This window comes from Gossypium hirsutum, chromosome A02 (genome assembly GCF_007990345.1).
Source record: "Gossypium hirsutum isolate 1008001.06 chromosome A02, Gossypium_hirsutum_v2.1, whole genome shotgun sequence".
Taxonomy (NCBI): Eukaryota; Viridiplantae; Streptophyta; class Magnoliopsida; order Malvales; family Malvaceae; genus Gossypium; species Gossypium hirsutum.
The window spans coordinates 63,846,900-63,918,988 of record NC_053425.1 but is presented as its reverse complement, the minus strand read 5'-3'; the positions used below and the strand labels follow the sequence as shown (position 1 = coordinate 63,918,988).

The 72,089-nt window shown below is 34.9% G+C and overlaps 1 protein-coding gene across 1 annotated transcript; it reads right to left on the bottom strand.

The window, feature by feature from the left end:
• Nucleotides 1-61,646: 61,646 nt before the first annotated feature.
• Nucleotides 61,647-62,294, bottom strand: LOC107939003 (uncharacterized). Its single transcript, XM_016872289.2, has one exon. It carries the CDS (start codon nt 62,292-62,294, stop codon nt 61,647-61,649), a length of 648 nt encoding a protein of 215 aa, XP_016727778.1.
• Between the last annotated feature and the right edge of the window lie 9,795 nt (nt 62,295-72,089).

Genomic DNA, 72,089 nt, shown 5'->3' with positions numbered 1-72,089 from the left:
GTTCATCCTTTTTCATCCTCTTTTGACCGAAAATTCTGAGGGAGGAGGAAGGAGTTCTTGCTTCATGTTTGGTTTGGAAGAGAATTAGGAGGAAGTTTGGCCATGCATGTAACTAGATTGAGGTATGTTTGATATTATTCTTTGAGATTCATGTATATTTTAAGTTGTAAGTTTGAAATCTACCTCGCCATGGTTCAAACTTTGTTAAATGATGGAGATGATATTCGGCCATGCATGTTACATTCTTGGTTGGTATTTTGATGTTTGATGTTGTGGTGATGAGGCATGAAGATGAGTTAAGATTCGGCCTAGGTGGAGTTTGTGTTAATGCCATTGCATGCTAAATATGAAGCTTGTTAATGATGCATGTGATGGTGGATTGATGATTCTTGAATCTCTTTTTTTTAGCATTTTTGAGTGAGCACATATGTGCATTGGTTGCTAGATGGGGAAGAATCGGCTAGCAAGTTGTGTGCTAAGGCCGAATATAATTTTTGTAGGTTAATGAGTAATGCATGTGCTAAATTGATGGAAAGGGAGAGAATGCTTTACTAGTGTATAAATGATATAAAGATTTTAGAAATTATTTTTGCTTAGGTGTATGTATGATTAGGTATATTCGGCCATATGAGTAAATATATAGATGATGTTAAATTTGATTATGTATAATGGGCCATATAGGGTACACATTGTGATATTAACTTTGATTCTCCATAATTGATTAAGCTCAAGGAGTTAAAGGAGGAGAATCGAGCAAAGGCAAAGAAAAGATCATCGAGTAGCCGAGTTGGAACCATCTTACCCAACACAAGTAAGTCATTAAGCATATCTTTGGTATTGATTTAAAGGATCGTAATACCTATACCATTGTGTTTAATGAGATGAAATGTATACAAATGTATATGTAAGTAGAGATGAAATTTGTCGAATGTAAAAAGGAAGTGAAGCCTATTGAGTGGCTGGTTTTCGGCACTAAGTGTGCGGGCAATAAGTGTTCACGGTCATGAGATTGGCACTAAGTGTGCGGGTTTAAATTGTACAGCACTAAGTGTGCGAGTTTAAAGTACATGGCACTAAGTGTGCGTGGTTGATTATTAAGCACTATGTGTGCGAACCCAATATATATTTTCTATAAATTATTTACATTAAGGGTGCGACCTTACCGAGTCAATTTTGGACAGCGGAAAAGGTAAGTGTGCGAACTTGAAATGCGTGGCACTAAGTGTGTGAGTTTAAAGTACATGAAACTAAGTGTGCGTGGTTGATTATTAAGCACTATGTGTGCGAACCCAATATATATTTTCTATAAATTATTTACATTAAGGGTGCGACCTTACCGAGTCGATTTTGGACAGCGGAAAAGGTAAGTGTGCGAACTTGAAATGCATGGCACTAAGTGTGTGAGTTTAAAGTGCATGGCACTAAGTGTGCGCGGTTGATTATTAAGCACTATGTGTGCGAACCCAATATATATTTTCTATAAATTATTTACATGAAGGGTGCGACTTTACCGAGTCAATTTTGGACAGCGGAAAAGGTAAGTACCTTGAGTTCATGGCTAATAGGCGCTATGTTTATATTTGGAGTTGAGCTTGGTAAGTTTTGAACCTATGTGACGATTATAGTTGAAGTCACGTACATAAGGTTCATTGTGGAATAGGTGAAAGTTCGTTTAATTGTATGATTATAACGAAAATAAAATGATGTATGAAAGGCCAATGTAGGACTTGGTATGAGATTGAACCATAGGGTTTAAGGAACTATGGTATAGTTTGGTATGGATGGAGTACTTAACCTCATTTCATTGTTTCCTGTTGTGATAATTTTATTAATGGATGGTTGTGGAATGCTTATGGCTTACTGAGTTATATACTCATTCGGTGTTTGCTTGTCACCTATTCTAGGTTTCTTGGACTCGTCTCTTTTTGCGTGATCGTGCCGTCGTCGAAGTCATCACACCGGCTAGCAAGTTTTGGTACTTTCTTCTTAGTCGGCTTAGGAGAACATTCCGGCATGTATAGGCTATTATGTTGTGTTTGAACTTTGGTATGTAAACTTTTAGCCATGCGAAAATGGCATAAATGTTCGGTTGGGTTTGGTTTCATAACGTTAGGTCGTAAATCTTGATAATTCGACCTTTTTATGCCATATGTCATGGTTGATTATTTTGGTGTTAAAATTCATGATATGGCAATAGTGTAGTAGGGGGATGTTTGACAATGATTAGCCTTTGGCATGGCTAGTCATGATCATAATTTGTGATATGTATGACGAATTACTAGTTAGATCAAGGAGAAATCACGAAATGGGCATAGTTGCTTTCGTAATAGATGCTGGGAGCAGCAGTGACGTGAGATTGAAAAATCACTAAAAATAGTAGGAGTGGAATAAATTGATGAATAAATTATGTATTCGAATCTCGATGAGTCTATTTTCATATAGAAGCAACGAAAAGATCATATGGACAGTATGTTAAGAGATATTCAGGTTCTCGTGAGACAGGGCCAGAACGGTTTCTGGATTCCCTGTTCCAACTTTGGAAATTCATTATAAATTAACCAGAGACAATTAGGAGTCATACCATATATGGATAGATTCCTCTCTGAGTCTAGTTTCTACAGAAACAAACGGCATCAGTATTGAAGCTCTGTGCAGGTAGATATCCAGGTCGTAATGCGCAAAGGTCAGTGTAGTCGATCCCTGTAACATGGGAGACTTTGACTAATAAACTGTACTAATTGGCCAGACCAAAAATTCTAGAAAAAGATATGTAGATGGGCATATGAGTATAGTTTCAGGGAAAAATCACGAAACTGATTTTCGAGTTGTGAAACTCAAGATATGATTTTTAAACCGACTAGTACGCAGATTGGCAGTGTCTGAGAAATATTTTTATAAAGGGTTTAAAGTCTGTTAACATCTCGTGTTCGACTCCGGTGTCGGTCTCGGGTTCGGGGTGTTACATTTGATTGGTATCAGAGCTATGGTTTAGTCGGTTCTAGGACTACCATAGCACGTATGAGTCTAGCTATACATGCCGAATGTTAATGTTTAACTGTGTGATGACTTCTGACGGTTAAAATTTATGTTTTGATTAGTAAATGGATCCCGGTGTAGAGAGAACCTTGGCGGATGACATTGAAAGTGTAGCGGCTGCTCCTGCACAAGGGACACCGCCTGTTGAACCTCAGTCATCTGCGAATAATCAAGGTGAGGGGGCTAAACAAGCCTTCTTTACCATGATGAATGAGTGGGTCGCGCAGTATGCCCGAACCAATCCGGCTGTCCAACAATTCCCGAATTTGAATAATCCACCCCCGGAGCCAGTAATGCCATCAGTTACTGATCCTGTGAGGCTGAGTAAGCCACCTGTAGACTTGATTAGGAAGCGCGGGGCTGAGGAGTTCAGGGCCATAGTTACTGATGATGCTGAAAGGGCCGAGTTCTGGCTTGATAACACCATTCGGGTGTTTGATGAACTGTCATGCACACCCGATGAGTGTCTAAAGTGTGCTATATCCTTGTTGCGGGACTCAGCCTACTATTGGTGGAGGACCCTGATTTCCATAGTCCCAAACGAATGAGTAACTTGGGACTTCTTTCAGACGGAATTTCGAAAGAAATATATTAGTCAACGGTTCATTGATCAAAAGCGTAAGGAATTCTTGGAACTCAAGCAAGGCCGTATTACAATATTTGAATACAAACATGAATTCGTAAGACTCAGTAGGTATGCCCGGGAGTGTGTAGCTGATGAGGTTGCTATGTGCAAAAGATTCGAAGAAGGATTGAATGAAGATTTAAAGCTACTAATGGGTATTTTGGAAATAAAAGAATTCGTAACACTAGTCGAACGAGCCTGCAAGGCGGAAGAACTTGGAAAGGAGAAGAAGAAGGCTGAATTTGAAGCTAGAGACTATCGTAAAAGATCGACGGGTAAAGCTCCGTTCTCAGTCGTAAAGAAGTTCAGGGAGGACACTAATAAGTCGAGGACGACTGCGGGAATTTCCATCAGAGCAAGACCATGGACGGACTCCCGAGCTACTTCGGTAGCTAGTGTGGGCAATAATCGTCTAGAGAAACCTGAATGCCCCCAATGTGGAAGACGACACATAGGTGAATGTTGGGGTAAGTCTATTAACAGGGCCTGTTACGGATGCGGTTCGAAGGACCACTTCATTAGAGATTGCACGGAGCTTGATGAGAAGAATAAGATTCAAGGTGCAAGACCTAGTGGAGTGACAACTAGAGGTAGACCACCGAGAATTTTAGGAGGTAGGGGTGGTAGTCAGAGAGGGACCTCTGATACGGCTGTTCGAGCCGAGAACCGTACTCCTGCTAGAGCATATGCCATTCGCGCACGAGAGGAGGCATCCTCCCCTAACGTCATCACTGGTACCTTCACTCTCTTTGATACTAATGTGATTGCATTGATTGACCCTGGCTCTACTCATTCATATGTATGTGAAACCTTAGCATCCAGTAAGACTCTACCTGTTGAGTCTACTGAGTTCGTAATTCGGGTGTCAAATCCCTTGGGTCGTTACGTGCTTGTCGACAAAGTGTGTAAGAGATGTCCCCAAGTAATTCGAGGTTCTTGTTTTCCAGCGGACTTGATGCTTTTTCCGTTTGATGAATTTGATGTTATTCTTGGTTTGGATTGGCTGACCGCGCATGATGCGGTTGTGAATTGCAAAAGCAAGACTATTGATTTGAGGTGCGCAAATAACGAGGTAATCCGAGTTGAGTCTATGGATTTGGAGGGGTTGCCAGCTGTAATATCAGCAATGTTGGCCCAGAAATATGTAAGAAAAGGGTGCGAAGCATACCTTGCGTATGTACTTGATGATAAAGAATTAGAAAAGAAACCCGAATCTGTACGGGTGGTTTGTGAATACCCGGATGTTTTTCCTGAAGAATTACCGGGTTTACCACCTGTTCGGGAGGTAGAGTTTGGTATTGAGCTTGTACCTGGGACTACGCCGATTTTGATAGCTCCGTATCGTATGGCACCAACCGAGTTAAAAGAGTTAAAATCTCAGTTGCAAGAATTGACGGATAGAGGTTTTGCTCGACCAAGTTTCTCACCTTGGGGTGCACCAGTATTGTTCGTGAAAAAGAAGGACGGAACCATGAGGTTGTGCATTGACTATCGTCAACTGAATAAAGTGACGATAAAGAACAAATATCCGTTGCCGCGCATCGATGATTTGTTCGACCAACTGAAGGGAGCTTCAGTTTTCTCAAAAATAGATTTGAGATCGGGCTATTATCAGTTGCGAATTCGAGATTCGGACATACCCAAAACTGCTTCCAGAACGAGGTACGGTCACTACGAGTTCTTAGTGATGCCGTTTGGGCTCACTAATGCCCCTGCGGTATTTATGGATTTGATGAATCGGATCTTCAGACCATATTTGGATCGGTTCGTAGTTGTGTTCATTGATGACATCTTGGTCTATTCAAGAGATGAGATCGAACATGCTGAACACTTGAGATTAGTGTTGCAAGTTTTGCGGGATAAGAAGTTATATGCTAAGTTCAGTAAGTGTGAGTTCTGGTTAAGAGAGGTTAGCTTCTTGGGTCATGTGGTATCCGCATCGGGTATTCGAGTTGACCCGAACAAAATCTCAGCCATACTTAACTGGAAACCTCCGAGAAATATTACTGAGGTTCGGAGCTTTTTGGGACTCGCCGGTTATTACCGACGATTTGTCAAAGGTTTCTCGATGATAGCCACACCAATGACGAAGCTACTTCAAAAGGATGCTAAGTTCGAATGGACGGAGAAATGTCAGAAAGGCTTCGATCAACTGAAAACTCATTTGACTGAAGCTCCAATTTTAGTGCAACCCGAATCAGGCAAAGAGTTTGTCATTTATAGTGACGCATCCCTACTCGGGTTGGGTTGCGTATTGATGCAAGAAGGCCGAGTTGTGGCCTATGCGTCGAGACAATTGAAGCCACACGAGAGAAATTATCCAACCCATGATCTCGAACTAGCCGCCATCGTATTCGCTTTGAAAATATGGCGACATTACTTGTTTGGCGAAAAGTGCCATGTATTTTCGGATCACAAAAGTCTCAAATATTTGATGACTCAAAGAGACTTAAATCTGCGACAAAGACGTTGGCTTGAGTTGTTGAAAGATTACGAGCTTGTCATTGATTACCACCCGGGAAAGGCTAATGTGGTTGCGGACGCCTTAAGCCGGAAATCGCTGTTTGCTTTACGAGCGATGAATGTGCACTTGTCTGTTCTACCCGACAATGTGTTAGTAGCTGAATTAAAGGCCAAACCATCATTGATTCATCAAATTCGTGAAGCTCAGAAAGTCGACGATGAATTGGTTGCAAAACGGGCTGAATGTATTCCGAATATGGAATCCGAATTTCAAATTGATGATGACGATTGTTTGAGGTTCAGAAGTCGGTTGTGTGTTCCAAGAAATTCAGAACTCATTTCGATGATTCTGAACGAAGCTCATTGTAGCCGAATGTCAATTCACCCGGGGAGTACGAAAATGTACAACGATTTGAAACGACGGTTTTGGTGGCATGGTATGAAACGGGACATCTCTGACTTTGTTTCGAGATGTTTAATATGTCAACAAGTGAAAGCGGAACATCAAGTGCCTTCAGGATTACTTCAGCCGATCATGATACCCGAGTGGAAATGGGATCGAGTCACAATGGACTTTGTGTCCGGACTACCATTGTCAACAAGTAAGAAGGATGCGATTTGGGTTGTTGTTGATAGACTGACTAAGTTGGCTCAATTTATCCCAGTGCGTACGGATTTTCATTGGATAAACTAGCCGAATTGTATGTTTCTCAGATTGTGAGATTACATGGAGTACCTATTTCTATCGTGTCGGATAGAGATCCGAGATTCACCTCGCGATTTTGGAAGAAATTGCAAGAAGCTTTGGGTACCAAGCTGCATTTTAGCACCGCTTTTCATCCCCAAACCGATGGTCAATCCGAGCGGATAATTCAGATACTCGAGGATATGCTGAGATGCTGCATCCTTGAGTTTAGTGGTTCATGGGAACGGTATGTACCTTTGATTGAATTCGCTTACAACAATAGTTTGGAATCAAGTATTAAGATGGCACCTTACGAGGCTTTGTACGGTCGTAAATGCCGTACACCATTGTTTTGGACCGAGCTCGGTGAAAGTAAAATTTTCAGAGTTGATTTGATTAAAGATGCCGAACAGAAAGTAAAGGTAATCCGTGAAAGTCTGAAGGCAGCCACAGATCGTCATAAATCGTATGCGGACTTGAAACAAAAGGACATTGAATATCAGGTGGGAGATAAAGTGTTCCTTAAAGTTTCGCCTTGGAAAAAGGTACTCAGGTTTGGCCGTAAGGGCAAGTTGAGCCCGAGATTCATTGGGCCGTACGAAATCTCCGAACGAGTTGGTCCGGTTGCGTATAGATTGATTTTGCCCCCTGAGCTTGAAAAGATTCACGACGTCTTTCATGTTTCGATGCTTCGACGCTATCGATCTGATCCATCGCATATAATTAGCCCATCAGAGGTTGAAATTCAAGCCGATATGAGTTATGAAGAAGAACCGATACGTATCCTAGCTCGTGAAGTGAAGGAGTTGCGAAACAAAAGGGTTCCGTTAGTGAAGGTGTTATGGCTCAAACATAGGATCGAGGAAGCTACTTGGGAAACCGAGAGCTCAATGAAAGAACGATACCCAAACCTATTTACCGGTAAGATTTTCGGGGACAAAAATTTCTTAAGTGGGGGAGAGTTGTAACAGCACAAAATTGACCCTAGTCGGGAAGTGGTTTCGGGACCACAAAACCGGGTCATAAAAATAATTAATTTCCATATTCTATGCTTATTATGTGTGTACATGAGTATGTGGAAGTTTCATTCTCCAATTTTGCCAATTGTATGAGAAATTATTAAATAGGGATCGATATGAGACATGGTGAAAATATGATAGGCTAATTTAAAATGGTCTATTAATGCATGTTGTGAAAATGATGGGTTTGCATGTCAAATTACCCAAAATTTGAGCTAGTGGTTGGCCATGCTATGGGTGGAAACATGTTGGGAACATGTTGGCCTAGTGAGGTATGTAGGAAAAAAATAAAATAAGGAGTATGGGTAATAAAGAAAGGAAAAACAAAAAAATGAGTGGTTGTTCCCCCCCTCCCATTGCCGTGAGCTAAAGAAAGGAAAAGAAAAACTTGTTCATCCTTTTTCATCCTCTTTTGACCGAAAATTCTAAGGGAGGAGGAAGGAGTTCTTGCTTCATGTTTGGTTTGGAAGAGAATTAGGAGGAAGTTTGGCCATGCATGTAACTATATTGAGGTATGTTTGATATTATTCTTTGAGATTCATGTATATTTTAAGTTGTAAGTTTGAAATCTACCTAGCCATGGTTCAAACTTTGTTAAATGATGGAGATGATATTCGGCCATGCATGTTACATTCTTGGTTGGTATTTTGATGTTTGATGTTGTGGTGATGAGGCATGAAGATGAGTTAAGATTCGGCCTAGGTGGAGTTTGTGTTAATGCCATTGCATGCTAAATATGAAGCTTGTTAATGATGCATGTGATGGTGGATTGATGATTCTTGAATCTCTTTTTTTTTAGCATTTTTGAGTGAGCACATATGTGCATTGGTTGCTAGATGGGGAAGAATCGGCTAGCAAGTTGTGTGCTAAGGCCGAATATAATTTTTGTAGGTTAATGAGTAATGCATGTGCTAAATTGATGGAAAGGGAGAGAATGCTTTACTAGTGTATAAATGATATAAAGATTTTAGAAATTATTTTTGCTTAGGTGTATGTATGATTAGGTATATTCGGCCATATGAGTAAATATATAGATGATGTTAAATTTGATTATGTATAATGGGCCATATAGGGTACACATTGTGATATTAACTTTGATTCTCCATAATTGATTAAGCTCAAGGAGTTAAAGGAGGAGAATCGAGCAAAGGCAAAGAAAAGATCATCGAGTAGCCGAGTTGGAACCATCTTACCCAACACAAGTAAGTCATTAAGCATATCTTTGGTATTGATTTAAAGGATCGTAATACCTATACCATTGTGTTTAATGAGATGAAATGTATACAAATGTATATGTAAGTAGAGATGAAATTTGTCGAATGTAAAAAGGAAGTGAAGCCTATTGAGTGGCTGGTTTTCGGCACTAAGTGTGCGGGCAATAAGTGTTCACGGTCATGAGATTGGCACTAAGTGTGCGGGTTTAAATTGTACAGCACTAAGTGTGCGAGTTTAAAGTACATGGCACTAAGTGTGCGTGGTTGATTATTAAGCACTATGTGTGCGAACCCAATATATATTTTCTATAAATTATTTACATTAAGGGTGCGACCTTACCGAGTCGATTTTGGACAGCGGAAAAGGTAAGTGTGCGAACTTGAAATGCATGGCACTAAGTGTGTGAGTTTAAAGTACATGGCACTAAGTGTGCGTGGTTGATTATTAAGCACTATGTGTGCGAACCCAATATATATTTTCTATAAATTATTTACATTAAGGGTGCGACCTTACCGAGTCGATTTGGACAGCGGAAAAGGTAAGTGTGCGAACTTGAAATGCATGGCACTAAGTGTGTGAGTTTAAAGTGCATGGCACTAAGTGTGCGCGGTTGATTATTAAGCACTATGTGTGCGAACCCAATATATATTTTCTATAAATTATTTACATGAAGGGTGCGACTTTACCGAGTCAATTTTGGACAGCGGAAAAGGTAAGTACCTTGAGTTCATGGCTAATAGGCGCTATGTTTATATTTGGAGTTGAGCTTGGTAAGTTTTGAACCTATGTGATGATTATAGTTGAAGTCACGTACATAAGGTTCATTGTGGAATAGGTGAAAGTTCGTTTAATTGTATGATTATAACGAAAATAAAATGATGTATGAAAGGCCAATGTAGGACTTGGTATGAGATTGAACCATAGGGTTTAAGGAACTGTGGTATAGTTTGGTATGGATGGAGTACTTAACCTCATTTCATTGTTTCCTGTTGTGATAATTTTATTAATGGATGGTTGTGGAATGCTTATGGCTTACTGAGTTATATACTCATTCGGTGTTTGCTTGTCACCTATTCTAGGTTTCTTGGACTCGTCTCTTTTTGCGTGATCGTGCTGTCGTCGAAGTCATCACACCGGCTAGCAAGTTTTGGTACTTTCTTCTTAGTCGGCTTAGGAGAACATTCCGGCATGTATAGGCTATTATGTTGTGTTTGAACTTTGGTATGTAAACTTTTAGCCATGCGAAAATGGCATAAATGTTCGGTTGGGTTTGGTTTCATAACGTTAGGTCGTAAATCTTGATAATTCGACCTTTTTATGCCATATGTCATGGTTGATTATTTTGGTGTTAAAATTCATGATATGGCAATAGTGTAGTAGGGGGATGTTTGACAATGATTAGCCTTTGGCATGGCTAGTCATGATCATAATTTGTGATATGTATGACGAATTACTAGTTAGATCAAGGAGAAATCACGAAATGGGCATAGTTGCTTTCGTAACAGATGCTGGCAGCAGCAGTGACGTGAGATTGAAAAATCACTAAAAAAAGTAGGAGTGGAATAAATTGATGAATAAATTATGTATTCGAATATCGATGAGTCTATTTTCATATAGAAGCAACGAAAAGATCATATGGACAGTATGTTAAGAGATATTCAGGTTCTCGTGAGACAGGGCCAGAACGGTTTCTGGATTCCCTGTTCCGACTTTGGAAATTCATTATAAATTAACCAGAGACAATTAGGAGTCATACCATATATGGATAGATTCCACTCTGAGTCAAGTTTCTATAGAAACAAACGGCATCAGTATTGAAGCTCTGTGCAGGGAGATATCCAGGTCGTAATGCGCAAAGGTCAGTGTAGTCGATCCCTGTAACATGGGAGACTTTGACTAATAAACTGTACTAATTGGCCAGACCAAAAATTCTAGAAAAAAATATGTAGATGGGAATATGAGTCTAGTTTCAAGAAAAATCACAAAACTGATTTTCGAGTTGTGAAACTCAAGATATGATTTTTAAAGCGACTAGTACGCAGATTGGCAGTGTCTGAGAAATATTTTTATAAAGGGTTTAAAGTCTGTTAACATCTCGTGTTCGACTCCGGTGTCGGTCTCGGGTTCGGGGTGTTACACTCTAATCACAAACTCAGTAGACTCAGCAGGAAGAGTCTTACTGAATACTAATGTCTCACACACATAAGAATGTGTAGATGAATGTACCAGTAATGACATCTGGGGATGAAGCCTCCTCTCATGCACGAATAGCATAGGCTCTAGCAGGTGCACGAGCCTCAGATCTGACTGTTCTATCTTTAGTCCCTCTTTGACTGCCACTCGCATTACCCGCATTTCTAGTTGGTCTACCTCGAGCTGCAGTATTACCCGATCTCGTACTCTGTACTGGATTTTCTTCAGCTAACATTGGGCAATCACGAATATAACGATCCATCGATCCACATTTAAAACAATCTCGATTAAGCAATCTAAAACTGCCAGGATGTCATTTTACGCAATGTTTACACTCGAGTTGGTTTGATCTGACATTTCCCACACTAGCTACTAAGGTAGCTCTCGAGTTCATAGGTGGTCTACTCTGATTCCATCTCCGAAATGGCTTTTGAACGACTGAGATCATCTCGGAAGTTCTTTCGTGCAGACTGGAATGACTTACCGGATGTTCTTTTATGTGCATCTCTAGCTTCAAAGTCAGCTTTTCTTTTCATTTTCCCGAGTCTTCAGCTTTATAGGCTCGCTCAACCAGTTCTACGAACTATTTTATCTCAAGTATGCCAACTACCAATTTGATGTCTTTGTTCAGCCCACTTCAAATCTTTTACACATTATGGCTTCAGTAGAAACACACTCTTGGGCATATCGATTGAGTCTCACAAATTTTCGGTCATACTCTGTCAAGGTCATCCGACCCTGTTTCAGCTCCAGAAATTCTTTACACTTCTGATCAATAATTCTCTGACTGATATACTTCTTATGGAACTCAATCTAGAAGAACTCCCAGGTAACCCGCTCTTTCGGAACCACCGATACTAGAGTACTCCACCAGTGATATGCTATGTCCCAAAGCAAAGATATGGCACATTTCAGACACTCATCTGGGGTACAGGACAACTCATCAAACACACGGATAGTATTATCAAGCCAGAACTCAGCCCGCTCAGCATCATCATCAGTAGCTGTAAACTCTTTAGCCCCGTGTTTTCTAATTTTATCGGCAGGTGACTTATATAATCTTAGCGGATCACTTACTTGAGGTACAGCGGGCATCAAAGATGGATTAGTCGGGGGTGGAGGATGTTATGTGGACTGGTTAGTCTAGATATACTGAGTAAACCAGACATTCATCATTTGGTAAAAGACTTGTCTAGACTCTCCTTCTTGGTTACTCTAAATCGGTCGAGAATCAACCGGCGCTATCCCTTGAGTGGGAGAAGGCGCTACACTCTCGACATCATCAACTACAGCTCTGTCGAGATCCGTTTACTATATGAAAACACATTTTAAAATGTCAAAAGCCATCACACTATCGCAGTATATAATATGGCATGTATAGCTAGACTCACACAATGTACATCAGTCCTAGAACCGACTAAACCATACCTTTGATACCAATAAAGTGTAACACCCCCAACCCGTGTCTGTCACCGAATTAGGGTTATGAGGCATTTACAAACAAAAACACATTTACGAACAATCACACATATATATAAGTCATATCCATATATATAAATAAAAAAACATAAATTCAATTAAATAATAATAATGATTTCATTAAACATAATATAATGTACAAATCATATTAAAAACAACTCAATAATATTCGAACACTTAGAAGAAATCAAACCATTTATATCTTATTTTACTCTAGCACATCTTAAACATTTTAAAATGTTTACATAATACTTTATTCAATAGCAAAAACATATAGTATTATCAACTTTATTAAATGGTCTTATAAATAAGTCATATAGTTAATTGTAATTTAATAATGAACCTCCATCCAAAATACATCAAACAACTATTTATTCACTTAAACCTAATCCGTATATTTAACATCAATTTTATATAATTACACCATTTTCGTATACGAATATCAATTTTTTCACATACTCTTAATAATATCAATCGAAAACTTATTACATAATTTAACAAGTAATTATTCATGTAACTTAATATATTATAACATGACTAATCATGTTATTATAGTTTTAGTTACATAATACGTATTTGCCCTAGTTCAAAACCACATTTAACAAATGAGTTCATACCAAATAATTGATTAAAACAATCATGGAACATTTTTCTAACTCAATACCTTGCATAACCGAATTACAACTTGTAATATATTCAAAACATAAATCTTGCATACCATGTTATAAACATATCAAAACATATTTATATCAAGTTCGGATATAGCTAAACAACTTTAGATGCCAATTCACTTATAACACATTAACTAAATATAGCAATCTAATGCACATATATACTTTTATCTATTCATATCATAACCGAACCAGCCACACAATCAACCAGATTCATTAACCCTTTCCAAAACATATAACACCTATCTCAACACCATTCATCCATAGCACATCACACTATAACCACAAATGAATTCAAACACAACCAAGCATAACTAAATTCAACATATTAATTAAGCCATTTTCTCATGGCCTATATACATAATCCAAGGTTCCTTATTTCCAAATGTAATCCATCTTATGCATGCCATAATTCAAGTTCAACTTTTTAGGTACCGAAGTAGTAGATAGTGTGATGAACTTTGCTGACGACCCCGAGCTTGTAACGTGAATCCAAAATCTATAAAACAAGGTAAACATGTACACACAGAGTACGCTAACTTAGCTTAGTAAGTCATAAGCAAATAAATAGCACAATGATATAAATATCTCATTTTTAAACCAAATCAAATTATATTAACGATACATGCTTAACATTAAATTACTCATACATAATTAATACATTTTTATACACATTCTATATCTTGGCCGAATACTCACATAAGCAAAATTAACCAAATTTCATTCAACTTCCAAAGCTATGGAGTCATTATTTACTCATTTATAGATACACTCATGAATATAAGCTCAAAAATTATAATAAAACATTATGAATATGTACCTCTTATTTTGTCGAATATGCATGGTCATAATTACATATAAATTGTATCAAAGGTCGAATATAAATACTAAATTTACATGAAATCCACATTTGCATTATACATAATTTGTAACATGTTTCAAGTCACATACTTACCATATTTCAAGTGGACAACAAGCTATCCCATACCTGTTCATTTAGCTCATTTTATACATTCGATCACAACTTAGCTTTTCCCGATGAACCATTCGGAATTGGGTAGGACACTCAGATAATCACACATTTATCGTACAATGCCAACGTCCCAGACGTGCTCTTACATGTAATCATATCGATGCCACTATCCCAGACAGGGTCTTACTCGCACACATATATCGGAGTCACATATCGATGCCATGGCCTTACTCGTACACATATATCGGAATCCTATGTCATGACATATGTATCCTAACTATTCCTAAGGTTCATACGGCGCTTTCAGACGTCGTAACTCAGTCGAATTAAATTCGGAAATGTAATGGCCAAGCTTACTCATATTCGACCATAGCATGTATAAATTCATACATTTTATACCAACATATATATTTAACATTTAACTACAATTTAGCACGTCTATTTGCTTATAAACTTACCTCAGACGATACAAAACGGAACAGGGCAGCTAATCAACAACTTTCGTTTTACCCCAATCCAAATCAGATTTCTTTGGTTCTTGATCTAAACATATTCAAATTAAGCTCATTCAAACATATTTTCAATAAATTTAGTCCAAAAACACATGAATGGGAAAATTACCATTTTACCCCTGACATTTATACTTTTTACAATTTAGTCCTTATTGCACAAAACACAAAATATGCAAAATTTCCCCTTTACCTATGTTTGGCCGAATATTCCTAGTGTTCATACAAGTCCATATGTCTCATTTATTTCACATTTTAGTCCCTCAAATTATTATTTTTGCAGTTTATTCCTAATTACTCAAAATCATCAAAAACTCAAATACAAAACATGTTAATCTAAAACATATTTTTCATTTTTCATCATCAAACAGCAAAAATCACAAGCTCTCACCAATGGCATAACTCAAATTATTCATCAAAATCATAAATTCAAGCATGGGTTTTGTAGTACTCGAAGCAACGATCTCAAAAATGTAGAAATTATCAAAAACTGAACAAAAACGAACCTTGATTGAGCTTGAGTAAGTGCCGAACCTAGATTTCTCTTATTTATTTCCTTTGTTTATGTTTTCGGTGGATGATAATATAAGAACATGGCTTTATTTATTTTTATGTTTTAAGATATATAATAACTTAATATTTATTTTGCCTTTTAACCTTAGTTAAAAACATTATACATTCACTTATAAATGTCCATTTTCGTCCACCTATTTTAATAATGGCCTAATTACCTCATAAAGGCTTCCATTTAAAAAGCCAATAGCATTTTGGCCCTTTATACATTAAACTACCAAATTTTTAATTTACGCGATTAAGTCTTTTTATTTAATCGGATACCTAAACAACAAAATTAAGTCATGAAATTTTCACAGATATAAATTCACACAAAACAAACACAGAAAATAATTTTAGAATATTTTTCTAACTCAGATTCGTGGTCCCGAAATAGCATTCCGTTTAGGGTCTAAATCGGGTTGTTACAGAATAAATATCCATTGCTTCGTTTAGATGATTTATCCAATTAGTTGAAAGGAACTATAGTGTTCTCAAAGATAGATTTCTGATCTTGCTATTACCAGTTGCGAGTTAAAGATGTTGATGTGCCCAAATAGCTGTAACCCCTTAAATTGGGCCTAGACATTACGACCTAATCTAAACGATCACATGGGCCATAGGTATGGTGAAAACTTGAGTTGAAGTAAATTGGTTTAATCTTTGAAAAACACATACTAGTAATTCTCTTAAATTTGATGTTTTTAATTTAAATTTGAAAGAAACCTTGTTTAATATTTGTAAAACAACTTGAGGATCTTCAAATTCAAATTTGATAAGTTTGCGAAAAGTGGGTTTTTCAGGAAAAATACCAAATTATTTGATATAGTCTATCACAAAATAAAATCACAAAAAGAAGTCATAAAGTCCATAAAAGTCCAAAACATAAGAAAAATCCATAATCATAAAAGAAACATTTTCGAGAGCACCACCGATGACCAAATCTGAGTCCTAACCATGAGGATTATCTGAAAACACATAAGTACTATAGGTGAGCTTGGAAAAGCCCAGTGTGAGAACAACACAAGTATATTCACATACTAGAAAAATATATCAATCATGACATATCAAACATCAAAATATTTATAAATTATAACACTAATATTTATGCTTGGACATATCGATGCACATTTTATTTAATTTCCTACCCATCTCTACTACACACCAATATCGAGTTACCCATAACTCGTCCATATAAACCACCATTTTGGGACAAGCCACCACTGATATGCATATATACTACCTCTTATAACACTTTGTGGACTAGCCAACACTAATATGTAGATATACTACCACATACTTCCACCTTTCACAAAATCCCACCCCATGCATGTGACATGGCAATTTCACTTTTAAACACATGTGAATCACTTTTAAAACCTAGGCATGTGGACATGCTCACATAATCACATTTCACTAGTCATCACTTTAACATGTTTAATCATGCTTGTTGGAACGACGGAAATGTGCGAGTGTACACAATCACAACAAGTAATAAAGTGACAAGTAAATGTCGAGTTATCATACCCACAAGGACTGTGAAAAGAATTATTTATGAATGCAATTTAAAACACTTTGGTGAAGGAAAAGATTTTGTTTAAAGAGGGTGATTAAAAACTTAAGAAAATAACTAATTAAAATAAATAAATAAATGAAGTAAAAGAAAGTTCTAATGCACGATTTCAAAATAATATTTAATCAAGATGATATAATTGTGTTGGATTAATTACACTTCTCATCTTAGAATTATTAGACTTATGTTTATATTGTTACGAATAAAATCACAGCAACCCAGTAATTTGCTAACTTATGAACATACTTACAAAATCCATTCATCTCTTGAAATATCACTATGTCAATTCAACCGACTAAACAAATTCTAGTAAGCAAACAAGTTATTACACATACATACTCATTAAACTGAACTAATCTCTTGCATATCCCTATGTCAATTCAAACGATTAATTAAATCTAACAAGCATATAAAAGACTATGTGAGGTAACAAGGTATCCCTACCTTGAAATAGTTTGATCACAATAATCTTGCAAGTTATGCAAGGCAATAATATCACCAGATACATTGCTAATTTAACCTTCAGCTACCTTAGAAGAATAAACATGCACTGATTAAGTACTGTGTCAATTAATTACAATTTCAATCCGTTTAAATAATTAATTCATTAGTTACCTCGTAGTCATAACACAAGAATAACTTAGGCATAATTTTACTTAATCAAGCATTTTACCGAGGCCCGTAACAACATAAACAAAATTTTAACAATTTAAAAAGACGAAATGCAATCAACCCAACACGAATTAAATTCAAGCTAAGCTGATTAAATTAACCATTCCAACAACATGAATACTCATAGATATATTCATCATAACAACAACAAAATTTAAAGAGATATTGAACAAGAATCAAATCCGATGGTTTTCCGAGGCTTGACTTGGTTGCTCTGAAGAACACCCCTTTTCCAAGGGAATAAATTGGCATAAGAGCAAGGGAATTGAAATGGAAAAATGAGAGAAAAAGAATGAGAGAAGAGAGAAGTGTTGTGAAATGAATGAGGAATGAATGAGATCCTTGAATGATCAGCCAAGGGGGGCTTTTATAGCTGAGTGTGACAGCTAAAATTTTCTAAAAATAGTTGCAAAAGAGCCACCCCTTGGCCGGCCACCTATGTGGCAAAGTTGATGCTTTCAACTTTGCTAAAAATGGCTTGGGGCAAATCCAAAAATCCACCAATTGTGAAGGGGTTTGAATGAAACTTTGACAAGACTTAAAGGGCTTCTTTGCAAGCTTAATTAATCAGCTAATAAGCTGATTTGGGTCAGCATATGGCTGGTTTTGGGCTGCCCAATCGTTAGCTGGTTCACTTCAATTGGTTCGGTTCAACTGTACCACTTTTTCCATAATTAATTAATATTAATTTATTTAGCCCAAATTAAATTGGGTATAAATTAAAATAAATTATATTACGCATTAATACACATAATTGGACCGTCTTAGGCTAGAAATTAATCCGCCTTGATACTTCAAATTGCTTCTCGGTTTTGTGCTTCAAGTAGTGTCTGTCGAGCCATATTTCGCCCTTTGCGCAATTCCGTCAAAAAAAACCAAATTTACTCAAAATTAATTATAAAATTAACTAAAATTAATCATGTTCATATTTTAAGTATAATTTAATTATTTTATAAAAATTAATTATTTTCGACAAGAATTTAATCAAAACGGTATGATTTTAGCTAAAAAGGGTATGTAAAAATGTGTAAATTTTCATGTTTCCACTTGTCACATTAGATCATAGGTCTCAATATTCACATACTCATATATATATCACATACTTGAATCACCAAATATATCACATAAGCCATGCAACACATGTCATGAGAACGAGATCTACACATACTATAACAACCTGTTTTTAGTGAAATCAGAACAGTGGTTTCGGGACCACAAATCCAACGAGTAAATTTTTATTTTATTATTTTAATGTCTATTGGATATTAGTATGATCGTATAAAAATTTCATTAAGAAATTTTGACATTTTCATGATTAATTAAGTGAAAAGGACTAAATCGTAAAAAGTACAAAAGTAGAGTTCTATTACTTAAAGGTGTCAAATAATTATGAAATTTTAATCTAAGGGACTTAGATGGTAAATAGACCAATTGAGATGATATTGGATATTTATGAAATTGGTTTTGTTGAAATTATGAATGTTTTTAAAGGATAAAATGGTACATAAGTAATTAAAGTTCAAATAACTTAAAAAAAATGCATCCATCTTCTTCATTTTACACCTCTCACAACTGAATTAACCATTGAAGACATAGTTAGGGTTCTTCCAAGCTTAATTCAGTTGTATGGTATGTAATTTTGTCTCATTTTTAATGATTTTTATGTTTTTGGGATCGTTGTAGCTTAATTAAGCTTGCTCGGGGATCAATTTATAAAACGGTAGGGTTATGCCGTGAATGTTATTGTTTGATTCTTGGTGTTTAATGAAAGATTATGAGTGCTTGTTGATAAATAAATAAGTTTTGTAAAGTGATTTTTGATGAAAATGGCATTTAGGGACTTATTTGCAAATGTAGTAAAATTTCAAGTTAAATTTATGAAATGATGGTTTTTTTGAGTTGATGTAGGTCCCTAATGAAATCATCTAGCTCTAATGGGGATGAAAATGCTTAGATTTCAATTTATGAGCTTAAAGACTAAATTGTGAAAAGTTAAAATGATAGGGAAAAATAATAATTTTGTAAAAATATGAAATGTGGGCTAAATTGAATTCTAGGGATATTAAATGGATTAAAATTTTCTATTTAGATCAAGATAAACCACGTACGGATATATATCAGGGAAAAGCTAAAGCTTCAGATTAGTCAATCTAGTTTCTACGCCCTAGTCGTCGAGGTAAGTTCGTATGTAAGGATTACTATATTTATGTTATGCAATTGTATGTTATTATGTGTTTATAGTGCTATTGAATGATGAATATTCAAATTAATGCCATGACAGTTATTGAGTTCTGATTGAATGGCATGTAGAGGTTATAATGGCCAAGGTAATAAATTTTGGTAGTTTCTGATGTTCTGGCCAAGGTTATAATGGCATGTAGAGGTGGACAAATAATGATGTTTAGTTGAATGCTTAGATGTTGATTTGGTATGTATAAGTTGTTGGTTTGGTAAATTTGGTGCCTTAATAGTTTTTTTTCAATGTGGTTATGTTTTTGCGTGTTTGAATGGCTCAAATGGCATGATTTTGTGATGGAATGGTAATGGTTAAATTGTGGCATTTTTGGTAGGTTTTGAAGCTAATAATTGTTGAAATAAAAGTGGTAAAGATTGCATGTTTAGGTAAGTTTGGATGTTTGCAATTGAGGTGCCTTGTATGGCATATTGGTTTATTGATTTTGGACTATTGAATTGGTCATTACATGTAAGTTTTGATCATGTTTTGATGTCACGATTATGTGTACAAAAGGCCTTTAGGTCTGTTCATGGTTTGGTGTTGAAAATGGGTTGATTTTGGGAAAATTTATGTCCACACGACCTGAGACACAGGCGTATAAGTGAACAGTCGTGTGTGACACATGGCCCAGCGACACGACCACGTGTCCCCTATAGGTTCTATTGCATGCAAGTCAGTTAGTTACACGCCCTAGCACACAACTTGACACACGAGCGTGTGGCGCTATTTCGAGAGTTACATAGTCTGATACACGGGCGTGTGACACGGCTGTGTGTCCCTAGTTCGAAGGTTACACGGCCTAAGACACAGGCGTGAGTCTTAGCCGTATGAAGCACACAGGCGTGTGTCTCAACCGTGTAAGGCACATGGCCGTGTGTCTCAGCCGTGTGAAACACACGGTTGTATGACACTTGTAGTTAAAATTTTCAAAATTTTTCTCAAACTTTCCAAATGTTTCCAATTAGGTCCTGAATTGTTTCTAAGGCCCCGAGGGCTCGATTAAGGGACGATATGTATGGGAATGAATGTATTATAATATATTTTCAATGATGTATGAAATGCATGTTTTCATGTTCCATTTGTACGGTAATACTCTGTAACCCTAATCCAAAAATGGATATGGGTTAGGGGTGTTACACATACATCATTATTTATAACAATAATCACATCATATTACATATCTCATGTGTTTCACAAAATGTATTTCGGATAGAGTCATTTAGTTAGGTTATTTGTAACAAGTTTTTCAACTCCCCTTTGAATACTTAGTGTACTCAAAATTAATTATTTTTAAGTTATTAATACAACCAAAAATAATTATATAACATACAATAAGTAGAATTGATCCCACACCTTTTATCGAAGATCCTGAATGCCATGATCTTTAGTATTGATTTCGCTTTGATCTAACTTGAAAGACGTATCTAACACATGAATAATGCTTACTTGTTAGGATTCATTTGAAAATAATTTATCACTAACAGATCGGTTACTAATAGCCTCACCAACACTTACCCCACGTTTTGGACCCTCAAAAAGATGACTTCAATGCGAAATTAGAGGTCTCCCCTATGATTACCATTTGGTCCTTCAAAGATGGTAAGGAACAATATTAGCACGAAAATAAATAAATAATTGTAATAATAATTATCCCTATAGCCACTATACCATTCGGGCAAGAGATGAAATTACCAAGAGGAGGAGTCTATGATCGAAATAACCTACACTTACAACATTGATTAAATCGAAATGGATGATGAATTAGAATGGAAACGAGATTGGAGAGTTGAGAGATCCAAAAGAATTGTTAGAGAAAATCTAGTATAAGTTTAACCAATATGTGGAATGACAAAATAGAGAAGGAAGAAAAGGGAATAAATTCAATCACTGGCAACAGTGACGACTTGGAAGTGGTCTGGTGACAAGGGAGCAGTGGTCCGACGATGGTTGAAACAGGGAACTATATGGATTTTGGTGCAACAAGGTTGGGGAAGAAAGTAAAAAGGGAGGACAGTAACGAAGGAGAAAAGAGACCCGCAATGGCGTGCGACAACGATCATGACTGCAATGGGAGGAGAAAAAGAGGATCAAAGGCTGTGTGGTAAATAGTGGTGAAGGGTTCAGTCATAGTAGAGGAAAAGAGCAAAAGTTAAAAGCGAAAGGGTGGTGGTTTTTGCAAATAGAGAGAAAATAGAAGGGCAAAAAAATGGAAAAAAAAAAGAGAAATGGGAGAAAAAGGGAGGAGGAGATGGCAAGGAGAGGTGGTGAATGAGAATAGGGTTTGGTCAACATGGACTAGGTTCAATGAACCTCTACTAATGGCAAGGGTGAGAATTTTGGCAAGGGAAGGAGACATGGAGTGAAAAGAGGATCATACACCCTTAACTGAAGGTAAGTTTGACTCTTAATGGAGGAAAGGAATCCTCCTAAATATAGTGACTACTAAATATAGTGACTATAGGGTGGATAGAAACTCTTTAAGCACACGGGAAAAATTGTAAAAAAAATTAATTGAAGAGGTGTAAACAATAGGACTTGAACCTTTGACCATTAGGATAGCTAAGGAGTATTAGACCACTTCATCTCTTGTTTTCAAACTTGCGCTAATAATAAGAATATGAGATGTGACAACTCTACAATCCTTAAAAAAAAATTCATCCTCAAAATTTACCTAATGGAAAAAAGTGAGAATATTCTTTCCGCATCGAATCTTCCGGCTCCCAGGTGGCCTTATTAGAGCCATAATTCCTCCATAAAACTTTCACAAGTGGAAACTACTTCCTTCGCAAAACTTTGACATGACGATCAAGGGTTTGTATCTATTCCTCATCAAAAGACAAATCTAGATAAACCTCAATCTCCTCTATCGAGAATATATGAGAAGGGTCAGATTGGTATCACCTTAATATGGACACATGAAAATCGTGGATACGATCCAATTCTGGAGGTAACTCTAGCTGATATGCCACTAGTCCCCTACACGTTCATAAAGTATATCAGCTCACCCTTAAGCCTCATTCAGCTCCTAAAGTCAATAAAATACTCAAATTACACACTTTATTGAACTTATCTAAACTTATGAATATGTAATTAAAACTTAACTAAAATGATTATGTTCAAGCTTCTAAAGTGCGAAAACTAGTTTAATCTGCTATACCAAATTACGACAAATCAAACTCCACCACACTTAAGTCATTGCTTGTCCTGAAGCAAAACAAACAAAAATAGTAAATGAAAAGACAACCCTTAAGCAAGTATGGTACAAGTGTTAGATTTGGAGAACATGAATTCGCATTCCATATTGACACATAATCTTGGCATGAGACATAGCTAACTTACCATTTTTGATATCAAACACTTAAGTTTAGTGCATTACAAAGCATACAAGCATAAAGGGTCTCAAATGTAAGAATCCATCAATAAATTATAGAAGTAATTTGATTATCCTAGCAGAATACAAACAATCATAAATGCAATTATTGAGTATGATTTCGAATTGTGAATAAGTCCACCTAGATCACATAAGGCTTTTTGGCTTGTAGCGCTCTGAGGCTTAGGACAAGTATGGATTTCAAGAACAGGAAGCATCAAATAGTTTCAAGAATGAAAATAGTTTGACACATGATATTGTCCCCTATTCTCTCCCTTAGTGACTCTTTCATGCTCACCGCCTTATTTCTCCTTCTCTCACATTCCTTTTATCTCCTTATAGGAATCTCAACATCATATAGTAACTATGGCTAGCTCACAAGTTTTTGGGCAATAATGATCGAGTTTTTCCATAACTATGACTTTTTCACTTTTTCTTTCTTTTTTAAGGTACCTCACTCACAATTGCTTTTACTTTTCATGTACTTTTTCCACATTTTTTATTTTCTTTTTGAATTTTTCCTTTTCCACTTTTAAGCTAACCTATAATCATTGTACTTTACTAATCTTTCCTATCACTCTGGTTTTACAAAACCACAATATTGTATCTACTTAAACCTTAAAATGCATGGCCAGACGTCTTTAATCATGCAGTTCAGGACCAAAGAAAAGGGTAAGCACAAAGTATTATTTTTAGCTCAGGTTTTGTATAGAGGTTCACCAAGAAGGGTTTTTTGGCTCAAAATAGGTACTAAAGATGAATAAAAGGGTCAGATTTTTTACTCTGGGTGTATACCAAACAATGCCATAGGTCATCCCTAGGTATCTCAATATTCACAAATTTATTCAACCAAATAATCACTGATTCAATAATTTATCATTCATACTAGCATGCTTGTTTCCTTGTATTCTCTATATCTGATCTGTTGTAATTTGGTGTAGCAAATTAAACTAATTTTCACACTTTAAGAGCTTGAAAACAAGCATTATCATTAGCTTTTAATTATGTTTTTATTAGTTTAATTAAAGTAAATAAAATGTGCAAGTTGAGTTTTTTATTTGACCTTAGGGGTCAAATTAGGCCTAAGGGTGAGATAATAACTTTGTAAATGTGAAGGAGACCATTATAAGTCGTGCTAAATTGATACTAGTCATTATCTTGCAACACGGAGGGTTCGATGTCTCAACATGGGGAGTAGAATGGAGAAATTCTGAGATTTCCTTTGACATCGTAACACATCCTAAGGGTGTCGCGACATACCCTAGAAGACATTGCAAGAAGAGTATATTGACTTCTATGTCAAAACATAGGTCCTAATATGTCGTGACATCGACTCTAAACAAGAATTAATATGAGCCAGGGATCGTTTTGGTCCACACAATCAAACTTAAAGCTCAGAAATGTCAGGAAACCTAGGGTTAAGGACGACGGCCACCTTAAATCTATAAATAAACTTATTTGTCACATATTATAGACACCAATTACTTAACTTAAAATCTCTATTTTAATTCCAGTTTAGCTTTTATGTTTTTTTAGGTTTTAGATTTATTTTCAATTTGTTCTTTGTTTTATTTTGAGAGATCTAATTTAAGGATACAGTCAAATCTTGTGGATTCACTTTTATTGAGAATACAAATCATGTTTTTTTTTAAATTCTATACTTTCAATTCACTTATCATGTTTACACTTTATATATCAACTCTATATTATTTCTGAAAACCATGAGAAACTAATCCCTCTATAGGGGATTAGTGAGTGGAGGTATGATCTATTAATTGTATTGCAAGGTTAGTCAACGGATCAAATGTTTAAGAAAGGAAGAAGTTAAACCCTAGGGTTGACAACCCTAGGATGTAACACCCCTAACCCGTATCCGTCGTTAGAATAGGGTTTTAAAGCATTACTGAAGCTTTCAAAAACATTTATAGATAAATCATGCAAGTTACTATTCAAATTCTAAAATCATTCGCAACGTCCCTTGAATGGACCCTCGAGGTCCAATACGATCATTACAATCCAATCAGGACTTGATTGGAACCTCTATGAATTTTTCATGAAATTTCAAAAATTTTCCAAGGTACAGGGCTCACACGCCTGTGTGGTCCAAGGGACACGCCCGTGTGACCCTAGGACGCTCCCGTGTGGTCCAAGGCGCACACCCATGTGACCCTAGGGCACGCCTATGCTAGAGGTCGTGTCTGACCCCATGTAACTCTCTAACTTGTGCACACGGCCATGCCACACGCCTATGTGCTAGTCCATGTGGTTAATTAATTCAATTTGAAACTAGGTGCAGGTTTCACATGGCCAAGACACATACCTACGTTCTAGGCCATGTAGCACACACGGCTGGGACACACGCCCGTGTCTCTACCCGTGTGCTCAATTCTGAGCATTTTGTTTCTCAAAATTAAGTGCATGGGACACATGGCCAAACCACACATCATGTACTAGGCCGTGTGTCACACACAGTCTAGATAGACGCCCGTGTGGACAAAATAAAGCCATTTCTAGCTTCATTTCTCACCCAAGATCATACCAAATTCCTGCACCAACTCACATCCAATTACCAACCAATCCAAGCATTGAATTTAAGCAATGTATAACATCTAACATGATATATTAATACATGCATTCATGCTTTTAATCTTCTTCCTCAATCAATCAAAAATAAACACTTATGTTATCTCCATAAAGTAAACTTAAATACATATATATACATGTACCAAAACATAATCATCACTAGCCATTCCAATAGCTAGATTACAATAATCATTTACATTTACATGCCAATATGACCAATATAACCTATACATGCCATTGTAACCATAATTGTTTTACCATATTGTACCGACATGGGCTGATGGATAGTGTGAGTGATCTCCGCCAAGCTTCCAATCTAACGAGCTTCCGATTTACTCTAAAATAGAATAAAACTAAGTAAGCATAAAATGCTTAGTAAGTTCGTATAACATGGTACTTAACTTACCATTCATTCTATTTTGAGGTAACTATGTAAGGCATATTCAATCTGTAACACCCCTTACCAAACTGGAACAAGGTACAAGGCATTACCAAACTTAAACTCAAACAAACATTCAAAACCAAGACATGAATTTCCACTCAAATGTAAAATCTTTCATAAATATTCATATCGTCCCTAAAACGAGCCTACGAGGCCTAAAACATGCATTGGAAGTGGTTCGGGACTAAACCAAGAACTTTAGAAAATTTCCCAACACTTAGAAAACTTTTCATTAAAATAGGGGTCACACGCCCGTGTGGCTTGGGACACGCCCTTATGGGCAGGCTGTGTGGTCACACACACCTGTGTCCCTAGCCCATGTAACTCTCAGTTAATGACATCATCAACAAATTGAAGTCACACGGCCAAGGCACACGCCCGTGTGCTTAGGCCATGTGGGCAATTTAATTTTCATAAATTTTTCATAAAATAGGAGCAGACTTCACACGGCCAGGGCACACGCCCGTGTTCGAGGTCGTGCCGTCCAGACGGCTGAGACACACGCCCGTGTCTCTGCCCGTGTGCTCGATACTAAGCCATCTATTTTACAACAATTAAGATACAGGGGACACACAGCCGAAAGACACACTCATGGGGCAAGCCGTGTGTCACACACGGCCTAGACACACGGGTGTGTGTCTACCTGTGTGGACAAAATTAAGGTTATTTGCCTAGCCTTTTTGCCACCCTTCCATGTACCAACCTACACCACAAAACATAGCACCAATCCAAGCATATATAATCAACCAAATCGACCACCATTTATCACATACTAACATTACATACTTAGTATCTCCAACCATGTAATTTCCATATCTACGAAACATATCATCATATGCATATAAACTTAAACCAATATTAGCCAATTTCAATGGCCATTTACAAAATGTATCATCAACCATACTTAACACTTAAGAATTTGGACATACATTAACATCATACATGTACCAATTGAACATCCTTAGCCATTCCAATGGCTAAGTTATTAAATATTACTTACAAGCCTTAATCTATGCCAAATAGCTTATACATGCCATTATACCAAAATGAATCATTTAGGTATACCAAAAGGAGATTTGTGAATAGTGTGATCTTGCTCTGACTGAATCCTCTAACTTTCGCGAGCCTTACGAGCACTATAAAGCAAGGAAATGTAAAATGAGGTAAGCATTTTCATGCTTAGTAAGTTCGCGTAATAGATAGAAAACTTACCAGTCATAATTATTCAAATAAGCATATATACACATTCATTCCATCAATAATTTTGACAAGTTACCTAAATCAAGTTAGTTATACACATCATGAAGTTATCAAATCAACATAGATGAGCTCACCATAAAATAGACTTTCATATTATTTCACTTTTCCATTTTTTTAGGATTTCATTTCATTGAACTATTGTAATTTGGATGGATACTCGGGTAGTATACTCTAGGTATACATGTCAATCATCCGTCAATTCACATCCAGAGTGCTCCTTAGGCACATATTCATAGGACACACTCTCGAGCCACATTCATATAACAGGATTACTAGTCTAGGTTAAATCCTGTCTTTAACATTCATTCCCAAGAGCTTATTCAGGATTACTAGTCCAGGCTAAATCCTTTCAATAACGTTAGCTCTGATGAGCCTACTATGGATTACCCGCCTGGGCTAAATCCATTTCATAACATTTGCTCAAGAGAGTGTAGCTCAGGATTACCTATCCAGGCTAAATCCTTTCTATATTATTTTTGTTCAGTTTAAGAAAATTACTAAAATCCATTGAAATACAATGTTCAACCGGGACAATGAAATTTTATTCATGTTTTTCATCTTGTGATTATTTCATAGTGTATATCATCATGTATATCTTATCTCAATCACACAATTAAATTAAAACATAATAACATTACAAATTAAATTACACGAACTTACCTGGAGAATGATTCGGATTTGAAACTCAACTAATCTGAGACTTTTCATTTTCCCCGATCTAGTTCCATAATCGGTTGTTCTGGGTCTATATAAGCAAATTCAACTATCAATTCATCATTTTACACATACATTTACATTAATTTGCATCCTAGACAAAATTACCATTTTGTCCCTAAAGTTTCACATTTTTACAAATCGGTCCCTAGATTTGTAAAATGAGATGTGATCAATTTCTTAGTAACCCAAGCTTAGCCAAACCATATTCATACTCATATCAGCCCATATTTTTTTTCAAATCAGATATTTTTACTAACCATTTTACAACTTTTACAAATAGGCCCTTTTATGCATTTCCATCAAAAATCACCTAGTAACAGTTGTTTATTACACATCAAACATGTATAATCTACCATTAAACATCAAAATACACATATTTCTAACATGGGTCAAACCCTATACATCAACCACACCTTAAATTAATGGTAGAAATAGGTAGATTGAGTGATGACGACTTCAAAAACGTAAAGAGCATTAAAAATGGGGCTAGAACGGACTTACATCAAGCTTGAAAAATGGCAAAACCCTAGCTATGTCTCCTTCCTAATTTTTGGCACAAGCATAAAGAAGATGAACAAATTTTTTCTTTATTTGCCCTTTTTAATTCATTTAATAACCAAATAACCAAAATGCCCTTAATGCCTTACTTTGAAATTTCACTTAATCATGTCCATTTTTGTCCATAAACTTAACTAATGGTCTAATTATCATATAAGGACTTCTAATTTAAAATCTTATATCAATTGGACGCCTTTAACATCTAGAATTCAAGTTTTACACTTTTTACAATTTAGTCATTAAAACTAAATTGAGTGCTCAAACATCAAAGTTGTCGAACAAGATTTTCATAGAATAGTTTCATAAAACATTAGACCATAAAAATATAATAAAAACAAATTTTACTGCGTCAGATTTGTGGTCCTGAAACCACTATTCCGACTAGACCTAAAATTGAGATGTTACACAATCAATTTGACCTCAAGCCCTACACATATCCTCATTGCCCTTGTTAGTCATATATCCCATAATAACATCAAAACATATATGGGCTCAACAATAATCAAGTTTCCAAGCATATATGCTTTCCACAACATGTATTCATTCAACATACATAATTCACCTTCTTATTACAAGTTCAATTTCATACTAGTTTATTTCGAGTTCAGATCATTTCATATTAGAACTTTACTCATATTACTAGGAATATCAATGTCACGATTAGTACACTCAAGGTGTACAAGTCTACAATCAAGAATGAACATATATTCATCAAATAAAGTCCATGTAGAATTATCATCATCTCATTCTTTCATATATCATTTGTCATGCATCATCATTTTCTTGTATTTCAGACGAATAGATGTAATAACTCATTTCTTATTCATATATTCTCATGTCAAGATTTTTACCCATTGAATTTATCTGAAATATCGATGGTTACATAGGTAGTACACTCGAGGTGTACAAATCAGGATCTGTCAATTCATATTCAATGGTACCCATAAGGTACTATTTTAGATGTACACTCTCGAGCCACATATATATGCAACACGATTACCAATCCAGGCTAAATCCTTTTTATGACATATGCTCTAAAAAGCTTGATCTGGATTACCTGTCTAGGCTAAATCCAATCCATAACATATGCCCGAGAGGGCATATATTAGGATTACTCGTCTGGGCTAAATCCTTTCAGAAATGAGGTCAATAGGATTACTCGTCCGAGCTAAATCCCACCAGCAACAAATGCAGTACCTCAATCATTTCGGGAAATCACATTTTTCCATTGATTTTCATTTATTCAAACAGAATTTAACATTTTTCAAGTATTACCGGCATGTGATTATTTCATACATCTATAATCATCCTTATAATTCAAATGATCACATTCCACATTCATTCCAAGCATAAAATTACCATTTTCATCATTTATCCTTAATCATCTATCGGGATTATCATTTAATTTAAACATTTTTATTTATCGAGCTTGATCGAATATGTAATCATTTTACATATTTATGAAATTTATACAATTTACATAAACACAATCAATGCAAGCATGTAAATAAACACAATTTAGTTACACGAACTTACCTCGACAAATATTTTTGTACATAACATCTACAAATCTGACATTTTCCTCTTTTCCTCGTTCTAACTTTGAATTTGGACTATCCAGATCTATACGAGTAAATTTTACATCAATTTATCACATTTCATATTCAAGTGGACTCAATTTACATCTTAGACAAAATTACCATTTTGCCCCTAACTTTTCCATAAATTCTCATTTCGTCCCTAGGCTCAGAAAATAAAATTTGTGCAATTTACTCCCTATTCCAAGCCTAACCAAAATTCCATTACAAAATTTACAGCACATGTGTTCAAAAAAATTCAACATTTTTCTTCAATTTCACAACTTTACATTTTAGTCCCTAAATCATGTTTTCATCAAAAATCACTTTGTAAAAGTTCTTTATCTATCAACAAACTTTCATTTTCTACCATAAATTTCTAATTTTCAGCATATACATCCATGACCCATTTTCCATACTTTGATAACTTTTCAAATTAATCCCCCAAATAGATAGATTAGACTATCCCGGTTTCAAAAATATAAAAATTACTAAAAACGAGACTTGATTTCATACCTTTCGAAGCTTGGAAAGTTTTCTTCCTCTCTCCTAGGGTTTCCATAGAAATTTTGGGGAAGAAGACATGAAAATAAGATGATAATTTCTTTTTAATTAATTATCATCTTTAATTTTTGTGATTTCCAATTTAGTCCCTACTCTTTTCTAATTTTTCTAAGGATGAGCCACTAAAAGTCTAGATAATTTTTTTAATGTTCTAATTACCATATAAGGACCTCAAGTTTTGAATTCCATAGCTATTGAATCCTTATAGCTACTAGAATTTGGTCCTTCTCGTAATTAAGCACACAATCGATAAAATTTTCTTATCAAAATTTTTATATGACATTTTTATCATATTATGGACTATATAATAAAATAAAAATAATTTTTTTTATTTTCGCCTCAAATTTGTGGTCCCGAACCACTGTTCTAATTTCACCGAAATTGGGCTATTACATAAGAAGTCATCAAGGTGGGAATTAACCCAGAATTGGTATGGCCTATCTATGAACACCTTCAACCCAAACCAGTCTAGACTATAAGGTCAAAAGATAAGTAGTCCTTGCTGGCTTGTTATTCTAGTGGATGTATCGGAAGATCCTGCTAGGATATCGATTAGTTGATTGACGAGAAACCCGAAACAACAATTAATATGGATTGCTAAAGCGAGCTAATCATCCATAATCAAATTTCATCAACTCCACTTTTCAATTTTTAATTTTTATTTGCTTATCATATTATTTGTCTTATTATAAAAAACCGCAAAAATTCCTTTTATTTATATGTTCGTGATAGAACTTATTTTGAGTACTAATTAGATCTTTTGGTGTTTAGGTTAAAATTGATCTAGTGCTACCCTCCTCTGGGTACGATCTTCAGAGTACTCACTTACTCCGTTGTAACTATATTACAACATGATTTGTATACTTGTAGGTATTGCCTCATTTATGTATCTTTTGTTATCCTATTCACACACTGGATGTTAATACGTCTGGAGGAGGTCAAGTTGCTAGTGTCGTTGTCGGGGAGGAAATGTCACTAATCGATGTTAATTTTTACTCTTCAATATGAATAATTAGGAAAAATTTAGGTTTTAGATACGACTTTAATTTCTTTTGTTACTAATCAGCTCTTTTTGGGTTTGGTACTTGTAGTAGGGGAATACTTATTGAGTAATTCACAGATCCAGAGAGAATATTTCAGAGAAATCCTCGACAACAATAAAAGCAGTAGCAACAGATACAACATCCACCACCACCTGCTGTAGGCAATGTACCATGCGAGAATCCGCTATTCAACAAAGCTAACGATAACACTTTAGGAGATCCACCCACACCACCACAAGTACCTGCAAATTTACATATGGCACGTAATGAGAAAACCCTAAGGGATTACTCATTACCAAGTCTAGACATGGTCCAGGAGAGCATAACGAGGTCAACTATTACAGCTAACAATTTGAGATCAAACTGAAAATGATTCAGTCGATCCAGAATAATATACAATTTAGGGCATAATGACAGAGGATATGAATCAACATTTAAAATAGTTTCTCCAACTTTGTGATACTTTCAAGTACAATAGGGTCACTGATGATGCTATTCGTCTTCGGTTGTTTCCCTTTTCTTTGATTAATAACGCCTTGTCTTTGTTAGAATCGCAAGCACCAAGATCTATCATGACATGGGATGAAATCGCAGGAAAGTTTTTACAGAAGTTTTTCCGTATTAGCAAATTGGTTCAACTAAGAAGATAAATTGTTGTTTTTTAGACAATTGGAAGAGGAAAGCTTTTATGATGCTTGGGAACATTTTGAAACGTTGATCTAGAAATGTCTACACTAGAGATTTCGTAAGTGGATGCGATTACAGGTGTTTTACAACGGGTTGGACACAAATGCAAGGTTCGGATTAGATTGAGCAATAGGAGGAGTTTTTATGAGCAAAACTTACTAGGATGCGTACGAATTAATAGAAAACATGGCGTTCAACTCCTATCAGTGACCTATTGAACGATTCACACATGGCCAGAAACTAGCTACGGTAAAATCTATCCAAGAAGTGACAGACTTAACCGTATTGAATCCACAAATAGTGCACCATATGTGTATGGAAGAGAAAAGTTGCTCTTCCATTATATCAATAATTCTACTGAGGACGTGGACTACTGTAACACCCCAACCCGTCTCTATTGCCAGATTAGGGTTATGGAGTACAACAAAACAATAAGAAAGATTTGTAATCCCATTATAAACCATTCATACACATGCATATTGTCCCTAACTCGAGCCCTTGAGGCCTTAAAAATAACCTAGAAACAATTTGGGACCACTTTGAAATAGTTTGGGAAGTTTGGGAAAAATATGCAACTTTTGGAAAATAACGGTCACATGGTCGTGTGCCTCACATGGCTAAGACACAAGCCCATTTCTCAGGCCGTGTAACTTTCAAACTAGGAACACACAATCGTGTCCCAGCTCGTGTGCTCACCCGTGTAACTCTTTGAATAGGGTCACACAGCCGTGTCACACACCTATACCAAATCTAAGGAGAAATCATCCATAAATGTGCTAAGCATGGGATAAAAATATGTACAAATTACAGTTTATCAATTACCAGCCCAATCCAACCAACACACCACCCGTACCAACCAGCACACCATGTGGGGATAAAATTGACCCACCCAGCCAACACACCAAGCTTAGAACCAATTGCGGCACTAAGTCAACAGGACGACTCAACACTGTAGACAGGATAGCACATAACTGTAAACAAGACAGCACATAGCAGTAAACATTGCAGCAACGCTGCCAGATAACAAGACGGCTAGAAGCCATAAGCAGAATGGCACAATGGCACAAAGCCATCGATAACTACATTATGTTAGGCACATAGCCCTCAACTAGAGTAACATAACCGGTACACAGCCCTAGGTAAATGTGATCGACACAGAGTCGTCAATAATCATATATTGGCACATAGCCTTAGGCAAATACGTTTGGCACACAACCATAATCAGGTTGGCACAGAGCCATATGTAGGTTGGTGCAAAGCCATAATCAGAATAATTAGCCTTAAGCCATCGGTAGTTGTATCATGTTAGGCACATAGCCATCAGCGACAGTAATATAGTCGGCACACAACCTCGGGTAAATATGATCGACATAAAGTCATCAATCATATATTGAGCTTAAAAGCCATTGGTGGATCCACGGTCGTCAAGCAACCATGCGATCCTCAATTTTTTCCTTCGTTTCATAATCCCCACCCATGTGCAACATAATATTATATAAATGCAGCAAATATACATACGGCATACAAAATCATACAAATCACAATCACAACAGTCCAATCACAGTCATACATTCTCAGTCAAAATATAGTCAAATCAATCAAATTGTATTATTAGTGAGTCATATACCTTAGAGGGGTAAAACGGTCTTTTTACCTATTAGGGGTATTTTAGTCATTTCACCCTACAAGGGTGTTTTGGTAAATCTACAAACCAAGGGTATTTCGATAATTTTGCAAACCAATGGTATTTCTATAATTTTTGAAAGTCAAGAGTATTTCTATAATTTTGTAAATCAGGGGTATTTTTGTAATTTTCCAAATCAATGGTATTTCGGTAATTTTCCAAATTAGGGGTATTCTGGTAATTTTACAAATCGAGGGTATTTCGATAATTTCACAAATCAAGGTATTTTGGTAATTTTACAAACCAGGGGTATTTTGGTAAATTTGCTAATCGAGGGTATGTTGGTAATTTTGTAAACCAAGGGTATTCAGTAAATTTGTAAATTAAGGGTATTTTAGTAATTCTACCCTATAGGGACATTTCAGTAATTCTACCCTACAGGGGTATTTTAGTAATACGAGCCAACAGATATGATATTCACATAGTCCAATCCAATATTTACTACACAATCATACAATTTATCCACTTGGGCCCATGGATCCATTAGGCCAACATGGCCCAACCAGGCCCATCGTGGCCCAAAGCAACCTAAGCCCACAAGGGCACTCATGATGGCCTCAACCATCACGTCAAAGCTCCCACACGTGCGCTCGCACGCTCATGTGGCTGTCACCATCGTATGATCGGCATTTCGGTATTTCAGCAATTGCCGTTCTACAACTAGAGTAGTGCGAAATACACACCTGTTTATGAGAACGCGCCGAAGTCCACGATCACTAACCTTGGCACATCCTACATTAAGTCTTAATCACTTTTTCCCTCCACAACTCATCTTCTTCGCTCTATTTAAAGCCAGCTTCTCACCAATTCCAATGTTAGCTTCCCGATGTGGGATTACTTTCAACCATTAGGAAAATTCCTTATTTTTTTATGACCACTTCAACCACAGAGTTCCAGTCCAACTCCACCTCCTACACAGCTCAAACAACAAAATAAATACAGCAAAATAAATACTCCACTGCACTTCCCAAGACTTGAACCTTAGACCTTACAGTTATATAACACGCCACCTTGCCACTACACCACAAGGCTCTTTGTGTCACCATTTTAGCCTCAATTAATTATGAGGTCTATAGGCTAAAGTCCAAGTTCCTTTAAAAGAAAAACCAAAAAAAATTGCAAAGACAAGATTTGAACCCAGACTCCCTTGCAACCTTAATGACGCTACAACCACTAGACCACATGCTTCTTTATGTCATTATTTACCACAATAATTTAAAAGGCCCTCCTCCAAGCATCCAGGGTTTTATTCACTTAAAACCAAAATTTTTGCTAAAGCCCAGGTTTGAACCCAAGATTTCTCCAACACTTCTCAGGGCCATTTACCACCAAAGTAGACATTTAATTGTGTCATTTCCTTGTACAATTAAATGCTTATATACAACCTCCTTACAAACCCATACATAAGGCTCAATACTTCTAGGCCCAAACTTAGGGCACAACAATTCTACCCTCTTAAAGAAATTTCATCCTTGAAATTTCAAACTATCTGAACAAGCGCTTAGCTCAATCTACACCACTACACTCCTGCTGAGCACTCTAGTTCCTAACTACACTAATACACTTTTAACTTAATCTCAAAACCTCTCACACCCAACCAAACAATTAACCATAGAAGCAAACAGATATTTACCACACATGCATACAATTTCTATATTCAAACATCACATCCAAACAAAACACACCTGACTTAAAAGGAACTGTTCAATCCCGAACCCGATGTTCCTTAGACCCATATTTGAGACACGCTCCTGACTTCCTCCAGTATTCGCCTGGATGGCGCCTTTTGCAATGCTCACAAGCTAGAAAGTTTGGGTACGTCTTAACGCGTTTCACAGAATGAGGCTCCTGCTTCAGAGGATTGTGATCCCTCTTCCTGCTGCACTCCAAGCACCTAGCCTGAAGTGTTTCACCATACACCTTAACTCTTACCTCAAATACTTCTTCCAGTACTTCCCTTACCAACCAGGTTAGTGCCTCCGTACCAAGCTCTGGGTTATTGTTACTCGAAGTTGGCAGACTTACCTTGACTACAGTTTCTTGAACCATCTCATGTTCTGGGGAGACAGGCAACTCCTGGTGACCTTGCTTGCCTTCAGAATCCACCACAGTACTGTTGCTAACTAAAAAAAAATCTAATTTCCAAAACATACACCGAATAAATACAAAATCTAACTTTAAGTACAGTCTAACATCAAACTTACGGATTCGGTGCCGGAGACTTGGTAACCACACTTTCAGAAAAATATTCAGAAAAACATTTCAAATACTTCAAATCTTTTCCAACCTTTTTGAAACAATTCTTTCAGAAATCCAATTTTAAAACCCATTCCACAGTTGAGTTTTGCAACTTGACTCTGATACCACTAAATGTAACACCCCAAACCTGGCCTAGATGCTATGGCCGAAATCTGACGTGTCACATTGAAGTGTTTTTCGAACACCATGTTCTCATTGAAAACCCTTCTTACTATTTAAAACCTTTTGCCATTTTAAAACTTGTGAAAACCTCAATTTCCGTTGGTTTATTAAAAGTCATTCTTTTGTAAAACCTTATTACCTTTAAAACTTTATTTGCTGTGGAAGCTTAGTTTAAAGGTTTGCAGAAACATGATATTTTGAAAAACAGTTATTATTTTGGAAAACAAAATCGTGTTCTACTCCAGCAGTTATAAAATAGTATATCAAATTCCAAATTTAGAACCAGAAATTAAAAGAGGCCTTGTTACAACCCAGATCAAATATAAGTACTTGTAAATAGATAACTTAAAAGAAAGTCGAAAACAATAGCAATTGTGCGGCCACCTCTGAGTCTCGCAACACCAATCCATCTAATGCTGCGGATTACCTGTACAATTAATAAATGGGGTGAGTTTATGAAAACTCAATGTGTAATCCCCTCCTAAACTAAAACAGTTAGTAAACAGACAGAATTTAGAATCAGTCTGGGCGGAAGCCCATTACAGAATCAGTATCATATGCAGATATGCAGACATATTACCAGCCCAATCCAACCAACACACTACCCGTACCAACCAGCAAACCATGTGAGGATAAAATCGACCCACCCAGCCAACACACCAAGCTTAGCACCGATTGCGGCACTAAGTCAACAGGACGACTCAACATCGTAAACAGGACAGCACATAGCCGTAAACATCCTAGCAACGCTGCCAGATAACAGGATGGCTAGAAGCCATAAGCAAAATGGCACAATGGCACAAAGCCATCGATAACTCCATTATGTTAGGCACATAGCCCTTAACTAGAGTAACATAACTGGCACATAGCCCTAGGTAAATGTGTTCGACACAAAGTCGTCAATAATCATATATTGGCACATAGCCTTAGGCAAATACGTTTGGCACACAGCCATAATCAGGTTGGCACAGAGCCATATGTAGGTTGCCGCAAAGCAACAATCAGAATAATTGACTTTAAACCATCAGTAGTTGTATCATGTTAGGCACATAGCCATTAGCGATGGTAATATAGTCGGCACACAGCCTCGGGTAAATATGATCGACACAGAGTCGTCAATCATATATTAGGCTTAAAAGCCACCGGTAGATCCACAGTCGTCAAGCAACCATGCGATCCTTAATCGGTGGATCCACGGTCGTCAAGCAACCATGCGATCCTCAATCGGTGGATCCACAGTCGTCAAGCAACCATACGATCCTCAATTTCTTCCTTCGTTTCATAATCCCCACCCATGAGCAACATAATATTATATGAATGCAGCAAATATACACACGGCATACAAAATCATACAAATCACAGTCACAACAATCCAATCACAGTCATACATTCTCAGTCAAAACATAGTCAAATCAATCAAATTGTATTATCAGTGAGTCATATACCTTAGAGAGGCATAACAGTCTTTTTTCCTATTAGGGGTATTTTAGTCATTTCACCCTACAAAGGTGTTTTGGTAAATCTACAAACCAAGGGTATTTTGATAATTTTGCAAACCAATGGTATTTTTGTAATTTTTGAAAGTCAAGGTTATTTCTGTAATTTTGTAAATTAGGGGTATTTTTGTAATTTTCTAAATCAAGGGTATTTCGGTATTTTTTCAAATCGAGGGTATTTCTATAATTTCACAAATTAGGTTATTTTAGTAATTTTACAAACCAGGGGTATTTTGGTAATTTTGCTAATCGAGGGTATTTTGGTAATTTTGAAAACCAAGGGTATTCAATAATTTTGTAAACTAATGGTATTTCAGTAATTCTACGCTACAGGGGTATTTTACTAATACTAGCCAACAGCTATGAGATTCACATAGTCCAATCTAATATTTACTACACAATCATACAATTTCTCCACTTAGGCCCATGGACCCACATCGCCCAACCCGGCCCAAAGCAACCTAAGCCCACGATGGCACTCATGATGGCCTTAACCATCACATGCGCTCGCACGCTCTTGTGGTTGCCATCGCCGTCTGACCGACATTTTGGCATTCCGACATTTGCCGTTCTACAGCTAGAGTAGTGCGAAATATACACCTATTTTTGAGAACGCGCCGAAGTCCACAACTCCACCTCCTACACAGCTCAAACAATAAAATAAATACTCCATTGTGCATCCCAAGACTTGAACCTTAGACCTCACAATTACACAACACGCCACCTTGCGACTACACCACAAGGCTCTTTGCGTCACCATTTTAGCCTCAATTAATTATAAGGTCTATAGGCCAAAGTCCAGGTTCCTTTAAAACAAAAACCAAAATAAATTGCAAGAGACAAGACTTGAACCCAGGCTCCCTTGCATCTTAATGACACCACAACCACTAGACCACATGCTTCCTTGTGTCATTATTTACCACAATAATTTAAAAGGCCATCATCCAAGCACCCAGGGTTTTATTCACTTAAAACCAAAATTTTTGCTAAAGCCCAAGTCTAAACCCAAGATTTCTCCAACACTTCTCAGGGCCATTTACCACCAAAGCAGACATTTAATTGTGTCATTTCCTTGTACAATTAAATGCTTATATACAACCTCCTTACAGACCCATACACAAGGCCCAATCTTCTAGGCCCAAATTCGAGGCGCTACATGGTATGTTGTATGTTAAGTTGCCAATCTCTTTTTGGGGATATGCAGTATAGATGACTTCTTATATTCTAAATGATATGCCAACCAAAGCAGCATCAAAATCTCCATACAAATTGTGGCATGGCAGGAAGCCAAGTTTAAACCATTTAAGGATTAAAAGATGCCCCGCCCACGTATTGGATAAACATGCGAGGAAGTTGGCCTTAAGGAAAATTTGTGCATGTTTGTAGGATATCCAATTAGAATAAAGGGTGATTTGTTTTATAACCTAAAAGAGCAAACTGTTATAGTGTCAACTCATGCTACTTTCCTTGAAAAAAGTTATATGAATGACTTCAAACCTCAGAGTAAATAGGTACTCGAGGAACTTTCTAGAAATATACAAAACCCTACAAAAAGCTATTTCAAAACCAACTCCTAATAGTATAGCTGCAAATGATCAACAACATAGGGTGCTTCATTGCAATGGGAGGGTCTCTTGTAGGCATGAGTTCTTCCAATCTATTGGAAGTGTTTTTAACACTAAGTCTGTCGAGAAGGAAGATTATGACCCACTCATGTATGACGAAGTGATGCAGAATGTTGCTTCCAAGCACTGGAAAATAGCTATGAAAGTTGAGCCTAGATTCTATAGACTCCAACTCAGTGCGGGAACTTTTAGACTTATCAAAAGGGATAAAACCTATTGGATGTAAGTAGATCTATAAAAAGAAAAGAAATGCAAATAAAATAGTAAAAGCTTATAAGGTCAGACTTGTAACACCCCTCACCCATATTCAATGTCGGAATAGGGTTACGGAGCATTACCATCACACATTTAAACATACATTTCACATACAATTAGTCAGTTAAAATAAAATTCATTCACAACCAATCATATTGTCCCTAATATGAGCCTATGAGGCCAAAAACATACATTCAGGTTGGTTAAGGACTAAAACGATAACTTTAGAAACTTTTAGAACACTTAGAAAATTTTCTCAAAAACAGGGGACACACGCCCATGTGGCCCGGCCATGTCTCTCACATGGCCAAAGACACACCCATGTCGCAAGCCGTGTGGACATTCAAAATGGGAGCACATGGTCGTGTCCCAGCCCATGTCGAACCCCTTATAACTCTCTGACTTGGGTCACACGGCCAACTCACACGCCTGTGTGGCTAGTCCAAGTGCCCTAAAAATGGCCATACATGCCCGTGTACCAGGCCGTATGCTAGGCCATGCTAAACATATAGGGTATACTGACTTAGGCCACACGGCCAACTCACACGCCCGTGTGTGAGGCAGTGTAGAGCATACTGACTTGATTTTAATCTCAACACCAAGGGACACACAGCCATGTACATGACCGTGTATCACACACAGCTGAGACACACGCCCGTGTCTCTACCCGTGTGGACAAAAATAGGGTATTTAACAAGCCATCTTGCCACCCAAACTTATGCACACCTACACTAAACTCAATGGCACCAAAACATAGCATATATGAGCATTTAAATCAACTCCAATAAAGCATAAACCATACCATTTCATTTCCAACCAATACATGATATAAATACTACAATATGCCATCCAAATTCATACCAAACTTTACTTTTTCAAATCATCAATATGACCATTATCAACTATGCATTACTTGGTTTATAATCTCTAGCATATCAATCATTCAGAACTTAACTATTAGATATCTATAACAGTAATTATCCATAAGCATCACATATCCAACATTCAAAACATCACACAAGCCATATACACATATATATACATGATTCAAACATACCAAAATAAGCCAACTACTATGGCAATATACAAAAATCAAACTTAGAACATTTACAAGCCAATTCAAATGGCTACATTCATCAACCACTTATATATCAAAATGACCAAAGTCCCTATACATGCCATATACTCAAAATACTTAAATTCAAAAGTACCAAAGTGATAGTAGGATAGTGTGACGAAGTCTCTAACGATCCTCAAATCCGAGCTAGCTTTGATATCACTATAAAACACGGTAAAATAAATAAAGTAAGCTTTATAACTTAGTAAGGTCGTATGAAATAACTCAATTTAATCAAAAGTACATAATTCAACAAATTGAGTATATCAACATGTAACTTATAGTAAATAACAAACCTTTCACATCTTTAATCATAAGATTATATGCAAACTTCACAATTTCTTCGATTTAAAGCTTATACAATTCACGTACATTCCTGTACCATCACATATTAATCTCATATTCAATCACGTCTTTCATTTACCCGTTGAACCATTTGGAATACTATCGGATACATGGGAAACTCACACCAAAGTGCCACATGCATAGCCAATGCTATCTCAATCTCATATCACATACATGCTCACTCTCGAACTATCAACGGGACTGCTCACACAAGATTTGGGTCAAGACGTAGCTACACGGTGTTACTCACACAAGCTGTCAAGTAACTGCATAACATGTCGGTATACTCAGCCATCAGTAGGATGTACAAGACCAGCACCTGGATCACATAATCACAATAACCCTTTTTGACAGGTCACTCGTATCCTAATCTATTCCTAAGGTTCAACCGGGATTTCCAATCCCGAATCATCTTCAAATCATTTTCGAATATGTCTGTCGTCTCATATTCACAGTTTATGCAATAGCAAAGCATTTAAAATATATTCGCAACGAAACTTATTACATGCGAACTTACCTCGGATGCAAAAGTGACGACACAAGTCAACTATTTTGAAACCTTGTTCTTTCCCCAATCTAAGTCCGTATTTCACCTTTCTTGATCTGTAACACCCCGAACCCGAGGCCGTCGCCGGAGTCGAACACGAGGTGTTAACAGACTTCAAACCACTTAAAAAAAAATTTCCCAGACAAGCTGCCAGTCTGCGTACTAGTCGCTTTAAAAATTATATCTTGAGTTCTGAAACTCGAAATCTAGTTCCGTAAATTTTCCCTGAAACTAGACTCATATGCCCATCTACATATTTTTTCTAGAATTTTTGGTCGGGCCAACTAGTACAGTTTATTAGTCAAAGTCTCCCATGTTACAGGGATCGACTACACTGACCTTTGCGCATTACGATTTGGATATCTCCCTGCACAGAGCTTCAATACTGATGTCGTTTGTTTCTATAGAAACTAGACTCAGAGAGGAATCTATACATATATGGCATGACTCCTAATTATCTCTGGTTAATTTATAATGAATTTCCAAAGTCGGAACAGGGAATCCAGAAACCGTTCTGGCCCTGTCTCACGAGAACCTGAATATCTCTTAACATACTGTCCATATGATCGTTTCGTTACATACCAATCAAATTATAACATAGTTGTTCGTATTTTTATTTCCCTCTTCCTTCGGGCATACCATCCCTTTACCGAATATGCACATCTCATCATATACAATAGGCAGATAAACTTTCACATAATAGTGAGCTCATGTGACATAGATATATCGTATGATTTCACATAACCTCTCACTCTGATCCGATGTCACATAATCATAGGAATAGTCTCATAGATTGCTCTCGTATGCGTCACATAACTACCTTATGATTTAGTGCAAATCAAGCTCACATATAAACTTAGAGTACATACCTGTTTAACCTTTCGCATTGAATATATTTATAAGCAATTCTTATTACGAAGTCTTACCCGGACATAATCTCCACACGAAGTTATCGGGTCTTACCCGGACAAAATCCCCACACGTAGTCATCGGGTCTTTAGAGCTCGGATATAGTACGAGCACGAAGCTTACGGACATTAATCAGTGATAATATTCTCGCATAAAGCCTGCGGGGTTTTAACCCGGATATAGTACTGACACAAATGCCCTTCGGGACTTATCACATTCATCACATCAGCCATTAGGCCCTATCACATATATATACACTTTCACATTCATCACATCGGCCATTAGGCCCTATCACATATATATACACTTTCACATTCATCACATCGGCCATTAGGCCCTATCACATATATATACACTTTCACATTCATCACATCGGCCATTAGGCCTTATCACATATATACACTTTCACATTCATCACATCGGCCATTAGGCCTTATCACATATATACACTTTCACATTCATCACATCGGCCATTAGGCCTTATCACATATACACACTTTCACATTCATCACATCGGCCATTAGGCATTATCACATATATACACTTTCACATTCATCACATCGGCCATTAGGCATTATCACATATATACACTTTCACATTCATCACATCGGCCATTAGGCATTATCACATATATACACTTTCACATTCATCACATCGGCCATTAGGCCTTATCACATATATACACTTTCACATTCATCACATCGGCCATTAGGCCATACTATCATTTCATATTCGAATACTTATAAACTTACAATATCACAATTTAGAATTCAAGTATGGGTTTAATCAATAGCTTGTGAGCAACTAAAACAAGTTTATCAAGGTTCACAACATAATCTCAAATTCAGCACAAGCTGTTTTTCCTGAGAAATAGTCACTAAATTATTTATGACTGGAGCTACAAAACTCCAAATCACTTTCCGTTAATTTTTCCTAAATATAGACTCGTATATCTTCCATCCATAAAATTTCCAGAATTTTAGGTTTGGCCAATCAATACCAGATTTTTCTTAAAGTTTCCCCTGTTTCACTGTTTGACTAATCTGACCACTCTTCACTACGAATCAAATTTCTCATTTTATTGAATTCAAAATGTGTTGTATTTGATTTCATTTGAAACTAGACTCATTAAGGAGTCTAAGCATATAAATTTTATCTTATAACCATTTTTGTACAATTTATAATGATTTTCTAAAAACAGAACAGAGGATTACAGTGTTATTCTGCGCTGTATCACAAAACTTTAAGTATCTCATTATCGGAAATTCCTTTGCTTACACGGTTTCTTTTATAAGAAACTAGACTCATTAAGATTTAATTTCATGTCTCATTCAGCCTCTAATTCAAATCCATAAATTTATGGTGATTTTCTAAAGTCACGTTACTGCTGCTGTCCTAAGCAGACTATTTCAAATTACCCTTGAATTCCCAAGCTCAAACACTTAAGAACTTACCATTTGAGCTTAGAACATATCATGGCCACATCATATCTTATTAAATCAACTCATCATGTCCTATTATAATTGAATTTACTCAACGTTTAATCACTTAAAACTTACCTCGGATGTGGTCGAACAATTTCGGCGGCTATTCGATCACTTTTTCCTTTCCCTTGTTGGACGCCTCTCCTTTAGAGTCTGGAGCTTAAACAAATAAATTAACTCATTTAACCGCTTTGCTACATATATTGGTATCCACATTTTAATGATTTTATGACATACGAAACGACATGGTAAAATTTTCATCTTGCTACTTTATGTTCTTAGCTATTCGGCTAATAACCTCATGCAATTACCATACTATCAATAATCTAATCACACATGCATATGCATACTTGGACATTCGGTAATCACCTTTGCTAATTTTAAACTCAACATCACATAAGCTCCCAAGTGATGGCCGAATGCTTCATTTGTTACCCAACTAACCATTCAACAACCTCAACCTCATTACCACCCTTTTATGCCTAATTATCTAAGTCAAGATAAGATCATCAACATGCCTAACTATAGCCGAATGTGCAACATTAATCTATCATTTCTATCTCATTTAACACTTAACATTTACCACATATCGATTCACCAAACTCTCCATCTATTCATGCTCTCATATTCGGTCACCCATACCCATACTAACCATATAACTAATTAATCCTAGGGTTAAACACAAGTGCAATATTGAAGCACCATGGCCGAACCTTCATGAAGTTGCTAAGACCCCTCATTTCTACTCCTCACACACTCTCACATCCAAACCTTTTTATTAAACACTCAAGCTCAATCATCTTCATGCCTCATCACCACAACATCAAAACACCAACCAAGAAAGACAACACCCATGGCCGAATATCATCTCCATCACATAGCAAGATTTAGACCATGGGCTAGGTAGAACTCAAACTAACAACTAAAACATGCATGCATCTCATGGAACATCATCAAACATACCTTAGTCTAGTTACATGCATGGCCGAATCTCTTCAACCTTTCTTCTTCCTTCCTCCTTCAAATTTTCGGCCAAGGTGTTAAAGGATGAACACCCTTTCTCTTTTTTTTTTTCTTTTCTTTGTCTAGTTACGGCAAATGGAGGGGGGGATGGATGAGACAACTTTGTTTTCATCACCCCTCCCTTTTCATTACTTAATTACTAACCCTTTATTTATTCTTTCTAACATAACACACTAGGCCAACATGTTCCCAACATGTTTCCACCCATAGCATGGCCGGCCACTAGCTCAAATTTTGGGTAATTTGACATGCAAACCCATCATTTTCATAACATGCATTAATAGGCCACTTCACATTTGCCTAGCACATTTCTAATTTTTCTCACATAAGTCCTATTTAATAAAATTCACTTACAATTAACAAAATTCAAACATGAAATTTTCACACATGCATATATACATATAATAGACATAAAATATTATATTCAATTATTTCTGCAACTCGGTTTAGCGGTCCCGAAACCACTTCCCGACTAGGGTCAAATTAGGGGTGTCACATGATCTATATGTAATCAAATTTAGCTTATTTAATTACCTCAATATTCAATTTAATCCAAAACACTTATTACAGCACATTTACACTTTGGTCCCAAGTATTTCACAACTTTTACAATTTAGTCCTTATTTCATAAAAACACAAATTCATGCAATTTAACCACAACCCATGCTAGCTGAATTTCAATTAGGTCCCTAGCAACCCTTATTTTTCATTTATTTCACATTTTAACTACAAAGTTTCCACATTTCACAATTTAATCCCTAATTTGCATTTTCACTAAAAATCACTTATAATTGTAACACCCCTTACCCGTATTCAACGTCGGAATAGGGTACGAGGCATTACAGGACTTACATCGCAAGCGAACATACAAATCAAGTCATAAATTTGCATCCAAATTAAAACCATTTATATTCAATCATAAAGTCCCTAATACGAGCCTTCGAGCACTTAAGAATTTTTTATAAAACTTAGAAAAAAATTTTACCATGTAAAGGGGTCACACGTCCGTGTGGTCTGGGACACACCAATGTGGGCAGGCCATGCGGTCATACACGCCCGTTTTCCTAACCCGTGTAACTCTTTGCCTTACAATGCATGAACAAATTGAAATCACACGGCTAAGTCACACGCCCGTGCTTGAGGCCGTGTCCCTCACATGGCTGAGACACACGCTTGTGTCTCTACCTGTGTGCTCAATTCTGAGCATTCTACTTCTCAAAATTAAGGTGTAGGGGACACATGGCCGAATCATATGCCCATGGGGCAAGCCGTGTGTCAAACACGGTCTATGTAACACCTCTTACCTAAACTCGAGACTGGGACAAGGTACGAGGCGTTACTAGACACATACTTGGACACTTTCAGAAAATACAGGTTATAAATTCATTCTAATTTAAAACCAATCAATCAACATTTTAGTGTCCCCATTATGGGCCTACGAGGCCCAAAACATATACTAAAAGCGATCCGGGACTAAACTGAGAACTATAAAAAAATTTTAGTAAAATTACTAGGGTTATGCCATACACGCCCGTGTAGAGGCAAAGCAGATGCCCGTGTGCTTAAGGACACGCCCGTGTGTCCCACCCGTGTCAAATTATTCGGATTTATTTTTCATTTCGAACCTACAGGGGTTTTCACACGGCCAAGCACACGCCCGTGTCCCTGACCTGTGTCGCTCACACAGCCTATACACGCTCGTGTCATCGCCCGTGTCTAAAAACCCGAACATTCTGTTTGTGACGTTATCATTCATTTTGGGGCACACAGCCAAGGCACACGCCCGTGTGCTAAGCCGTGTCCTCCAAATGGTTGAGACACACGGTCGTGTCTCTGCCTGTATGTTTACGACCATACAAACTGACCTAAAAGTTTAAGTGCAGGGGACACATGGCCAAGCAACATGCCCATGGGGGCTGACTGTGTGTCGCACATAGCCTAGACACATGCCCGTGTGTCTACTCGTGTGGACCTTTTTAGGGCTATTTTCCAAGCCTTTGGTCACCCTCTAACATCCATACACACTTATAGATTTTAATGGTATTTAACATGGCCTAATTATGCTCTCAAACAACCTTCATGTAACTCATTGCATGTTAACTTCATCTCATCAGTTTAGTACATGCTAAATTATCCTTTTCGTATAAGGGATTAACATAGCACATTTTGCATTTTACATTAGGTCATATTATGACCATATACCATTATATGTTATGTCTACTCTCAAATTATTAGGTCTCATTTCAAGCATCCATCCATGATAACCTCATCATCATACCTCATGTAACCTTTAAACATAAACATGCATCATTAGTAGGTTTACAACCTACATCAATATGAGCCATATCTCATGGCCATATACAAAAGAATAAGTATACCATTTAAGCCCTTACATTGGCTAGCCAAATGACACATTTAACAAAACAACCAAAAATCCTATACATGCCATTAAACAAAATAAAAGTATCTATATACCAAAGCGGGATAAATCAATAGTGTGTTGATTCTCCAACCGTCTTCCAATCTTCATGAGTCCACGAGCTCTGTAAGACAGGGAAAAGAGAAGGGGGTAAGCATTTATATGCTTAGTAAGTCCAGATAACTGGAAAGTAAACTTACCAATTAATTAGCATGCAATCATATTTAGGCAATAATTCCAACAAGCATGTAATAGTTTCCCTATCACATGCACTCAATCATCAAGTTAGTCTCATAACAATACATCATGTCATTAGTCTTAGATGAGCTCATCAATTCATTATTTCCATTTCTATTTCTCATATTAATCCCGTTGAATTTCTCAAAAATCTCGATGGATAGTCGACTTACCGTCAAGTCATGCAACTGATCATCTCAAGTACGCACTCCCGCGAACCTTACATCTTACTGTGGGATTACCAGTCCAGGCTAAATCACCGTAGTGATAACTCATAGAGCAATCTCGAGATTACTAGTCCAGGATAAATCCCTTTTAATTACAATTGCTCTCATAAGCTCGGATTTGAATTGCCAGTCCAGGCTAAATTCAGTCCTCAATCGGATTACCCGTACGGGCTAAATCCTTAATGCACCCATATTCTTCAAGAGGCTCGATCACTCAAAGAACACCCGTATGGGCTAGATCCTTTCTATTTGAGATCATCGGATTACCCGTCCGGGCTAAATCCTTTTCTGCAACACATGCAGGATCTCATGTCAGGTAAGCCATAATTTATCCATCGGATTTCCCTTTCATTTCAGCCGGGACAATTGTCAACACAATATTTATCATGCATTGTTTCATAACCATTATCAATGCTATAATGCATACATGAATATACATTTTTAATGTAATTTAAATAGTTTACATTCGAGTTATGCGAACTTACCTAGTGATCATTTCGGTTTCGTATTTTGGTTATTCTGAAACCTTTTGTTTTCCACGGTCGACCTCCGGAATTGGTTCCTCGGGGTCTATATTAATAAAATTAGATTACTAATACATCACATTATTCGTTTTAGCCCTAAAACTCATCCCGGGCAAAATGACCATTTTGCCCCTGGCCTTTCACAATATTTACAATTTAGTCCTAAGGCTCGTATAATGAAATGCATGTAATCCTTTAGCTACCAAGCCAAGCTAAATGTTATTCACACTCATAACATCCCATGTCTTCCCTTCATTCTATATTTTCCTACCCATTTCCACAACTTTTACAATTTAGTCCTTTAAGCCATTTCCATAAAAAACCACTTAGTAAAAGTTGTTTACCATTCTTTAAACCCTCATATCCCTCCATAAATCGTCAAAAAAAAACCATCTCATGCATGGGTAAATTTTTTAACATGAACCCTAGCTTGAAATATGGGTAGAAATAAAGAGAGCATGTTATGAGAATCTCAAAAATACGAAGAACGTTAAAACGGGGCTAAAAAGCATTTACTATTAAGCTTGAAAATGTTGAAAACCCTAGCTATGGAGACCCTTTAATTTTTGGCAGCCATGGAGAAGAAATGGCTGAATTTTGCTTCCTTTTTCCTTTTTTATTAATTTTATTACCAAATGACCAAAATGCCCTTCCTTACTAAACATTCAAATTTTTCCATGCATGCCCATTTTTGTCCAAAAACTTAGAAATTGGGCAAATTTCTCTTTAAGGACCTCTAATTTATAATCTATAGCAATTTCATACTAATTGCTTCTAAAACCCAAGTTTTGCAATTTATTCAATTTGGTCCTTAATTTCCCAATTGGACACCTTACTCATAGAATTTCTTCATGAAACTTTAACACATGCTTATTTTCATATCCTAAACCTCATAATGATCAAAAAATAATTATTTTAATGTTAGACTTGTGGTCCCGAAACCACTATTCTGACTAGGCCCTAATTCGAGATGTTACAGTCTAGACACACGCCCGTTTGTCTACCCATGTGGACAAAATAAAGGCTATTTACCAAGCCATTTGTCACCCTCATCTACACCTACACATACACAAGTTCAATGGCATAAATCATGGTATACTTAGGCAACCAAAACATCCATAATCAAGATTAGAACGTATCATTTCATTATCACACATAACATACTTACAACATCATATTCTACCAAACCAAATCATACCAAACTCACATCCACAAGTACCGACACAAATACTTCTATCATGCATAATTCTTCTTAGATTTCCTAGCATACCAATGAGTCAATCTCAACCATTCAACAACAAAATCATTAAGCCACATTCAACATTTAGCAAATCAATATGAACTACATCACCAAAGGCATTGGCACACACATGCATATATGTATAAATATGTATACGCTTACAATCAATTTAACCAAAACAAGCCAATTTACATGGCCAAATACCAAATGAAGCCTATGACTATTACAAGCCAATACATTTGGCCAAGATCATGATGACACATATAATGTAACACCCCGAACTCATGGCCGTTACCGGAAATCGAACACGAGGTGTTACCGGCTTACTTCATTTATTTCCCCCTATATTTTTTTTTTGTTCCAGGCAAGCTGGCTACTGTATCGTGGTCGTTTTAAAAATCATATTTTGAGTTCTGAAACTCGAAATCCAATTCTGTAAATTTTCCCCAAAACTAGACTCATTTATCTATATGGTGGAATTTTTTTAGAATTTTTAGTTGGGCCAATTAGTACAGTTTATTTGTTAAAGTTTCCCCTGTTTCAAGGTTCGACTAAACTGACCTCTGTACCTTACGATTTAAATATCTCCCTGTAAAGGGCTTCAATGCCTATTCCGTTTGTCTCTAATGAAACTAGACTCGATAAAGAATCTGTACATATAAGGCACGACCTATAATTATCTCGATAAAATTTACGGTGAATTTTCTAAGTCATAACAGGGGATCCAGAAATCGCTCTGGCACTGTTTCACAAGAATTTAATTATATCCTAACATAAAGTTCATATGGTCGTTTCGTTTCTTCCATATGAAAATAGAGTCATCAAGCTTCGATTACCTAATTTATTCATTATTTAATTCCATTTCTACTATTTTTAGTGATTTTTCAATCTCACAACACTGCTGCTGTCAGCATCTGTTACTAAAGCAGACTATGCCTATTTCGTGATTTTTCCTTGATCTAACTAATAATTCATCATACATGTCACAATTTATGACCATGACTAGCCATGCCAAAGACTAATCATCACCGAGCATCTCCCCACTACACTATTACCAAATCATGAATTTAACACCGAAAATAAATTAGCCATGACATATGGCGTAATAATCGAGTAGACCTCAACCAATACTCAACCCCAACCGAATTACCAAGACTTGTGACCAAGCATCATAGAACTAAATCCAAACGAACATTTATGCCATTTTCGCATGGCTAAAAGTTTACATACCAAATTTCAAACAAAACATAATAGCCTATACATGCCAAAATGTTCTCCTAGACCAACTAAGAAGAAAGTACCAAAAGTTGCTAGTCGGTGTGATGACTTCGATGACGGTCCCGAGCACGGCAAAAAGACGAGTCCAAGAAACCTAAAATAGGTGGCAAGCAAACACCGAATGAGTATATAACTCAGTAAGCCATAAGCATTCCACAACCATCCATTAATAAAATTATCACAACAGGAAACAATGAAATGAGGCTAAGTACTCCATCCATACCGAACTATACCATAGTTCCTTAAACCTTACGGTTCAATCTCATACCAAGTCCTACATTAACCTTTCATACATCATTTTATTTTCGTTACAATCATACAATTAAACGACCTTTCACCTATTCCACGATGAACCTTATGTACGTGACTTCAACTATAATCATCACATAGGTTCAAAACTTACCAAGCTCAACTCCAAATATAAACATAGCGCCTATTAGCCATGAACTCAAGGTACTTACCTTTTCCACTGTCCAAAATCGACTCGGTAAAGTCGCACCCTTAATGTAAATAATTTATAGAAAATATGTAGTGGGTTCGCACACATAGTGCTTAATAATCAACCGCGCACACTTAGTGCCATGTACTTTAAACTCGCACACTTAGTGCCATGCATTTCAAGTTCGCACACCTAGTGCCAATCTCACAACCGTGAACACTTATTGCCCGCACACTTAGTGCAGAAAACCAGCCACTCTATATGCTTCACTTCCTTTTTACATTCGACAATTTCATCTCTACATACATATACATTTGTATACATTTCATCTCATTAAACATAATTGCATAGGTATTACGATCATTTAAATCAATACCAAAGATATGCTTAATGACTTACCTTGTGTTAGGTAAAATAGTTCCAAGTCGGCTACTCGATGACCTTCGATTTTCCCTTGTTGGACGCCTCTCCTTTAGGATCTTGAGCTTAAACAAATAAATTAACTCATTTAACCGCTTTGCTACATATAATGGTATCCACATTTTAATGATTTTATGACATACGAAACGACATGGTAAAATTTTCATCTTGCTACCTTATGTTCTTAGCTATTCGGCTAATAACCTTATGCAATTACCATTTTATCAATAATCTAATCACGCATGCATATGCATACTTGGACATTCGGTAATCACCTTTGCTAATTTTAAACTCAACATCACATAAGCTCCCAAGTGATGGCCGAATATGTATATCTATAATATCACCTATAATTCATCTAAGTCAAGATAAAATCATCAACATGCCTAACTATAGCCGAATGTGCAACATTAATCTATCATTTCCATTTCATTTAACACTTAACATTTACCACATATCGATTCACCAAACTCTTCATCTATTCATGCTCTCATATTCGGTCACCCATACCTATACTAACCATATAACTAATTAATCCTAGGGTTAAACACAAGTACAATATTTAAGCACCATGGCCGAACCTTCATGAAGTTGCTAAGACCCATCATTTCTACTCCTCACACACTCTCACATCCAATCCTTTTTATTAAACACTCAAGCTCAATCATCTTCGTGCCTCATCACCACAACATCAAAACACCAACCAAGAAAGACAACACCCATGGCCGAATATCATCTCCATCAATAGCAAAAATTTAAACCATGGGCTAGGTAGAACTTAAACTAACAACTAAAAACATGCATGAATTTCAAAAAAAATAACATCAAACATACCTCAACTTAGGTACAAGCATGGCCGAACTTCTTCACCTTTCTTTCCCTCACTCACGGCAATTGTAACAAGGAAAAGGATGAACACTCCTTCTTCCTCCCTTATTTTATTCATCTTTTTCCTTTTTAATTCCTTTCTTTAATTTATTTTATCTCCAATAACCCAATTTCTTATTATAATATCTAATTCAAACAAATATATTGCCCATCATCAATCTATCTTGGCCGGCCACTATAAGGGAATTGGGCAATTTGACATACAAGTCCACCCTTGTGTTGACATGCACTAATAAGCCCTTTAAAATTAGCCTATCATATTTCACCATGTCTCATGTTGATCCCTATTTAATAATTCCTCATGCAATTGGCAAAATTAGGGAATGAAACTTCCACATATGCATGTACACACATAATAAGCATAGAATATAACAATTAATTATTTTTATGACTCGGTTTTGTGGTCCCGAAACCACTTTCCGACTAGGGTCACATTAGGGCTGTCACATATAACAAAATGACCAAGTCCCTATACATGTCATATACTCAAAATGTTAAGATCATCGATACCCAAAATGACAGTTGATAGTGTGGTGCGATCTCCGACGATCTCCAATCCGAGCTAGCTTGGCGACATTATAAAACATGAGAAATAAAAATGGAGTAAGCTATTTAGCTTAGTAAGCCCGTATGAAAGAAGTAAGCAAATCTTACCATATATTTAACATTCAAATAATATAATATAAAATGATGTAATTTACCATTTTCTCATAACCATAATTCCTTTCATTACATGCTTACCTTGAAGGTATCATTTCACGAAGTTAATAATCATAAGCTTTATGTATATACCTATACCATCTCGTAATAACTTCATACTTATTATCATCGTTAGCATACCCAATGAACCACTCGAAATAGTAATATCAAATACTTGGGAAACACAAGGTGTCACATATGTAGCCATTGCTACCTCTATCTCATAACATATATATGCTTGCTCTCGAGCCATCAATGGGCCTGCTCACACAAGCTATCAGTCAAGACGTATCTACACAATGCTGCTCACACAAACTGTCAAGTAACCGCAACATATACCGGTATACTCAGCCACTGGCAGACGTTCAGGACCAGCACTCGGATTACATAACAGAAAACCCTAGTGACATGTCATTTGTATCCTAATCTATTCCTAAGGTTTGATTGGGATTTCTCGCTTGCCGAAACGTCGTCGGATGTGTCCATAGAGTCATTTATACAATTCATACAGAATTAAAACATTAAAAATACAATTATAATAAAGCTTATTTACATACGAACTTACCTCGGTTCCAAAAACAACGAAAAGGACCTATTCGTCAATTACTTTATTTTTCCCCCGATATACACCCAAACTTCATTTTCTTGATCTGTAATACCACATTTTACTTATTTAATCATCACATTATTCAATTTAGCCCAAAAACACATCATGAAAAAATTTACATTTTTCCTGTAACTTTTTAACATTTTACAATTTAGTCCCTAAGCTCGTAAAATGAATTTCTTTCAATTTCATCACAACCCAAGCCTAGCCAAATGTTATTTGTACTCATAACAGCCCACATTTTTATCAAAAATTTTTTATCGAAAATCACTTTACAAATGTTGTTCAACTAACAACGAACATGCATTTTCTACCACCAAACATCAAAATATATAAATATTCAACATGGTTAAAATTTTAGACTTTAACTTTCTTTCAAATTAGTCATTGAAATAGCTAAATCAAGTTACAACGATCTCAAAAATATAAAAATCATTGAAAATGGGACAAGAACGGACTTACAATCGAGCTTGAAAGCTTGGCCAAAACCCTAGATATGTCTTCCTTGTGAATTTCGTCTATGGGGGGATGAAATTGAGAAGGTGGACATCTTTTATTTAGTTAATTTTGTCTTTATTAGCCAAATTACTAAAATACCCCTAATGCATAACTTTGAAATTTCACCTAAACCATGTCTATTTTTGTCCATCTTAAGGTATAATGGTACAATTGTCATTTAAGGACCTCTAATTAAAAGTTCAAAACAATTAGACACCTTTAACTTATAGAATTCAAGTTTTGTACCTATGCAATTTAGTCCTTCTAGTCAAATTGGGCACTCAATCGATAAAATTTCTTAACAAAATTTTCACACAATCATTCTATCATGCTGTAGACCTTAAAATAGTAGTAAAATAAATATTTCTACTTTAGATTTGTGATCTTGAAACCACTATTCTGATTTGACCCAAAAATGGGCTGTTACAATAACTATCATCAAACATTCATAATCTACCATTAATCACTCAATTACATTCTTATTCATCAATTGCAACATCCTAATCCTTTAACAGTTTTGCAAAATAGTCCATGGGCTAGCTAGACTAAGCTGCAACGATCTCAAAAACATAGAAATACTAAAAACCAAGCAAAAAAACACTTACATGCATGGATAGCTATCGTCGAATTATTCAAAGCCCTAACAATGGTGTTTCCTTAGCTAATTTTGGTTGAAGATGGTGAAGAAAGATGATAGCCATGTTTTTTTTATTTAATTTATCTTAAATAATCAAATTACTAATTTAACCTTTATTAAAACATTAAAAATTCATATAAACCATGTACATAAATGTTCACCCACCTTAATAATTGTCTAATTACAACATAAGGACCTCCACTTTAATATTCCATAGCTATTAGACACCTTTAACTAATAGAATACAAGTTTTACACTTTACACGATTTAGTCTTTTTTATCGATTAAGCATTCAAATGATAAAATTTCTTAAAGAAACTTTCACATAATGATATTATCATGCTGTAGACATTAAAATAATAATAAAATAATTATTTTGACCTCAGATTTGTGGCTCCAAAATCACTATTCTGATTTGACTAAAAATAGGCTGTTACAAGACTTGTAGCAAAAGGTTATACTTAGAAAGAAGGTATCGATTACAAAGAAACCTTCTCTCTAGTTGTCATGCTCAAGTCAATCCGTATATTTCTATCTGTTGCGGCAGCTCTCAGTTATAAGATATGGCAAATGGATGTCAAGACAGCATTTTTGAATGGCTAGCTTGAAGAAATCATATATATGATACAACCCACCAAATTTATAGCTAAAGGAAATGAGCATAAAGTTTGCAAACTGCTTAGATCCATATATGGACTTAATCAAGCATCCCACTCATGGAATCAAAGATTTGATCAAGCGATCTAGACTTCTGGATTTGAGCAAAATTTGGATGAACCTTATGTTTATAAACGTTTAGGGGATGGAAAGGTGATCTTTCTCATTCTATATGTCGATGATATTCTACTTATTGGGAATGATGTAGGGACAATGTCATCGATTAAATTATGGTTAACACAACAATTTTTCTTGAATGACTTGGGTAAAACTAATTTTGTTCTAGACATTCGAATCCTAAGGGATCAAAAGAACAAAGTGATAGCACTTTCTCAAGCTTCATACATAGACAAGATATTGAAGTGTTATGCAATGACGGATTTGAAGAAGAGAAATCAACCCTTCGTATCGGCAAGGGCAAAGCCAAGGGGTTGGCATGGGCCCCGACCCCCCTAAAATGTAAAATTGCTATTCAAGCCCTTAATTTTTTTAAAATTTTAAATTAGTAAAGGTAAAATTGTACTTTGGCCCCCCTAAAATTACAAAGATATAAACTATAAAAAATTAAAATTTCATACAGCCCCCCTAAAAAATTGTTCTGGCTTCACCCCTGCGTATCGGGATTTCATCTCCCTTTAGAGAACTGTCCTCAGACAGTGGAAGAAAGAGAGCACATGATAAAGGTTCCGTATGCTTCGGCAATAAGAAGTCTCATGTATGCTATTAATAACTTATAAAAGAAATTTATGTTTTTTTAATATAATTTTTATAATTTTACAATTTTTTATTTTTATAATATTTTTATATATAAAAATTATAGAAATTATTATAAAATATAAAAAAATACCTTTTATTATATAAAAATTTTAAAAATTTTATTTTTTAAAATTTTAAATTTTAATAATTTCATATAACTTAAAAAAGAGAGAGAATTATTAACTTAACGGTCAATCATTAAAGTTAACGGTTAATTTTTTTTGTGCATTTAGGCCATTCAAATACTTAATTAGGTGAGAAAAATAAATATTTTATTGTTTTTTTAGAAAAATACTAAAGACTTTATTTATTTATTGCATAAATAACCAAAAGCTATGGCCATTTTTTTATCACTAATCATATTTAATGAATTTAAAATATTTGTCTGTAACATTCATCAAGAGTCTAGAATACTCATTAATGGAAAATTGCATTCTTTTATCGCTTCACTTCAATTAATTTTAAATATAACACTTAACACATTAAATCTTCTCATATCATTATAGAGGTTCATAATAAATTCCATACATCAATCACATTATCAAAGTAATATTTCCATCATATAATACTAAGAAATACCCAAACTATCTTTTCATCATAAAATTATCATTTGCCTATTTTTATCTCTTATACAATTTCTTCACAACAATAAGTACTTATCAAGTCTAAAAATTATAACATGGATATGCCCCTTAATATAAATCCATAAATTTTGAAAACTACCCTTTTATCCATTTCTCGGTAAATATGTAAAATTTATAATTTAATCTTTATATTTTTTATTTTATTCAATTTAGTCTCAAATTATTTTTCTAAATTCATATGCATAACCCATAGCAACTTAATGTCAATAAATAAATTTCAATCTATAATTTCTTAAATTAGTCATTTTACGCTTCAGTCATTATACATTTTATATTTTACAATTTAATCATTTTTTCACATTTTCATATTTAAATTCCGCTTTATTGTTTCCTAACAATAAATTCTTATAACACCTTTTGAATTTTCTCTTTATTGCCTCATTATCCAATTTTTCTATATAATTCATGATAGCATTTCCCGAAACAGTGCCACTTTCTATACCTAAAAAAATCAGGATGTTACAAAATTCATATTAAAGGCTTTATAAGCATAACCATTTTTCACAGGTAAGCATCATAGTTGCTTTACATTTGCATACACATTTTCACATATCTTTAAACTTTATACATATGTTCATTTCATATAATTGTTACCAATGATAGAAAGTTATATTTTCATTCCTCTTTATTTCTTATAACAAATCTTATGTTTTAATATGGTATAGACTCTATCAACTAAAAGCGATAATTAACTAATAAATCTTATTCATGACTATAATGACAATTATCATTAAGAGCATAATTTATACACATCAACACATGCAACTAATATCTCTATATCATATATTTAGTTAATATAGTATTTCATGACTAACAATTTCAACACAAGACACTAATAACCTATTCCATGTCTTTTAAGCCATAGAGTTTACAGGTATTTATTTTATAATTAGACTATATTTTGAAATAAGATACCTTTGAGTGCTCCAAAATACGAAATCATGCTTCCATATCCTTGAATCCACTTTCAAATTTGATTGAAAATCCATTTCTATTATCACATTTTTCTATATTTATGAAATTAAACAAAAATTAAAATAAGAGCTTCCAAAGCTTTCTAAAAAATTTCTCAAATATTGAGTTTCAAGAATTAGGAAACACCATCCTTTTTTTTTGTTGAAATTTTCTTTCTATAACTTCAATTTCTCACACTAAAACTCATGAAAATCTTTGTTAAAAATAGAGTTTTGATGGTGGAAAACTAATATGGAGGTTGTTTTCTAAGAAACTTAAGTGAAATGTCAAAGTTTTGGTGTTGGATCTTTAGGAAATTTGGGAAAAAAAAGACTAGGAAGATGAAGAAAAAGAAAGGGAAAACCATGGAAAGAGACGGGTGGCAGGAAACACCAAAAACACCAAGGAAAGTTTTGGTGTTTCCTAATTCATGAAATTAACCAAAAATTAATATAAGAGCTTCCAAAGCTTTCTAAAAAATTCTCAAATATTGAGCTTCAAGAATTAGGAAACACCATCATTTGTTTTGTTGAAGTTTTCTTTCTATAATTTCAATTTCTCACACTAAAACTTATGAAAATCTTTGTTGAAAATAGAGTTTTGATGATGGAAAACTAATATGGAGGTTGTTTTCTAGTAGATTTAAGTAGAATGTCAAAGTTTTGGTGTTGGGTCTTTAGGAAATTTGGGAAAAAAAAGACAAGGAAAATGAAGAAAAAGGAAGGGAAAACCATGCAAAGAGGGGAGTGGCAGGAGCAAGAAGAAGAAGCCTGATCTGGCCTTTCATCCTTGCTTTCCTTTAAAATACAACAAGTGGGCCAAAAGACCCAATTCTAACAATTTTAAGCAACTGATTTAAAGGATAATGGCTAACTAACTTGATCCAAATTCCAAATTCTAAATGCTCAAATTTATTTCAAAAATTAATTATCTTATATAAACAATAGTTTTACCATACAGTTCTAGAGAAAAGTCCAAAATACTCTTACGAGATTACATTACTTTTTTATCCTTTTCTTTTTTTTACTCTTTGTATAATTTCTCCGCAACTATCCAAACTAAAACTTCAAATTTACACGTAGTCTTTAATGTGAATCTATGGGTGGTTAAAATTGAGAAATTTATTTTCAATTTTTCCAGTTTGATTCTGATAAGTGATTTTTATTAAACTATTACATATTTCTACTTAACCTCAAGTCAATTCATCACTAATAACTCATTTTTTTAATTTGTTCATGTTTGTATTTTAGTCTCTAAATTTTTTAAATCTTGTCATATTTTCACTTTTACATTGTTTTTATTGATTTCTATATCTAAAATCACTTTACTTTTATAAAAATTATTTTATCTGACATATTTTTGAATTTTCTTGAATATTCACTATATCCACCATCAAAATAGTATTACAATGTAATCAAGTAATTTTGGATGCTACAAGTAGGGTGAGCGTTCGATCGAATCGAATGAAAAAATTTCGAATTAATCAAGTCGATGAATCATATTTTATTATCCTAACTCGATTTGAAATTTCCTCGAATTGAGTCGAGTGAGATGAAATTCGAACCAAATCGAATATATTTATTCGAGTTAAATTAAAAAAATATATTTTAGGTTCTTTTAATTACTATCACCTACTGTAATCAAATTTGTATACCGTAATCAAATTTGTTATTAACTTTCATCCCCTTATAATTTATTTATTAATCTTTTATATACGTGTTAACTTCTTTGCTTGTTTAGTTACCTTAATTATCTTCTGTTTCTTGCCACTATATATTTTGAAATTAAAAAATATATTAAATGTAAAAAATGTGATTTTTTAATAAAAATTATCTTAAAGATAAAATGTGAAATTGATACCAACATAAAATTTTAACACGATTATTTTATGATTTCACCAATAATTCAATTTTTTTAAAAAAATTATAAAGAATATGATAAAACAATTCAAAAACATAAATAGTACAAAATGTAAAATTTAATTTAATAATATAAATAGTAGATATAAATAAAATTATTATTGAGATTTAAAATATTTTTGGATGATTTTAATTTTTTATTTGAGGGTAAATGGTGAGAAATAAAAATTTTATTGAAAAATAAAAAGTTTTGGAGGTTGAAAGAGTAAAATTTGGAGGGGGAATAAATCGGAGAAGTAAAATTTTGAGAGAGAAATATTCAGGAAAAAAAAGGGAAGAGAATGAGTTTGAGGCAAAAGGGTTTGGGATGGGAGAGGAGCAAAAGTTATGGGAGAAAAGTAAGAGTGAGTAAAAGTTTTGAGAGAAAAGTGAAGAGATTTAGAAGCTTAAAGTAATAATGTAAATTATTATAGTTTGATATTCGATTTACTCGAATTATTTAACTTATTCAAATTTAAAAATTAAACTTGATTCGAACGCAAAATTCAAAAAAAAAAAATTTAATTGACTAGAATAACTCAATTAATTCGAATAACTCGATTTATTTGATTCAAAATTCAAAAATCGAAATTTTTTTTATTCTTCGAGTTAAATCCAATTTTAGTCGCCCATAATTACAAGTTGTATGTAGCGAAAATTACAAGGTGCCTTAAAAGAATGTACAAAAATTTTTAACCTTACCAAAATTTCTAATGCATTTTGGTGTTCATTTTGGTAAACGTTGGCAGAATCGCTCTGTACAATGATCATCTCAACTCTGCAAAACTGTTAACAATTTCTTTTACCTAAAATGTTAAAATGAAAAACAGAAAAGATTTTAATAATATATTCAATTTCCACCAACAAAATCTCCACAAAATTTTTACTAGATTCATACCAAAAGTAGTCATAAGAAATCACAACGAAATCCGAGTTATACTGTTTGTGCACGGACTCACTGAGCCTGCTTGTCCGATCCGATCTAACCTCAATAAAGAATGAAACCCTAGCACAGGTCAAGAATCATCGGTTTTAGACATAATCGAAAGACGACTAGGCCTTGGCTCGAAAGAGGCTCGGCGTCGTTGCTGATGCGAAGAAGGCCTAATAAGAGCCGTTAAAGCTCTCTTAACCAACTCTCCTTCCACTCCTCCGATTCTTACTAACGAATTCTTCATTACCGATCTCCTCAAATTCAACGGACTACCAGGAAGAAACGACGCCGTCATCGGTTGACGATTATTCTCGTGCTTCCTCGACAGAGGCAATCCTTTATGGAGAGAACACCGGAAAGACCCCGGGTACGTCGTAGGGGAACACAAACACGTCCTATACCTCTGGTGGTGAGAGCTAGACGGCACCGCATTGTTCTTGTTCTTGTAGGAAATCGAACGGTTGGGAGAGATCGGACGTTCGTTGATAGAGAACCGGACGGACGGCGATGACTGAGGAGAATAGCTTCGTCCGTACAGGTTTACACGGGTGGGGGAAGTCGCACGTGCGAAGAAGGTGGAGGATCTTGAAGAGAAGCTTGAGCTTGACGAAGCGAATGCGTAAGAATATGACGAAGAAGAAGAAGAGTCGTGACAAATCGACGGTGAAGATCTTAGGTACGTGGAGAAGTGTAGACCGTATGATTTAGTTCGGGATGACTGTAACGGCATTTTCTTTCTCAGAAAACGGTGGTTTTTGGAGTGAGTTGCGTTAACCTAGTGAAAAGCGAGTAGTGGTATAAAATGAGGAGGGTGGGCGAATCGTAAATAATGATGACTTTGAGAGTGGGTTATATCGTTAGTAGTCAGAGCGGCCGTTGGAAAAGAACCTGGGTTAGGGTTTCGCTTTGGGCATCTGGACGGAATAAGTGAGGTTTCTGGGTTCACGTGCTGGCGCGGGTGTTTCAAGCACCACCGCCAAGAATATACAAATCTTTCTTATACGGATTATCATACCACATCCATCTTCCCTGTAATTGGTACCAGAGTACTCTGGAGTAACGATATTTGGAGAATTAATGTAGTAGTATTCATTATAAGTTTTTATCTTTAATTTACAATTCAGTTAATTATGTGGTTATTTATTTAAAACTCATATATCTGTTACTTTGTTTTATTTTTGCTTGTTTAAGTCTGAGTGAGAAACTTTAGGCCTTTGAGTGTTAAGACATAATAACATAACAGACGGTTTTAGGTACCATAGATAAATATTATGGAAGAATTGTTTATATAAAGATAAAACTTGCAATTATACTATGATATAGACTCTAAGAATAAAAATAATATTTCACCTCTTAGTAAAGGATTTAATAGTTTAATAAATATAACCTCTATATATTTTAATAAATTATATAATAAAGTTAGTAAAATTGAACAACAAGTTAATAATCTAGGAGAGGTAACTGGATTAGATTTGAACATCAAATCTAAAGAAGTATTATCTAATATAAATAATAGATTAGATCAGGTTCTTATTAACAAAAATATAGAACAAGAAATGGAATTAGGTCCTTTATATTATGGTAATAGTAATATAATATTAACCTTATCTGAGGAAGAAGACACTTCTTTAGAAGAGTCATCTTCTACTAATAAAAGATGTAAAAATCCTGAAAAACAGAAAAGAAAATATACTCGTCAACAAAAATATAATTTCCAATCTTATAAAGAACTTATAGAACATTGGAAATTTAAATTTACTGAAAGTATAGATAAAAATGAGCGAGTAGAATATTTAAAATTAATAGAACAACTTTATGAAAAACATAAAGATTTATTTACTTTATTTAATTATCACTATATGATAAATTATGACACTACAGACAGTAGTAGTTCTAGTAATTCTGATAATCAAGAAGATTTAAAGGTTACTAATTATAAATCTGATAAAGAAAACACTTCAACAGGTGAGGAAGAAAATATAGAAATTCCAGAGCCAATGGATACTGAAGAAACGGATCCTTATGGAAAAAGAAAAATGGAGTCAGATATTCAAAACGATGATTATCTTAGAGCTTTAAATAAAGATTTTGAAAAAGTTGAAAATACAATTAGAATTTTTGGTACTCAAACCGAAAATATAGCTATTAATGAAATCGAAACTAAATATCCAGGAGAGTCATCTAGTCAACCTATACCATATAGGATTGATGATTTAAATAAAAGAAATGTGCCCAAGGAGGAATATATTTAGACTTAACTAATATTTCAATATCAGAATATGAAAAAACTATAGATGATTGGGCACAGTCAATGACAATTGTTGTAAACAACAATAATAACTTGGTCAAAAGAAAAATTTTAAAATTATTTTGTTGGAACATTCCAAGGGGATGTTTTACAATTTTTAAGACGTTGGGAGGAATATGAAAAAGGAAAACAACAAAAAAAAGTCAGTTAATTAATCAGATCGGAACTCCTAAAGATCTTTTAAAAGGATTAACTTTTATTCTAAAAATAGAATTTTGTGGCTATTTTGACAAAAAAGATCAGGATAGTATATCTAGCTATAAATTTTCAAAATTTAAATTATGTGATATTGGATATTTAGAAGAATTTTCTAAAAAATTTCTTCATAAATACCAAAAACTAAAAAAATGAAAACATAGAATTTTAGAAAAACCAATATTTTCATAAATTACCACCACCATGGGATGAAATTTGCATAGCAAAATATACCAATTATCTAGAAAAACATAGCAAAAAAAACTAGAGAAGAACCAAAAAATATAGATTCTATAGGTAATAGAATAAATTTTACAAAAGAAAGAATAACTTTACATTGCTTACAAACTAAAGCTTCTACACAAGTTAAAAATAAATTAAGTGATAAACATTGTACAAAAATTTTAGAAAATGAGTGGGAATTTGGATGTAAATCAATACGCCTTAAAACTTATAAAAAATATAGAAAGAAAAATAGAAGATATAAATTAGTTAGATGGAAACTAGGAAATAAAAAATATACTAGTTATAACAATAAAAAGAAAAAATTTGTTAGAAGAAAAACTTCTTAAAAATCTAAAAAACAAATATGTAAATGTTTCATATGTGATGAAGAGGGTCATATAGCAACAAATTGTCCTAATAAAGGAAAAAATGCAAAGAAAATGATAAAAACTCTTGTTAAACAAGATTTAGAAATATGTTTAGAAGAGGAAATAAATTCTGAAGAAATATTATATGAATTAATATCAGAAACAGACTCTGATTCAGATAATGAAGAATATATATTTATGTTTAATACAGGAAGTAGTTCTAAAAACCAATTAGAAGAAATTCCTAAGTCTGAACAACAGGATATAAAATTCGATAATTTAATTGGAGAAGAAAAAGATTTTTCTGATGAAATGATAGAAATAATAAATAAAAATTATATTTCTAAAGAAGAAATATATAAAATTTCTAAATTCAAGATATGGAGTCAAAAACACATAGAAAAAAGTAGTGACAATACAATCGCTAAAGATACTAGAGGTGGATTAACAGAAATTCCATTATTTACTAAAGATAAAATTAAAAGAGTTAGGAAGAAATATCCTCAAGTTAGATATATACATTTGGGTAAAATTATAATAATAATTAGAGCTTTATTTAGAAATAGTCATGATATACCTATAATAGTAGTTTTACTGGATAAAAGATTTGAAAATCCAATAAAAGCACTGATTAGAGGAATTCAGTCTAATTTACATACTGGTGTAATAGGTTTTAAAGTTAAACCAAATTACTTTATATCTATTACAGATCCTCTAATAGAAGAGTGTTTATGTTTAAGAATTCAGTCAAAAAATTCTGAAATAAATGATTTAGCAGAAGATCTAGCAATAAGCTGGACTTCTATTAATGAATATACTAATACTGCAGAAGTAGAAATTAAAGAAATAAATAATAAAATTATTGAACTTTTTGAACCTAATAAATTTCCTACAGAAATTCAACCAAAATTATTACATTTAAAGGATCTATCAATACCAAGAGACAGGATGATAGATAGAATAAGTGGTGCTAGAACTTCAAAACCTGTAAGTACTATATAATATATGTCATCAGGAGAAAGATTATATTTTAAAAATAATGCTATAACAAATACAAATGATAATTTAGTTTTACCCTCAAATACTCAAACAGAGGAAGACGAGGATAATATAAGTACAATTTCAACACCCATAGGAATGAAAACAATTCAAATACCTATTTTTCCAACAGAACCTAGTAGAAATTCTAGAAACACTAGAATGGAAGAAATTCAAACCTCAACAATTATTCAAAAGATGAAAATTAGAAATAGTGATGTTATTACATTTTCAAATTTTCAACCAAGAAAATATTATACATACATTGAAATTACATTTCAATTTAGAGAATATAAAACATATTCTTTACATGCTTTATTAGACACTGGAGCTACCACCAGTAGTTGTAGAAAAAATGTCATTCTTGTAGAAAAATGGGAACCAATGAAAAATCCAATTGGAGTTATAGGAATAGATGGTAATGAAACCATAATAGGATTTAAGGCTAGAAATATACCAATCTACATAAATAATGTTAAATTTGTTATTCCTAAAATATTATGTTTTTCTGAAATGCATGGAGAAATATTATTAGGAAATAATTTTATATATCAGCATTTACCATTTTCTATAGATAAAAATCTAATAATATTATCTACAGAAAAGACTTCTGTAGAAATACCTTTAGTAGAAAATTATAAATTTGTGTGTGATAAAAATTTTACACCACCAACAAAAAAACAGAATAAACAAACTAGAAACAGATCATTGGTTGTTTAAAATTCTAGAAGATAATTTTAGTGAAGAACCATTAAAATTATGGCAAAATAGTCTTAGATATTGTGAAATAAAATTGGAAAATCCCAATAAAATCATTAGAGTAAAACCTATGATCTATATTAAACAAGATATAGATGCATTTGATATACAAATCAAAGAATTATTAGAAAAATGATTAATAGAAAAAACTAATAGTCCACATTCTAGTCCTGCTTTTGTGATAAGAAACCATGCTAAAATAAAAAGGGGAAAAGCTAGGATGGTAATTAATTATAAAAGATTATGTCCGATAATCTCTGCTGTTGAAGCTGTTGAGAATCGCCTCTTTGACACTACCAGATCAGCATCAGCTAACTCTCCAGGCTAAGCCAATAAGATCGAATAAGAGGAAGTTTCTCTCAGAGAAGGAGCAAAGCAGTCCCAATGCCCACAGATCTGCATTATTATACGAGGATATAAATCAAAATATTATTTTTGATGGATATTTTACTCCAAGAAAGGATGTCTTAATTAATCAAGCTAAACAGGCAAAATATTTTAGTAAATTTGATTGCAAATCAGGATTTTGACAAATAATGCTAGCAGATGGATCTAAACCTTTAACAGCTTTTAGTGCAATTAGTGGTCATTATCAATGGAAAGTAATGCCATTTGGATTATGTAATACACCTCAAATCTTCCAAAGATGGATGGATTCTATATTTAATAAATATAGAAAATTCTATATAGTTTATAAAGATGATATTCTAGTATTTTCAGATTCATTAAAAAAACATAGAAAACATTTAAATATCATTTCTCAAGAATTCATGAAACATGGAATAGTCTTGAGTCCTAAGAAAATAGAATTAGAAAAAACAGAAATAGAATTTTTAGGATTAAATTTATCTGTAAATGATCTTAAACTACAAGATCATATTATTATAAAAATAAAAGAATTTCCTAAAACTATTAGAGATCAAAAACAACTTCAAAATTTTTTAGGAATAGTTAATTATGGAAGAAATTTCTTTCCTAACTTATCTAAAAAAGTAGGTGAGTTATATGAAAATTTTAAAAAGGATAAACCTTTTATTTGGTCTAAAAAAGATTTAGAAATTATAAAAATATAAAATCAGAAATAAATTATAACCCAAAAGTTTATTTACCTAAACAAGGTGATAAATTAATTTTAGAAACAGATGCATCATAAAATTATTGGGGATGTATTTTAAAAGCTAAAACAGTTACAAATGAAGAATTAATATGTGGATATAGTTCAGGTAAATTCAAACCAAATGAAATTAATTATACTATATATGAAAAAGAATTATTAGCTATTAAAAAAGGAATAAATACTTTTCTTATATATTTAGCATCTAAAAATTTTATTATAAAAACTGATAATCAAGCAGTTAAACAATTTCTTACTAATGAAATATGTACTTTTAATTTTGAAATATTATGAAAGGTACTGATAATACTCTTGCTGATTATCTTAGCAGGCCTATGGATAGAGGTAAAAAAACCTCTAGAACAAGTAGGAGAATGGACTATTGTCCATGAAAAATCCAACAAAGGGAAGACAATAAATCCTAATCAAGGGTTTGTTACAATATCTCCACAAGTATCATTTTATCCTAATTAGGGATATTATGTTCCTTGTCTACTGGTAAGACAACCAGTTAGATCTCAACTATCTCCAGTTAAATCTCAATTATCTTTTACACCAAGAACGGTAAGCCAATACCCTTGGTCTCAAGATCCAAATTCAGCATCTCAAGCTAGTTATTCTGAAATTATAAAAGGAACGGAGAATTTGTTAAACAACAACAAATTCCAGAAATAAAAGATTTTTATAATCCAGGATTATCACCAGAATTATATAATTTCATAAATGAGATATGGAAAACCCATATTTCTGAACAAAGAGCTAATTTCAGAAGAGCTCTTATAAAATTCTCACAATTCTTAGTTGAAAAAAACTAAAGAAATGAATATCATGATTTATTATTAAAATCTATTTTATATAGAGATTGGTATAAGCTTGAAATATAACAGCCCAATTTTGGGCCTAGTCGGAATAGTGATTTCGGAACCACTATTTCGAGGATGGAAAATTTATTTTTAATGTTATTTTATGTGTTATAGCATGATTATATGAGTGGATGAAAATTTTGGTGAAATAATTTTAGCGATTTCATACTTAATTGCAAAAAAGGACTAAATCGCATAAAGGGAAAAAGTTTTGTTTTGCTAGCTAAATATGTTAAATAGCTAGAGAACCAAAATTTGGGGTGTTTAAAGTGCAAATAGACCCTAAAAAGGGTGCTTGGCCGGCCATAGATAGAAAGAATGTGACAGCCCAAAATTGACCTTAGTCGGGAAGTGGTTTCGGGACCGCTAAACCGAGTCACCGAAATGTTTGAATGTGATATTTATTGTCTAGAATATGTAATTATGAATGTGTGAAAATTTCAAGCTTCGATTTAGTCGATTGCATGTGAATTCAGTTAGTAGGATTTGTGTGACACTTTTGAAATGTGATAGGCTAATCTATAAGGATCTAATAGTGCATGTAATAAAAAGGGAGGACTTGCATGTCAAATTTCCCCCCCTAATTAGTAGTGGCCGGCCATGCTATGAGTGGAAACATGTCACAAACATGTTATGTTAGTGAGGTATGTTAGGAAAAATAAAATAAGGAGTATGGGTAATAAAGAAATGGAAAAAAAAAGAAAGAATGTGTGTGAGTGTTCCCCCCCATTGCCGTGAGTTAAAGAAAAGAAAAAAAAATTGTTCATCCTTTTTCATTTCTTTTGGCCGAAAATTCTAAGGAAGGAGGAAGGAGTTCTTGCTTCATGTTTGGTTTGGAAGAGGATTAGGAGGAGGTTTGGCCATACTTGTATCTAGATTAAGGTATGTTTGAGGTTGTGCCATGAGATTCATGCATGTTTTTAGTTGCTAGCTTGAGTTCTAATTAGCCCATGGTTCAAATCTTTGCTATGTCATGGGGATGATATTCGGCCTAGGTGGATTTTGTGTTAATGCCATTGCATGCTAAATATGAAGCTTGTTAATGATACATGTGATGGTGGATTGATGACTCTTAGATTTTCTTTTTAGCATTTTTGAGTGAGACATTAAGTTCTTTGTTTAACCATGACCAAAATTGAAATGGTATGGTGTTGTGATGTATTCGGCCATGGTATATCCATAAGTATGATTTATGCTTATTGCATGGTAGGTAAGATTTGTGTTTTGGATTTATGTTCATGTTTAGTTATAATCAACTTTGAGATTCGGCTCTTGCACATATATATATGTTTACACATGACGTATTGGTATGACATATACAATATCTCAAGGTATATATTTACATATGATGGTGTTTCGGTTATGGAGTACATGATGGATGCGTATTGAGTTATAATATGTAATGCATTAGTTAGTAAAAGGTATGTCATTTGTGTGTGGTATTGAGTATATAATTGGCCTCAACATAGACATGCATAATCGGCCACATGAATGAGTACATAGGTTGATGTGTTGTTCGGCCATAGCTAAGCATATTGAAGGCTTTATCTTGACTTAGAAAATTCGGCTAAGGAGAGTATTAACTAATATGTTGAGTTTGATTCATGATTCCGTACATATGTGACTTTAATGTCTAATGAATATATATGGGCCAAGTACCTTGAGTTCCTCTTTTCGATGCTCAAATGATTAAATCAATTTATTTGTTAAATTAAGCTCAAGAGCAAAGGGGAACTAAATCCGATAAAGGGAAGGAAAAAGTGGTCGAATAGCCATCGGAATCGTTCGACAACATCCGAGGTAAGTTTTCGAGTAATGGGACTTAAATTATGATTCGATTAGATTATGTCTTAAGTAAATCAAAATCATGCTCTTATATGTGGCTATTGAGCCGAAATTGTAAATGTGATAAGTGTCTTGTGTTTGAGCTTTGGTAATGAAAATGAAATATGAATGTGTCATGATTTATTGATATATGTGCATGGTTACTCGAATGATATCCGGGCTAAGTCCCGAAGGCTTTTGTGCTAAGCGACTACATCCGGACTAAGATCCGAAGGCATTTGTGCTAGCGACTATATCCGGGATAAGTCCCGAAGGCATTTATGCTAGTGACCATATCCGGGTTAAGACCCGAAGGCCTTGTGCGAGTGGTTATATCCGGCTAAACCCCGAAGATGCTTGATTTGGGAACGAGCGATCTTGCTGTAAAAATTTAAATTAATACGCTCGTAAAATCCCAGCGATGAGGTATGTTTCGTGTGTGCTTTGAATTAGTTGATCCCTTACAAATCTGTATTCGCTCAGTCGATAAATGAGCTACCGGCCTTTGGCTAAGTTGATCTTTTGTGTATGAACATAAGGGTTGGTAATGTGAAGTAAGTATGATATTGAAAATTTGTGCATATGAAATTATCCGTTTAGCTATATGAATGCTATACTTTTGTTGTGCTGGAATCCCTTGCTCAAAACTTACTAAGCATAAATTGCTTACTCCGTTTCTTTGTTTCTCTGTTTTATAGATTTTGGCTCGTCAGCTATCGGACTCGAGATTTTTGGAAGTCGAAGTCTCCCACACTATCAAAGCCCCCTTTTGGTACAATTTTGGTTGAACTTTGAAATGGCATGTATAGGACTACCCTTTTGTTGTTGGTCATGTACCCTTCGGTTTTGTGTAAATTTGGATAGCCATGCAAAAATGGCTTAAATATACTTTGATCATAGCATTATAATCGTTTTGTATGTTGTCCGTCGAGAGGTATGGAAATGTTGGTAATGGTTAGCCATGGGAAGGGTTATTCTTGATCACTTTTGGAATATGTATGACAAACTCTAGTTGATCCATGGAGGATCATGAAATAGGTAAAGTTTACCTTAAAAAACAGATGCTGGCAGCAGCAGTGATGTGGATGTGAAAAATCACTAAAAATATTAGGAATGGAATTAAATAGTGAATAAATTATGTAAACGAACCTTGATGAATCTATTTTCATAGGAAAGTAACGAAACGATCATATGGACAGTATGTTAAGAGATATTCAGGTTCTCATGAGACAGGGCCAGAACGGTTTCTGGATTCCCTGTTCCGACTTTGGAAATTCATTATAAATTAACCAGAGATAATTAGAAGTCATGCCATATATGCATAGATTTCTTTTTGAGTCTAGTTTCTATAGAAACAAACGACATCAGTATTGAAGCCCTGTACAGGGAGATATCCAAGTGTAATGCGCAAAGGTCAGTGTAGTCGATCCCTGTAACATGGGAGAATTTGACTAATAAACTGTACTAATTGGCCTGACCAAAAATTCTAGAAAAAAATTTGTATATGCATATATGAGTCTAGTTTCAGGGAAAAATAACGAAGCTGATTTTCGAGTTGTGAAACTCAAGATATGATTTTTAAAGTGACAGTGACGCAGTTAGCTAGCTTGCCTAGAAAATTTAAAATGGATTGTGCAAAGAAGTGATTTAAGTCTGCAAACCCCTCGTGTCCGACTGCGGCGACGGACTCGGGTACGGGGTGTTACAATTTTATTGGTATCAGAGCTATGGTTTAGTCGATTCTAGGACTACCGTAATACGTTTGGGTCTAGCTATACATGCCATTTTGTGATTATTTGATAGTGTGGTGATTTCTGACGATTGAAAATGT

Coding starts and splice junctions, on each gene's coding strand:
- LOC107939003 (XM_016872289.2), bottom strand. CDS start 62,294: ATGCCGTTACAGTCATCCCGAACTAAATCATACGGTCTACACTTCTCC.